At 40.4% G+C, this 72,089-nt stretch overlaps 2 protein-coding genes across 3 annotated transcripts in view; both read right to left on the bottom strand.

The window, feature by feature from the left end:
- The window catches only part of lmo4b (LIM domain only 4b), a 9,274-nt gene extending 8,080 nt beyond the window's left edge, over positions 1-1,194 (bottom strand). The window contains exon 1 of one of the 2 annotated variants that reach the window (XM_023954028.2): positions 726-1,194. The gene's annotated coding sequence lies outside the window, so the exon portion shown is untranslated. The remainder of the gene's footprint in view (positions 1-725) is intronic. The other variant, XM_023954029.2, reaches the window with a different exon arrangement.
- A 35,463-nt stretch (positions 1,195-36,657) lies between these two features.
- hs2st1b (heparan sulfate 2-O-sulfotransferase 1b) lies at positions 36,658-55,935 on the bottom strand. Its single transcript, XM_023954027.2, has 7 exons — positions 55,335-55,935; positions 49,734-49,972; positions 42,656-42,741; positions 39,070-39,208; positions 38,902-38,999; positions 38,672-38,829; positions 36,658-37,402 (listed from the first exon to the last, which is right to left on the bottom strand). The coding sequence occupies exons 1-7, from the start codon at positions 55,459-55,461 to the stop codon at positions 37,176-37,178; spliced, it is 1,074 nt and encodes a 357-aa protein (XP_023809795.1). The 5' UTR covers positions 55,462-55,935; the 3' UTR covers positions 36,658-37,175.
- Between the last annotated feature and the right edge of the window lie 16,154 nt (positions 55,936-72,089).

The raw sequence follows: 72,089 nt of genomic DNA, 5'->3' as shown, positions 1-72,089 counted from the left end.
TTGTTTACCAACACCTGATGCCCCGCGGGCTTCCACCGACCTGCCCGCCATAACTTCACCGCCAAACGGCCGTTCCCTTCCAGACGTTAATACGTGCTCGGACCCCCCACCCCCATCCACCCTCCTCCACCACCATCACCACCACTCCGGGGCAGCAGCGACGCCGGGATATAAAGCCAAATCTTTGTTGAAAGGCAGGTAGGCCAATTAGGGAAGGAGAAGGCGCGGGGAGGGGGCGCGCGCGCGCACAGACAGAGCAGCATTCAGTAAGCCCATTAGCGATGGCTCTTAGGGACGAACCGCGGCGAACCTCCGCGCTGATTACATCTAAAAGCAGATGAAAAAAAAAAAAAAAACACAACAAAACAAAAAGCCGACCTGAAAGTGACTCCACGCACGAACCGGGCGAGCCATCGTCAAGTTTCCAACAGGCGGGGCAGGAGGAGGAGGAGGGGAGGCTTTTTAGATTAAATGGGTAAGTAATTACACGGTCAGGCAATTTGGGCACAGAGACTAAGACATGGAAATGGAAGGGAGAAAAGGCGAGTGCTAAAGGTCCTGAAAGCTGCTTTTCAACCGGAAAATGTAAAGATTATTGCGGGATAATTACACGGCCATGGGTTCAGTGAAAAAACAAGAGTCTCGGGTATCAAATATCACAGCTATCTTCAAAAGAAAACACGCTTTCAGAGGCAAAGTCTAGACTTTGACACACATATACTCACTTCGTTGGAGTTTAATGGCTGAAGTTCGGGTCTGAAGATTGCGTAGGAGAACGGGTAAGCTCCAGCAGTCCCCAAAAAGTCAAGGAAAAAATGTTTTATTTAAAAAAATAAATAAATAAAAAAGTGCGCCGTCGGTGTCCAGCCCCGCGCGGCAGCGAGCTCGCGACTCGTACAGCGGAGCAAATGGAGTTATCAGATAGTATTTCCAGCGGACGGTTCCTGCTTTTCTGAAAGCGATTTGTGGCCGATGACGGACCCAAAGCTGTCCATCGCAGGATGATTAGGTCTCCGAGACAGTAAAGTTCCCCAAAAGAGCAGAGAAGAGCGGCACAAACCGAGATTATGACGCGAATAACGGAGCACAGGAAATACGACGGTGGATCCGCGGGCAGCTTGTTCTACATGTGTCTCTGACAGGAAGAAACCTCCAGTAAAAAACCCTCTTTAGCCGCGTGACGACAAAGCCCTCTCAGCCAATCCGCTGGCAGCTCATTTAAGAACACCGAATCCAGCCAATCAGAGCAGAGAGAGACTTAGCAAGAGACGCACACAAACAATGTTGTTACACTGGCAAAGACAGGACCCCCCCCCCCCCCCCCCAACACTTCTTAAAAACTGAATTTAATGTTTCAATACCCAAAATCTAAAATAGTCAAATTCAGAATCAATTTGAACGTCATTTCTTAATCTCGAAATCACTGCCTGGCTGTGATTAGAGCATCATGGGAAGTCTCTGATTATCTGCATCTCCCTGTAGCATCAGCTCCAAGCTGCATGGCAACATCCAGTAAACTGCATTCACCTCACGTCACAGTTTAATTAGATGACATTCAATAACTACTTAGTTTACTGAGAGTGACTCCAACCTCTGGGAACTGGCGGGACAACAGCTGCGCGGTGGCGCCATCGTCTGCCACCCACAGTAATTGCAGGGAGACTTTCTGCTTTGAAAACCCCATTAAAGTCCACAGGTCATTGATTTCAACACTGAATCTGATTTGTCTGAGGGTTTTCTTTACATGTATTTATCTTAACATTAATATCATGGCAAGCATGAGAGATTAATCATGAACTACATGCGAGAAATGTGTTGCATGTGTCACAAGTTGACATGAAAATATGGCTCTTTTTATTGTATTTTTATTTTAGTTTTTTACTTTAGAAACAAGAAAAATAAAATATAATGCAAAAGAGAAGTTATCTTCAAAGAGATTAACCAGGTTTAAGAGTTTTACATGACAAAAAAAAAGAAAAAAATCCATTTGGATATGATACCCCTGGCTTTGGATGTGTAAAGATGATCTTTTTCTTGACTTTAATTGTTTAATTATTCTCGCAGCTCTGAGGAGATTGCTTTGCATCACACTGATTTCCCTTTTGGCAAAGCCAGCGCTGATCCACCTTGGTTTGAGCCGCATTCTCTTGACACTCTCATCAAGCTTGCCTCTTACCAGAACAAAAACATCCACAGAAGATTGCAAAGAATATCTTTTCCACCAAGGAATGATTAATTGATATAAATGATTAAAACAGAGGGAAATTAGAAAATGAATTTGAAAAGAGGCCTCACAGGAAAAGCTTTGTTTGTTCCAGTCCTCTTTTTAATGAGCTTTTCATAACTGGGCAGGAGAAATTACTTCTTGCAAAAATAATTATTGGAAGTTGGAGTAAGTAGGAGGAGGTGGAGAGGTCAGTGAGAGGAAGAGGAGACGGGCGACGTGGGGGTTCCCTCAGAAATTGATCATCTCCACACTCCGCCGAGATTCCTGAAGTTTCCGAGCAGCTGCATTATGAAAAAAGAAGAAAAGAGGCGAACAACAATATGGCGCAACACAGTTTCAATGTTTAAACAGGAACAAGAGAGCGTCAGATGTGGATCTGAGTGTTAAAACTCCCCACAGGGTAATCTCAACTGACGTGAAAAGAAGACCACGGTCTTTCATAATCAAGCCGCTGGTCCTGTGGGAGTAAGCGGAGCCACACTCAGCTCATTCCCTGACTACAGATTTGCTCTGTTGACTTGACACTGAGCCTCAGAGGCTGTTTTGTCCACACTGCAGGCCACACTCAAGCCAACAACACCCAGGTTAGTTCAGCCATCTGCAGCACCAGAAAAATGGTTGATACCATATTACACAAATCACGTGAATTGATGATACCGTTCAGATTAACCGCAGCTGCTCCCAGATTGAACGGAGAATGGCCGACAGATCATCTCCTAAAGAGGCTGCTTTAAAACACACAAAGTCTCCTATCACTCCAAGCTTTGAGCTTGAATGTGTTTGTGTGGCCATGACCGGATCAAGATGGTTGGTGCATGGATTTTTTCTTTTCTTTTCCAAACAGCCTCCATGTCCTGTAATTGCTGTTCTGACCTTGAAAAATATTTAGAAAAGATGAAACATTTTGCATTGATTCTGGATTTTAAAAGAGGAATCAGGTGTGGATATCTTTCAGTCCACAATAAATCCATAAAATCAAACTTTTTTATTTATTTATTTTTTTGGCGCTCGGGTCAAAGTTATTAGCCTGCCCTTTAAATGAAAAGAAGTCCTCTGAAATTACCATTGCCAAATTGTAATTGTTTATTTAGACATCCCAAGGAAAAAGTCAAGTTAAGTTTAATTAATTTTGCTGAATGGAAAAAAACACAAAAATACCAAGGCTAAAATCATCATCACTCTGATAAGTGGTAGTCAGTATCTTTCACTGAATATCAGCTGACATCAAAGTTTGTGCTACAGCTCCTAAATTCCTTTTTTGTAGCTTTAATCATCTTTCGTTTTCAATGAAAAATTCTTCAGTCTTTAGTGATTTTTCTGACTTAACTTTCAGTTCCATATATAGAATATTTTTTTTTTTAGTCTGGACAAGATTACTACCGGATATCAGGGTTCATTTACAAATCTGTCAGCGTTTTCATAAGAAAACGTATGAAGACAAATCTGCCTTGATTCAATCAAATCCTTGTGAATCAGAAGCAGAGAAAAATTTCCGCTTCATACAGAGCTTATTTGTGATGCAGAAAATACGCTGGATGCTACAAGCTCCCTGCTCTGCTCCATTCTGATGTCTTCACTTGCAGACGAATAGATCCAGGCTTGTCTTTGTTTTCCTCGTCTGAGCTGGAATCTGGATCTAAACTTGTTGGAATTATGTATATAAGGCATCTCATATTTGCTTTTATGCATTACCTAGCTATATAGGTGATATTATCATGTTTGCAGAAGTGTGTGTGTCCAACTTTGTTTCACAGGAAGGTGGAGGTGAAACCCTTAGGGGAAACCGGCTATCTTTGCGTCCTCCCAGCATCTGCCAGAGAACTTGTGTGTTAGCTGTGTCAAGACCGGAATCAAGGGCCTCTCTGTGTCAGTTATCCGTGAGAAAAGGCTTCGCAGGTCCAAAGATGATGTGGGAAGACTGTGAAAGGATGGACATGTTGCAATTAATGTTTAGGATCTCTGTTCTCTCCCCTCGTTAAAACGGTACCTTTGGGCTGTTGGATTTCTTTCCTAATGATGTTGTTCTGATGTTGTAGGTTGTTTTAACCCAACAAAACTGTACGGCTGGGTATCTTCAGTATCGCTCACCATTTTTGTTAACCTGTAATGTTAGGTTGTGGCAGCTGTAAGCTTGCAGGAGAGCATGTAAACAGAGAACTCTCACCAACGGGGAGTGTAAGGGGGGCAGGCTTATACTCCGCGCCACTCGTGCCGCCCACAACTCAGAGGTGAATTTTTAATGAACTACTGCTGCTCTGCAGAAACGGTCAGAGAAAACGACACGAGTTTTGTCTCAATTTGGGCTATAAACGGCGTAATTATGATTAAAAGACCACGGGGAACACTTTTACAATGCGACTGGAGTGGGACTTTGAGATTAAACAGTGTCACCCATAGATAATAATTTACTGCTGCTCCAACTAAATAAAGTCAAGTTGGTCCCCCTTTTTTTATGATACACACTTTTTTCCATGTCGGAAACATAAAATGTTAGCTAGGAGTGATTGATCTGAGTTGATTTGAGTCAGCATTTCCATGGCAACCCCTCTCACCAATCAGGAGTGAGCTTGTCAGAAGGCCACATCCCTACCACTTGAAAGTGGGCAACATGAAATCTTTCAATCAAACTTTTTGAATGCATGCACGTGAGACCACACACTTTTATCGACGCATCTGATTGGTCAGTTTATAACTTGCGCTACAGCAAAAATATGTTCAAAATGAGGAGCATTAAGAACATGTTTATAAAGGGAGCATGCTTATTCTGACCAATATAGTGACTGAGTAATAGCTGCTTGTTTCTCCACAGAGGTCTATGGGGTTTTGGCTTCTTGGAACCAGTGGGTACTTCCTGCTTGGATTCAATCTAGTTTTCGTACCGTCAATGCTGACCTTCCAGCAAAAGTATCCTGGTTCATATTTATGTTTTTTTTATTTTTTGTTCTACATTACAACAAGCTGACAAAAGAATGTCAAGTCAGCTTGGACTCTATTTTTTGTAATCAAATCTGATCACTCATACTTATCCCTAACAAAATTTTCAATCTGTGTTTTGTTGTAGCTGGAGCCAACACCGAGTAGACCAAAGCATTCCAATGCAAACATCATCTCATCAGTTTGATTGAGACTCTCTGAAACTAATGTGTGTAATCACTAATAATCTCATCCAAATGGGAACCGACTCCCTCACTCTGCACAGATATAAAGATTAAGAAAACTAGTACGATGGCCTCTGTCAAACAATTTGGCATCCAGAAACATGGATTTAAGAAGCGGACCAATGACAGCGGCTGTGGTCTATTAGAACGAGATGATTCTGATCTGGAGCACATAAAGCTACAATGGAAGTGTAGAACTGGGACGTGAACCAAGAGATTGTTGACGGTTTGATATAGATCCATGGACTCACAGTATTGTTTTACAACTAATGGACATTTAGGTTGGCTTATCTGTCTCATATAAAGTTGTTAAGGGCATTCTGACCTTCCTAACCTCAAATAATCATCAATTAGTCATTTGCTCTCAAAGCGTTCTTTTGCATTTGTTCGTCTCACACAGGAAAGTGCTTTCATTCCCCTTTAATTATCCATACTTCAGAGTGTTTTTGTGTTCATGATTCAGATTGTGTGGAGTACATTTTGATTTTTTTTGACAAAACAAGGCCAGTCACAGCGAAAAAATAAATATGGAGAAAAAAGTGGTAAAATTACAGAATTCAGCAACTACATGGTAATTAAGGGAAATAAAAATCTTTCTTTAAAGTGTTTTAATTGAAGCATAATTGCCTCCTCACATTATTTCAAAGCCAGCATGTGCTCCAACACAACACGTGTGTTCCTCTAACAACATTGTTTTAATGAAATGTTGCAAATCCTTAATGACTCAATGTCTTATGATGAATTTCATCTTGTTCAACCCCACACAAGTGGAGTGGCAAATTCATCAGTCAAAGCACATTAGTTGGGATCCATTAGGGTTCAGTGTCTTGTAGGCACATTGCCTTTATTAGCGTCTTACACACATTGCCATAATTGGGAGCATATTTCACTTGGCTGTAACTTAGCTTCAGTGATGACTTGGTGCTTGCCGTTTTTATTTACAGCAACATGCTATGCTGCGCATACTGTGCACACAATCTGTTAAACTCTTCAGAGCCGTCTGAGAAATGACGCTGTTTCTTTGTTTGAACCGCCCTGTTTATTTCAGGAATCAAGCTGCACCTTGTGCTCCACTCCGTAGAATTAGCACTTTTTTTTCTTTTTCCAATGAAAATTGGAGCCAAGTCTGCTTCACTTCATCTGAAACATCAAATGAAAGATGCAGAAAGATGTCTTGGTACCCGCTCACTTTAACTTAGATTAAAACAAGACAATAATGAAAGAGGGGTTTGTCTTTTCACAAAAGACAAAAAGGTCGAGGTCTGAGCACACAGCTCCTTGTTGATCAGCGGGGTAATTTCTTTAGGATGACTGACGATGTCTTCCACTCACAGATGCCTCTCTTGTTTGTCTTGCCGCCGCCACAGGGTTCTTTTCCCCCCAAACTTTGCCTCTTGCTCTGACAACCTGCAGACATCTCAAATGAGTGGCATTCTTCCCACAGAGACACCAAGTCACTGACATGACAGAGGAAACAGGGAAGCCCCCCCTCTTTGCTGTGGAGGCCATGAGAAACCGACAACTGAGAGATATACGGGCCACTCTGAGATAAAAAAACAGCAAAAATGAAAAAGGGAAACGTTCCAGCTTTAGTTGCCACCCCTTCGCTCATTTACCATCAGACCTGCTGGAACAAGAACTCATAAATGCGTAACCAACATGTTGAAAGATTTTCAGAGCTTTGGAGAACCACAGTGAAAGCCTCGATCAAAAACTACAGAAACTACATCGCAGAGCAGTTCTTTCCTAAGAAGGATCAATCAACCAAAATGCCTAAAAAATACAATAAGGGCAGATCTAGGAGGGCATTAAGGCATCATTTAAAGAACAGCAGAGCTCACTTGACCCAGCTGAGGTCAGAGTTCAGGGTTCAATGATACAAAAGAGGTGGAACCAATGCAACAAAAACATTTCTCACTTTTGGCAGATTTGGATTATTTGGAAAAAAAAAAGTTGGACAGTCACATGAATAATCTGTTGTTCAATGACACAATGGAGGAGCTTTTCTGGAAGGCATGCGTCCAGTTACATTTGGATTCAAACCAACACTGACCATCAGGACTAGAACACCAGAGCTCCTGTTAAACATGTGGTACAGCACATTTAGAGATTGAAGACCTTCGGGACTTGGAAAGTTCTAAAGGAAGCTCGGATCTGCAGCCGGGCAGGGACCCAAACACACCAGCCGGTCCACTTCTAAATGGACCGTTTCAGCTGTAAAAAGTACAAGATGATGATTTTGGGGTATCATTGTCTGTGTTTATTCTTGTCAAGATGATGTTTAGTGGCAGAAAACTCTCCAATGTGAGGTTTTTACAAAGAAAAGTTAAAGAAATGTCTTCATAGATTTAAAAAGCCTGCTGACAGGTATTGTGTTTTAGCAATAATTACCACTAAGGGTGGTTAACCACTTCTAAACGTTTAGTTAAAGATATTTTAGATGAAACAAAGTCATTTTTAAAATCATTAGCAAGAATTCGTATCAAATTTAGGATAATTTGACATTAAAATAGATTGCTTGAAAAGGAGTGGAAGGAAGCGAATATAATATATAATATAATCCCACATGCCTTTCTTTAGTTTTTTTTAGCTTGATTTTTGGAAAAATTCTTGAATCTGTGCACTGATTTCCAGCCCACAAGAGATTTTTAAGAAGAAAATAATCCAAAAGATAATCAACACCTACGTCCTAATTTTTTTCCCAACCTCTTTAATACAAAAGTATCTTTACATTTTAATGAAGCTTTTTTGGTTTAAATTGTGGTATTCTCTTTTTTTTGCCGATGTACAGAATATTAAAATCACTTACAGATTATTGAACTAGAGGCATTAATTACAAATGTTCTTACATCCTTTACTTGTCCATTTTTTTTAATTGTTTTTTACCTATGTGACCACCTTTAAATACCTGGGAAAATTTTGCTCTTAATGTTTTAAAACCTTTAATCCACTGTATCCCAATGCAAATCAAATCTGGTTGATGACATCTGTGTGGTTATGGGAATTTGGTGAATATTTGGATTCATCAGCGTTAAATTTGGTGATACATTTTAAATCAGGCTGGGCCAGGCAGAATTTTAGCAAGTAAATCTCCAATTTCACACAAATGAAAAAGCAGGTTTTTGTGTGACTCTGTGCTGCAATACTTTCAAATTATTGAAAGAGAAAAAAACATTTCACAGTTTGCTAAATGCACTCTTATAGTTGCAATTTTCAAAACATATTTATAAATGTTTTTAGTGTTTGTCTTTAGAGTTGTCATTTGTGCTGCTTTGCTATTCACGATTTTGGCTTAAAAATGAAATCACATCCAATGTAGCACAATATTTGTGCTGTTTCAAAAGTCTAACTTAGCTTTTTGAGAATAGAAGAGTTGTCTGTTTTCTCTGAAACGATTCTGAAAAGCCAAGAACCAGGTATTAACATTTATTTGGACATGAAGAGAATTAGTCTCAGAAACCACAAAAGTCAACAGTTGCAGGTCGAATGAATCCAATGAGTATGTGGACTGTTGACAAAGCACTGCTCAAACCTAAAAGTGTAAACTCTAGGTTTTTTTTTTTTCAACCCAAGCATTTCCTGGTTTTTTTAAGGGAAACAAAATTTTCCATAAAGGTACAAGGCTTTCATTTAGACTTTGCCATGGGTGTCTTAATCTCATTCTGCCTGCATCGAGGCTGTGTTTGTCCTAAAAGCTTCCACTGTGGAGTTGACCTGATTGGAAGGTAATAAAAATCTAAGTCGAACAAAGAGACCAAATAAGCTACATTCAAGCAGGCACGCACACACACACACACACACACACACACACACACACACACAGAAAATAGCACCCTTATCGTCCCTGTTTCATTTAGAGTTGATTGCTGTCGGATTATAATGCAATCACCACGCTGTGTGAGCCGTAACTATGGGAACTGGTGTTAACTGTTTATCTTGCCAGAGATCTTAATTTAAGTTTGAACACTGTGGATCGCGTAGATTTAGGAGACATGGGAAATTGACAAAAAATAAATAAAAGAATGGATAACAAGAAAAAGAGGGGGGGGGCAACAAAGAGAGGAGGGAACAGGAGGAAAAACAGAAACTTTCTTGTTCTTTCTGTTGCATTTCATATGCAATTAAAGTTGTCTTTGGGAGAAAATCAATTTCTGATGACAATCCGCGGGGCAGTAATGAAGGCGGTGCAGCTCCTTTGCCATGGGAAAGTTTCTGCAAGAGAATGCCTCTAATCTCGGCAAAATGAATCATTCACACTTTATTTGGACATCTGTGTTAACACCCCCATCATGACCCCCTCCTTCTCCTCTTCCACTTCCACCTCCTCCCGACTTTCATTCATTTGTGACAGTTTTATTACAATTCGTGCAGGTGGCTGCAGGCTCGCGAGTCAAACAAGAATGCCTCATGGAGATGAGCCAATGTGCCGAGGAGCTGTTGAGCCTGGAGTGATGCTTCCTGTGTGTTGCGCTGTTGGATTTGCCACTCTAACAACGCGTCCATGCATGGGAAAAAAAGCTGCACCAAAAAGAAGGCAAATTATTTCCCTTTTCTCTGCTTCAATGAGGAGAGCTTTTACTCAAGCGTTGAAAAACTATATTTCAAGGAATCTAAAGCTCAGACTTTAGAATAAGCCAAAATAACTCCATCCCAAATACAGGAAATTGCAAATGTTGTCATAGTGTTCACCACGTAGTTTGGCACTTCCAGTAACCAAGGCTTCACGACTTCCCGAGAACATTTAAAGACGTCTTAGTTCAAAATTAGGAATAACAGGATTCAGTTTGTGTTCAGGTGTGAGCCTCCGTTTCTGCTGGAGATAAGCCAGAGATCACAATTTGATATCAGCAGCCTGAATCCGAGAACCCAACTTCCCTAACACTTGGACCTTCTCCTGGGTGTAACTCAACCAGAAGAATGTGAGCTGGGATTAAAGTACTGGTCTGATCACAGCCTGGAGGTGGAAAATATATTGATGCAGCAATATGTCTTTGTGTGATATGAGTACTGATCCACTGCTGCCAAAATATCAATGTTTTCAGCTGCAACAGTTCAGGTACTCTGTTTTGGGCCTTAGACATAACTGGCCCCCATGCAGCTATGTTCCATTTTCATGACGTCCCTCATGGTGGTCAAACAAGCCTCAAGTGAACTGCAAGACACATTTGTGCTCCCGTAACCCTTGTGCTATCCTGGGCACTTTACCACTGGGAGTTGGGTCATCTAGACCCACTAGACAGTGCTCTGAACCTTTTTTCTTCAATGATTTGTGATCTTCACTGGTGTCCATGGATTACATGAAATCTTTCCACCTTTATCCACCTTTGTCATGGTAGCAAAAACACGTCAATGTGAGGGTGGGGTCATCTAAGATAGCACAAGGGTTAAAGTCTCACTCTGATCATTTCTTGATCTATTTTCACAGGTTTCCAAGTGGACTTTTAAGTAGGATCGTGCCCTTTTGAGCCAAAATTTAAAAAAAAAGGGTCACTTTCTAGGACTTAGTTTCTGCAGAGCTGCAGTAGTTCATTAGAAATTCATCTCTGAGTTCTGGGTGGGAGTGTAGGCGTGGAGCAATCCCACCTCCTTCCCCTCCCTGTTGCTGAGAGCTCAGAGCAGCAAGCTTGTGGCCATCCCCGAGTAATATCTACATCACATCTATTTCAAACTGCATCTTTTCATCTGCTCTGATTCACAACGATTTGAATAACGAAAGACTTAAAATTGTTATTTTAATCATAGTTCTATTTATAAATGTCCTCCGTCATTAGAAAAATGCCACAAGAACACGTAAAAAAAAAAACCACTCCTATATACAACCTTCCATGGACCCCAACAACCTAAAACCCCGCAGGCAGGCAGGCAGACAGGCAGGCAGGCAGGCAGGCAGGCAGGCAGGCAGGCAGGTAGGTAGGTTAGGTAGGTAGGTAGGTAGGTAGGTAGGTAGGTAGGTAGGTAGGTAGGTAGGTAGGTAGGTAGGTAGGTAGGTAGGTAGGTAGGTAGGTAGGTAGGTAGGTAGGTAGGTAGGTAGGTAGGTAGGTAGGTAGGAGTAAAAAGAATAAAAGTATAAGAACAATAAAATTGGTAAAAGTAGATGCCTTATTCGACAGGCAGAATAAGATGTTTAGAGGAGGAGGCTGATAGTAACAGCAAGTCACTGAGAGCAAACTTACTGTGGGCAGATGTCCCACTATCAGGCCAACTGAAGGGTTTTGCAAAAATACATAGAACCACATTCAAAGCTTTAAAGGCCTCAGTCAACATGATGAACATGTGCTGGCAGCTTTTTCTTGAGGGTCTGCCTCCTCTAGTGCCAACGTTTTCCTAATGGTTTGCTTCATTTAGCAGCACTGAAAGCTCAGCTGAAATCTGGTTTGGTGTGTATTCTCTTTATAGGTCCAAAGACTAGAACCAAACCAGAGACCAGAGTAGAGGACGGAAGGATTAATAGCTTGAGTTTCCAGAATCCCTGACAAAATTGTATGTGCATCCAAACACATGTCAACTGTTATTTTGTTAAGATTTGCAGGTGATCATCTAAGAGTTATTGTGCAATCCCTAGCTGTTGCAAAAACACATTTTAAATGAGAATTGAACTTGTGCTATGGATAGCTCATGTTAAATTGGAGAATGGGGTTCAGCTAGAACAAATGAAACATCCCGAAGCCCGACGGTCCCTTTTCCTCCAGGTATGGACTGTTTTCTGAGAAACAACAGGTAAAAAGGGACCAATCTGGTAAATGTGCAGCTGATCAGCCTGTGTCTGGACAGTAGATGGACGATGAAGCCCTCGCAGAAGGTGTCAAAGGCGGGGTAGAAACAGGGCTGAAGGCTCCAGGGTGCAGAAACAGGGGCCTGGAGATTATGAAGAACACATGAGAATTTGGAAGAAATGAGAAGACTGTGGACAAAAGAAAAGTTTGAGGTAAGAATTTGACATGGGCACAAAGGGAAAAACACACCACTGTCATTAATGTCATTTTTAATCACCATGATTGCTTTCAGATCAAATTCAAATGAATTTTATTTCTAAAGCACCTTTCATGGAAAAAGAACAGCTCAAGGTACTGTACATTAATACAAACAAGAACGCAAAAACATCAATTCCCACACACGCAAAGAAATTTTTAAATAAACCCCTCATGATAAAAAAAATACGAAAATGAACAAAAATAAAAAAGAAACGGTTGTAAAAAGCTTAAGAAGAAAGAACCCAGAAGGGGCAGTCCGCCCCGTCCTCCTGTTGGCCGGGGTGTCAGCATCTAGGCAACACGAGCACAACTCATCCCCAGCACCTCCCGCCCCCCAGTCCCCCAACCTTCGGGTCCAATGCGCCTGACATGGGCGGGGTGAAAAGACCCTCATGAACAGTCTAAATGTAGAAGTGATTAATAGAAAATTTCAAATATAAAAACAGATAGAATAGGAAAAACTAATTTAAAATAAGTTCATGTATAAAAAGTGCATGAAAAAGTCTAAAACATATAAATTTGAATATTTGACGTAAAAAAAAAGAAGCTCCAACATTGCAACATTAAATATGTGATAACCTGTGTCTCAATAAGATTTTCCTCTGGGATTCAAAGTATTTACGATGCACTCACCTTTTCTCGCCTTTTATGGTGTTTACTTTTCCATAAAAAATGACTGGATATGTAAATAGTCTATATGTACAAACTACAATCAGCAGGCCACGAACTCCCTGCTCTGCTCCGTTCTGATACATCCACTTGGCTCAAAACTGTACGGCTGGATAGCTCCATTATTGCTCGCCATTATTGGAACACCACCAATGTTAGCTTGAGGCTGTAAGCTAGTTGGAGAGAGTGTCAACAAAGGGATCTGTGCTGCCCACAATTCAGAGGTGAAATTTCTAATGAACTCCTGCCGCTCTGCAGAAACTATGTTCTAGAAAACAACACAGGTTTTTTTTATTTTGTCTAAAAACGGCAAAATCATAATTAAAAGACCACTGTGAAAACACTTTTATCATAGATCAAAAGATGATCGGAGTGGGACATTCATGTTTTTGCGCATTTTACCAGAAATATTCATATTGCATTTTCAGTAAAACCAAATGTGCAATAAGGCTTGCACACGCCATGTTTGGCTGTTTAACAGACTAAATCTGGTAAGTAATTAAACAAGCTTAACTTGTTTTTGCAAGCACTATCAAGTCTGAGCACATTTTCACGCACACAAATCTTAAGAAACCAGGGGGAGTAGAAATGTCCCACAGCCAAGATCGGAAGAAGTTCAAGCCACAAATGAGTTTGGACTATGATATTTGGACAATCAGGTGTAGGACATGCAGATGCTCAATCAAATTTATTGATGAGCCGAAGAGCAATATTTGTTGGCTTTTTACCTGATGTGGTTTTTCTCATTCTGGTTGGAGCTTGTTTTAGGTAAAGCTGGTTATGTCTGAGACATATTTGGAGTTAGTTCATTCCACCACAGTCTTTGGATTTTTCCTGAGAGCGCCATGTGTGAAAACTAACCAAACCAGGTGATTGAGATCTATTTGTTAGCGTTCCCACTCGATAAAACCAAATCCACAGGGATATTCAAATGTGAAAGCAGCTCAAATCATAGTGTCACTACAGCTAAAGGGACAACTGTACATGTGCACTGCTTCTTACAGAATCAATCAATCACTTACATCGTAGAGCACCTTCATCAACATGCTATAGAAAACAAGGTTTATGATATAAAATACATATGTAAGCATAGCTTAAAGCAATACAAATTGAAAACATAATAGATCAAAAGCAACAACAATCAAAATATGAACATAAAATGGAAGGAAACGCTGTGGCTAATACTCTGTGACGGCACTGTTTACATGAAAAGATAAAGAAGATGTACAAATGTTAAACCATAAAACCCACAAAATACTTGACTGCCTACTAAATAAATATATACATAAGTTGTGTAAATACTGAGTTAAAAAAATACGTCTTTATTTTACATTTATATACAGAAGTATGGCTAAAACAAAGTTGCTGTATTTCTGGCTTTTCAAGCTTCATCATCCAACCTGACTGTGAACATCCCAAAATTGAAATTCTTAACCATTTCACCATGTTTTCACTCACCTACATTGTAATCTACAAAAAAACACAAATTGACTGAGTTGTAAGCTGGCATGTGAGATAGAAGTGGCAAGGTCAACGATCAATGGGAAGTTAATTAATGAGGAATATGGAGTGTTGTGTAAGTATAGATTTTAGAAAGAGGTTCAATCGCTGAAATATCACCAGCATGCGGCTTCATAGCAATAAAGAAAGATGTTTCCTTGCTTTGCCTTGAAACGCTGAGTAAAGACTAATTTGTTCAAATTTCTTAAAACTTTTTTACATAACTGAACCAAACTTTACAGATTTAATTTTCAATGACTCACTATGTCCACTATGACATGTAGTTTACAGAGAATACATTTTTTAATTTAATAGTTTATGTGTAATAAATGGTTTGCTTGTCTGTTTTATGATAGACATTTTTTGCTACACTGTGCTCAGATAAAACGTGAAAGACCAGGTTACACGGAGGACACCTGCACAGGTGACCTTGGTCATGTGGTTTGGGGCAGGTCAAGTGATTATAGTCATGTAAAGTAATATCAGGTTAAATGGGGTCCAGGACCAGAACCTCCAAAATACACCTCACAATGCTGGCAGGTGAGCTAAGGAGTCCTATTGAAAAATGCACAGAAATGAGCAGACTTGAAGTGAGGAGCATCCCAGAGACCCCCGCCTCCAACATAGCAGACAGTGGCCTGCAATTTAGCCTGGACCTGGAGTGAAGCAGGTTGCAGTGATGAGTGGAAGTAAACATGGTTTGGACTCCAAGACTGTATATGAGAGCTGGACTGAATAAGTGAGTGTGATGTCACCCATACCTCCACCACCGAATTAAAGTAAATTTAGTTGTTATTATTCACGACACACCACCGCCATGTTGGAGCCAGATGGCGTCAGTAATTGTTGTGAGTCTATATGAGTCAACGTCTCTATGACAACCACTCTCAACTATCAGGAGTGGGATTGTTGGAAGTCCACACCCCTATTGCTGTACAGTGGGGGTACTTGAAAAAAAAGAAGGGGAGATTAGCAAGATCCTGTTAAAAAAATGAGCAGAGCAAGGATGGTTGTTCTGACCAATAGAATGACTGAGTAACAGCTTTTTATTTTTCTATAAAAGTCTGTGGGTTTTTGGCTGCTTGGATCCAGAAGGTACTTCCTGTTTGGAACATAAGGGGAGCCAGGGTCACTCAATCCAGTTATCATATACAGTCAATGGTTGGACTCTTGTCTAGTTGTTTAAGTATCTGCATAAAAACTCCCCAACTGGGTCCAACATGCCCAGATTTTTCTATGTTGTTATGTTCATTGTTTCCCGTGTGTCAGGTTTGTCACGGTGAGGCCAAAGTTCCAAAAAAGTAAGTTTAGTTCTACGCTGAAATTTGACATTTCAGCCGAATGTAATTAAAGTTTTTGAGTCATGTTTTTTTAATATATTAATTTCTGTCAAGTTTGTCCCCAGTCTTCTGCTTTTGAGTCCTCTAAAGTTGACCCTTTCAGGATGAGGCTTTATTAATATTTCATTCAGAAAGCACAAAGCTAAACCCTATAGGAATTATTCTAAAATAATGCAGGACCTAACTTGAACTGACCTGAGCATCGTTTGAAATCTTGGTACAAAAACAAACATAATCTTTGCAGAGATTGCTAATTAAAGTCTGCTGAAGACGTTCAGTGAGGGTCCGCTGTGACAGGCACAGGTGTCCACACAGATCACTTTCCACAGAAAGCGTACATTCCTCTGTTGTTGTATGTTGGGCTGGCTGCAGTATTGTTCAAGCTTTAAAAGTTTGCATGAGGAAAGTTGTGCTGTGAAAGAGAACAAGGGTAAAAAATTAAGTTCTGATTACAATTACAGAATGTGACACTTAGCTGATTTCAAATCAGTGAGGCCAAATTTCACAAAGCCTGTCAATGGTGGCAGCAAGCTCGCCAGATCCCCCCCAATCAAAAGTTTGCTCTATATAATTTTACGCAATCAGATTTCTCCACAGTCATCCAGTGCAATCAGGTAATCAGAGGGGAGCATTAACAAGACAAATGGGGTTTAAAAAGTGGGTGCACTCTGTTTGCAGGAACTTCCCATGGAGAAGCCCCCTCCTCTCCTTGATTACTCCTATCACCCTCATACGGCGCAGCATCCCTGCTAAACAGCTTTCTACAGGCAGCATGTGCAGGGGAACAAATGTGACTGACTTCGCATGGAAAACCAATGACTAAATTGTTACTCTTAAGGCTATTTATGTCAAGTGACTAACTGCCCGTGATAACAATTTTAGCCCAAAATTCAGATTGTGTACTGTAATGATGCCATTTTCACAACTTTCATTTTTCAGGACTTTCTGCTGTCCAGATTGCACAGTCAGGGACTTTTTATGTCAAGATATATTTTTACTTTGCTGTGCACCTGGTTAACCTCATATTAACATTTCTGTTGTTTCCTTTGTTCCTTGTGTGTTTCTTGGACAAAATAATGGATGCACAGCTTGATCTCTCCATACATCTCCATCTTTTTTTTAAATTTTACTTTATTCAGTCATTATTTTCTGTTTGTGTTTTTTTTTTCATGTCGTAGAGCATATTAGTACTTATCTTGAACACATGCCTACCATGCAGAAGGGAAGTGTGTTAAATAAGCAGGTTGGAACAAACGCATTTTTAGGTATGATGCTAGTTTCGTATGAGCGTATCTGGAAATACAGTCTAGTTTGTCTTGTTCCATAGGAGAAGAATAATAAATCAAACTTTAAAATATTGATAATTAATAAATGTGTAGAGTTTTATCTGTTAGAGGGTGATCTGATTATTGAAACAAACAGAGCTTTTTCAACATAGACCTCAGGGCAGCTGTGGATCCATTCGACCTGCACTTACCTTGAAAACTTTACGAAGGTGAAATTTTTTGAAGAAGCCGTTAAAGATTAAAATCTGCCTGATCCCAGCTCTGTGCAAAATAATACAGGTTATATGATCAATTCTATTGACTTATTTATCTGGTAAAAACAAAGTTTAGTCTTTAAAAAAATTGTCTTTTTTCACAGCATTATTTATTATGAAAGTAAAAACAAAAAGCAAATGGGTAAATAAAAAGTCAAAAAGTCAAAGTTGGCATAAAATAAACAGAGCTACAACTCAACAAATAACAGCAACAAAAACACAGTCTCCTCACACCCAACTGGGGGTGGCCGTGGTGCAGTGGCAGGGCGGTCGACCTATGATCAAAATACCGCAGGTTCGATTCCAGCCTTGCCCACCCATGTGTCAAAGTGTCCTTGGGCAAGACACTGAACCCCACCTTTGCCTCTGGTGGGAGGTTGATGCCAGTGTTCAGCAGCAGAGCTGCCACCAGTGTGTACATGCGTGAATGGGACTGTGACTAGCTAAGCCTTTTAGAATTTTTTTTTTTTTAAAGACAATAAATTCTATTTTTAGAGGAGTAATATTTATATTTCGACCAGGCTTAATCTCATCAGAGCTGAAAGTTTGGATCTTTCATTGGAACTCACCTGAGGTAAAACAATTTTGGGGCATTGTTAATTTCTATCATTCTCTTTTTTTTTTTAAATCAGCAATATTCTTATATTTTTTGTTAATAAAACTTAAAGGGAACCAACAGAGCAGTGAGGCATTCTGGATCATTCAAAGTCTGAACAATGTGTTCATTGAACAAGTCCTTCATGGTCAGTTTTCAGTTGGAAAATGCAACCTGAGCACATACTGAACCTTGATGCCTTCAACAAAAGAACACACATTCTGCATTTGAATGGAAAATGCTCCAGTCAAGTGTGAAGTGTGATTCCTGAAATAAGCATTTATACTTCTGATGACAGGATTCTTGTCAAACTAGGAGACTGACCTCTTCACTCACACTTATCCTATTCTTTGAGTAGATTTTCTGGTCTCTGAAATAATTAAGGAAAATGATTTGAGGATGACAAAAGACAACTGGAAAATGAAACAGGCCTTCTCTGCAGGCCCTCAGGGTCTTTGCAGCAATTCTAATTAAGCCCATCCAGAAACAGAGAGGCTTGGATTGAGGCAGTTTCTCATCAGTCTCTCAATGAGCCTCTTTTGTCATGAACACACAGCCAATTACAAAGCTCAACAATGGAGTGGGGAAGTCTTTTACCCTCCACAAAGACCCCTGACTATGGAGGGCCACAAATATCCGTCAGCATAAAGTGACTTTGCAAGAAAATAAATAAATAAACTGCCATCATCTTTCAAAGAAGCCTAATCAAATATGCGTTCCCAGAATGGTGGACACGAGACTTGCAGGTTCAGTGGCCTGTGGTTGACATGCCAGGTGATATAATCATCCTAGAGAAGATCCAGTAATAGCATGCATTCAAAAAAACATGCTCTGCTGATTAAATTAAATTAAGTTTATTTTAAGTAAACTAGATTTAAATAGCTTCTAACCTGCACCAAGACACGCCAAGCATGATCTGGGAGATGTGTGTATAAAAAAACATGTATATTAAAAGGTTTTTCAAAGTCTCCATGTTCCTCTTCTTCTCTGATGACCCCACATGTCTTGTGTTTGGCCCCTGAACTGCTTTTTAACAGCTACAATTCCAAAACTAGTGGAACAAGCTCAACAGATACAAACATATTTCTTTCACTTTTAAACAGCCTCGGGGGAAATGCACTAAAATGGTTTTATCTAAGCAATAAGCTTTGCCAGATTTTTTGGCTACTTTTTTATAGGTACAATTTTGCGAACACACTGACATTTTTCGACCAGGTTTTGCTGAGCATTTTCACTTACTCTTCTGCCAAAAAAGTCATCTACCCCTTTCAGACAAGAGAGTAACAGCACTAAACTATTTCCTGGTGTCACATGTTTCTTCTCTCAGCCTGAAACAGTTATTTCATTCAAAATAATGAAACACGAGATGTCAGATAATCACATAAATATGTGTTGTATTTCTCTTCCTGCTCTTGTGCTGCGCTGGAGAAAGAGACATGTCTTTGTTTGGGGCTTCCTGGTCTACAGGAAGTGATTGCAACAAGACAGTGAGGGACACTCATCTGCTGGAAAGGGGGAAAGCTGGGGGATGTATCCCTTTTTGATCAAGGCCTGCTGATGGATCACCTGGAGAAAGGTAAATGGGGATCATACCAATTCCTGTTGACAAGAGGCCAATTTTGATGTCCCTTTTCTCTCACTGCGGTGCTTCTCTTTCAAGCCAAAATCTGCTTGAACAGCCTGGGAAAATGTCCTTTTACCCACCTTCATGCTCTCACAGTTGACAACTAATCTAAATGGAATTCAGATTACTGATAAATTAGTCTTTTACTTCCATGCAGTATTTTGTCTTTACTGCCACAAACAAATTGCCAAGAAAAGTATATTTCTGTCCTGAAACCTCAGGAATAAAACACGGACTTGAGTTGGGGAAAAAGGACATCAGGGAGCAGAAAGCATGCCGCTTAGTTTCATCCCAGATTGTTTAATTCAAAAATGTTGACCCATGTGAGAAACATTATATCTGAGCAGCATCAGGGTCCATATTCAAAGTAACTAGAACCTCAAAGCCCACGTGTTCTTGCAATGTTTATAATGCATTAGTGGAACAAACTCTGCACTGTACTCTCTTTACAAATCCCACCTGGCCATCTATCAGTTGCAGATGTGGCTGTCTAATTCATAATGAACTAATAATGGTTTTGTTAGTGCAAGATTGTTTTCCTTTCTTCCCTCGCACACACATGGATGGGACTAATCTGCTGTGGAGGAGCAGGAGGAGATATTACACCCTGCATGAAACATGGTCTCAGGAATGTGTTGTTTCAGGTTCGCAGGCTGTAGATCATCCTAATGTGACTCAATTGTCATGAATGGACTTGTATAGTTAAGTAACCACAATTATTTCCCCAAGAGGAAGTCAGATTAAAATGATTTACAATTAGCTCTCCACCATACACAAGAAAAACCACATACATTCAGCGTCTGGCTTTATTGAAAGCTTTTCACTGTATTTGCTGCTAATGAAACCACAGAAACCAGACCCGCAAATTAACGAGTCATTATTCTGATGGTATAAAAAGAAGAGCTCAGGGACAGACATGCCGGATGATGTTCAACAAAAGCTAAAGATCTAAAAGCATAATTTAACAGTTGGATCCAGCTTTCATGTTGAAGAGATGGCAATAAAAACCCTTTCCTTCACAGCTACTTGGAAGACTAACTGCATTCATGCAAATGAAGTCCATTTTCTTTTTATGTTTTATAAGTGCACTCAAAATTATTTGAAAAGAAATACATTTCTGAACACATTACAAAGATCCCAAACATATTTGGATCCAATACAAATTAAAGGTCTTTTCAGGCAATTTTTATACAGTGCCTTGACAACCCTGAGTATACACTCACCAACCACTTCATTAGTTACACCTTGGTAGTACCAGGTTGGACCCCTTTTGCCTTGAGAACTGCCTCAATCCTTGGTGGCATAGATTCAACAAGGTACTGGAAACATTCCTCTGAGAATTTGTCAGCTGCACATCCTTGATACCAATCTCCAGTTCCACCAAATCCCAAAGGTTCTCTATTTGGTTGAGATCTGGTGACTGTGGAGACCATTTGAGTCCAGTGAACTCATTGTCATGTTCAAGAAACCAGTATGAGATGATTCCAGCTTTATGACACGGTGCCATATCCCGCTGGAAGTAACCATCAGAAGATGGTACACTGTGGTCATAAAGGGATGGACATGGTTAGCAACGATACTCTGGTAGATTGAGATGAGGAACCATGCTCAACTGGTATTAAGGTACCCTAAGTGTGTCAAGAAAATATCAACCATATCATTACACCACCATTGATACAAGGCAGGATGGATCCATGCCCACATGTTTTTTTTACGCCAAATTCCATCCGATTATCGCAGCAGAAATGGATACTCTTCAAACCAGACAACGTATTTCCAATCTTCTATTGTCCAGTTTTGGTGAGTCTGTGTGAATTGTAGCCTCAATTTCCTGTTCTTAGCTGACAGGAGTGACACCTGGTGTGGTCTTCTGCTGCAGTAGTCCACCTGCCTCAAGGTTAGACGTGTTGTGCGTTCAGAGATGCTCTTCTGCAGACTTGATTGTGGTTATTTGAGTTAATGTTGTCTTTCTATCTGGTGGAACCAGTCTGGCCCTTCTCCTTTGACATCCGGCATTAATATAGTTCACAGAACTGCCGCTCACTGGATATTTTCTGTTTTTAAAGAACCATTCTCTGTAAACCCTAGAGATGGTTGTGGGTGAAAATCCCACCAGATCAGCAGTTTCTGAAATACCCTGACCACCTTGTCTGGCCCCAACACCCATGCCACTTTCAAAGTCACTTCAATCACCTTTCTTCCTCATTCTGATGCTCGGGTTGAACTACAGCAGATCGTCTAGACCATGTCTACATGCATAAATGCATTGAGTTGCTGCCATGTGATTGGCTGATTAGAAATTTGTTTTAATGGGCAGTTGGACAGGTGTGTGGCAGTAAATGTATAACATAACCCCAGTACATAGAGCAGTGTTCAGCTCCCGTGTGCTTACTTAGTAGCTGGATTGAATGGGTAGAAATACACAAACGAGGATGTCTGGATAGATTGTGGTAAAATGAAGTAGTGGACAAGAATGTGAAATGGAGAGACATTCCACAAACAAAAAAATAACTGGGTCCAAAATGTTGTCCCTCTCTCCCACAGCTTCACTTAGATTTACATCAATCAGAACACTTCTGCAAACTGTGAGATGGTATCATTTAGGGACTTTGAGAACAGCCATTAGATGCTTTCCTTTCTAAGGAACACTGTGACCTTTTTCTAACATGAGCCTTTGACTCCTTTCCAAACCAGACTTATCCTCCAAATATCTTCCAACTTTTCAGAATCGTCTTGTAGGCCATTCTTCCTCTAACTACTCATAATGTATATATGTACATAATAAACTTAAATACTCCCTTTTGGTTGAATCTGCTCTTTGTGTGCTCTGGACTTTCTATAGTGACACTACAGCAAACCCAGACCCTCATTCATAACTGGACCAAGGCTCACTTCTTGGGTTTTGTTCATGTCTGCCAAAGCTACCAGTCTGTTAACCATTCTGGTGCAAATTGAACCTGCCAGCATAAATGTCACCTTCGTAAGTGTTTTATATGGAATTGAGTGAAGGCTACTGGTGAAGAACTCAGGAACATTACGATGGGAGGATACACTCCATGTGGGATCTGTGGACAACTGTATCCACAAAAACCAACAAATGGATGGAGGGCAAACACACGGATACTTGGTCACCTCACAATTAAACAGATCACTGCTTCTCTATGTCACAGCTATAAAGCGATCATTAGGAAGTGATTGATGTGGCATGTAGCTTAGTAAATAAGCCAGTGGTCCCTCGCAATACCACAATTCACCTTTGATGTCTCACTATTTCATAGTGCAACTTAGCCTTTTTTTTAAACACAACACCGTGTTCTGTGTCTTGATTGGCTGTTGACCTTGTCAGTCGCCTCCTCACCATGTTTCCTGTACAGAATATCTTCATCTTGCCACATGTACACAAACCTTTATTGTGGTCAGATCTTTGTTTTCATTTTATAATACTAGACTTGTTTTTCTATGAAGGTTTGAAATTTGAGAGTTCAAACAAGAGAGAAAAGTGTGAAAATGTTCATGTCTATCTCAGAAAAGAATATAAAGTGTGTAGTGAGCTATTTTATAGCCCTAAAACATCTACAATCCAACTTTGCCTATTTCCCCCCATTGTGGGTCATTTGTAAATGGTGACCCTAAACAAGGGCTAACTGGACTTACAGCCACATCTTTTTATTTCTAATTAAATCAGGCAATAATCAACAAAAGAAAGTACCTTAGAAACATGCATGCAGTCTTTTAAATGCTATGGTTAGCTATTCTTTGCTAGGGGTTTGCTAGGGTTTCTGTTAAAGCGGCTGGCCTGGGGCAAAAAGTCACATGGGGCTTTGGAAATAAAAAATAGATAAATAAAAACTGCATTGTTTTCGTAAGTCCATAGATCTTGTTACCCAGTAAACCTCAAAAGACAGTTTGTATTTCCTATTTAAACAAAAATTGAAATTCTAACTTAGATTTTTGCCTCTGAGAACCTGAAACCAGTGCCCTCAGAGAAGACTGGACTGGCATTTGGTAAGATCCAAAGCCCAAAAGACCAAACATCAGCTGCTTAGACATCTAGCAAATGATGTGAAGTGTAATGTTCGCATCCTTTGCACATGCACCACTCCGTTCCTCCTCACAAAAACCATAAATCTGCTTATGAAATAAAAACTCCACAGTCAATGCCAAACCCAGCCTCATAATGTTTTATGCATTGAGCAGCTTATTTTAGTGATTTATTTGTATGGATTTGGCCAATCTCCTCTGTCCAAATCAGGCTCTGAGGAAAATGGAAAAGGTCTGACCGTGGAGAGATCATGTGTTCAATTCATATCTACTTTGGCAACTCTGGTGCATTAAAACTCAGAAATAAAGCCTAATACTTCAAATTTTGTAAAATCATATATATTCTGGAGTTAATGCTACAAAAATGGGTATAAACCAACCATTTGGATTGGATTGTTTTTGGCTGTACAGTTGTCCAAAAAGACAACTGTACAGCAGCAAAGTCTTGTCATTTCATCTTTTCAGGGGTCGTAAAGTGCGTCGATGACGTGCAGAGTACAAAGCCATCACACGTGTGGCATAAAGTAATAAATGAAAACGTCCCGTTACTTCCCTGGAAGATTTCACCTCCCAACTTTGATGTTTGACCTGCAAGCACAGGGGAAATGAAGCAGCACGATTTGTTTTTGCAGCATGTGTGTGCAGCTTTCTCATTAGGAAATTTTACCCCTGCGAAAGATTTTGCAATAAGGAAAACAGGGATGATAAGAAAATGAAAGGCCGAGTGAAAGCAGGAGGAAATCCAGAGGTAAAGAGAACTGGGGATATTGTAATTAGTTGCACCTGTTTCTTTTAAGCCAGCTCCAGTTTCCCTCTACAATCGCATGCAGATTATCCATCAAAGCCCCTCTTCGCTGCCTCCGCTCAATAGATCCTTTGTTGCCAGTTGTCAGGGAGGCGGCCCACAAAACTATGTAACACAAGCAGGCCACATTGCTTTGGAACGTACAGTACATGTAAGCCTCTGCCAGCCACAACAAGGATATTATGGAGAGCTGGTAGACTCTGTGTCTGCAGCTCCTCTGTTTGCCTCTTTAGGAGGACGTGAGCACAACAGTTGCATCATCTGTCAACACCCCAAAACAGGCCAGAAGTAGCTCTGCCGCGCAGGACTGATGTCAGCAGCGGAGAGATGAACCCGGTTTGCTTTCTGAGTCGTGCTTTTATGATATTCCTATCAGGAGTGGAGTCCAGTGATGTTTCCTCACAAAACCAAATCATCCAAATAAAGTTATAAGGCTTTTTCCCTCAGAACACATAGACTTTAGTCCTGTCATATTATCAGTGATGGAATGTGTACATCTAGAACTGCACTTCTCACTTCTTGGATTGGAATTGTTGGAATTGTTTCAAGTGATACAAATAAAAAACTGCTAAAGAGGACAGAAGAAACATAAATCTATACATAAATATTTCAAAGTTTGGGTGATTAATACTGATTTGATTAGAGAGATTCAAATTTTCAAACTAGAATAAGATACGTCTCCATCTATATATCCCCATGCACATAATTATACCATATTAATTACTCTTAATCATAAATAGACATAATTGACACGTTAAATGCATTAAATGTGATGTTTACCAAAAGGAGTTTAATTCATTACTTGAGGAGTGTGAGAAAGCATTTCCAGGTTCAGCTTACTTATTTACTAACATAGTTGTCATAATCCGGTTTGTGACTTTTAGTAAGTTATTTATAGTTTACCAGTCCAACTGTAAATTACCAGTCCAAGTCGACAAGAACCGGTTTGACATATTTTCTTCAAAGAATTTCCATCATCATTGTTTCATATGATGTTTTCTGCTCTTGTTTCAGAGGTTTACAGCATCTTTTTAACTTGTTCCAGCAGCTGAGCAGACAGATCAGAGCTGAAGGCCATATGGACATATTCTACTGTTACAATACGGGGTTATGAATCTTCAGACACAAAAGGTGTATATTTGTATAAACCTCTTTTGTGTTTGAGGCTAAACTTTATTTATATTAATTATGTCAGTGTACATTTCATTGAGGAGGTTTACAACATTAACACACACACACATGCATTCAGATGCACCCCTTGTGCTTCAATACTCATAGGTAAAACAGTATCAATTATTAATAAAAGTTCTATGGTTGAATAACTGCTTCTTTTTTAAAAATGTATTAGATTTAATTATTCAACCTGAATTTTTAGAAATTGAGATTTTTCCTTGAAACAAGTGCTTTTTTTTACCCCCCAGCATCACCATAACAAACAAACAAACAGAAGGTTTGTTGTTTGCCTCTACTTTGCTTGGTGGTCCTTCCACTTCCTGACCTGCAGACGTTTGCTTCAGTCTTCAGTCAAACTGGGAACCTGCATCAAACTTAGGTCTCAATAACATCGACCGATGACCTTTGAGCCCATGTGAGCTCTTCCTGCGAAGCAGCTGGAGCCTCAATATCTGTTTTAAAAACTGTCCTTGATAACATTTCCATCCAGATCATGTTGGCGAGAAGCGCAGAGGGAGGAGGGATGCTGATGCGGAGACTCAGCACTGGTTTCTGCACTGAACCGGACGCTCTCAGGTTCCCATGCTCACCTCGTGGAATGCATCTGACCGTGAGCGGCGGCTCAGAGGCAAGGGGAGAAAAGCCTGCTCTGCATTCAAGCACTAATTAGAAAAATTAGATCTGTGAAAGGCGGCGAGTGATCTAGGCCTTCAACCTCCGTCTGTGTACTGCTGCAGCAGCACAAAGGGGAGGCAACAATGAGTGCAGGGGAGGAGGGGGAGGGGGATAAATAATTTAATCCATTATCTACTCTGCAAAGCTCATCAGCACTGCTACACAATGGCCACGATTGAATTGCTGATTGCATTTCTCTGTTACCCTCCAGGAGAAAATGCCCATGCTCCACCATGTTCCCTCAGCCTGCCAGCACCACCAGGATCAGGAGAAAGACGGAGCGACGGGAAAAGAGGGAGGGATGAAGAGGAGGAGGAGTGTAGATTGTCTTCCAGCAAGGTCAAACTACAATGCAGCAATCTAATTAAGAGTATCAGAGTATTTCCTGTGCGGGGTCAACCTCCCTGTTGTGCTCACAGCCTCATATTGTCCATTATGTGGTACAGTCTGCTTGTTCTTGTAAATGATAGATGTTCTGCTAATTAAATCTTTGTACTTCATCTTCTCACCAATGTCATTTTCAAAAGATCCACCTGTTGACTCACTGTCATGGTCCATGCTAATGCAGATATAGATGATACAGACTCCAATGAGTCCAAACTGAAAAGTGAAATTAAAATAAAAGTGCAGTATTCACAGGGGTAAGGGACCAGGGACACCCGCGAATACGGAGAACCCCCCCACCACCACCACCACCAATCTTGCAGCCGAAGAATGTCCGTCGCCGATCCTTTCTCATCAAAAAGCCTTTTGAAACATTTCTGATGCTCTGTAAAACACTCACTAAACAAAATTGCTCAGCATAAAGAGTTGTTTTAAATTCAGAGCAATGGCGTACTTTATGACACGTGTGTCATTCTGTGCCTTTAAACCATGAGCTCGTGCTTCCTCCTTCATCAGTCCGAGAGGGCGTCTTCTTCCAGAAGAGGCCGGTTTCATCCATAATAGACAACTGCTCTGGATGATATTTAGGCTGTTCTCTGCAATTATCTTCTTCAGCTTTTCAGGATATTTTCCAGCTTCTTCTGAGTCAGCTGATGCTATGTCTCCAGGGGCATAAAATTCCGTAATGGCAATTCAGGAAGTGGTGGAAAATAGCTGTGAAATATTCCTTAGTGGGCCGGTGTGCTCTTCATGTCCGCTCCCCTCCACCCCCACAGCACCTCCTTCAGATGCAAAAGTCTCATACAAGCATCTTGTAGTGATCCTGTTTTCCCCAAACCAGACCCTGCGCCTAGAAATTCTGTCCATAAAACCAATGAACAAAACTGCTGATAAAGGGGAGCCCTGCCGGAGTCCAACATGCATCAGGAACAGTTCTGACTTACTGCTGGCTAGACGAACCAAGCTCTTGTCATACAGAGACCGGACAGCCCTCAGTAAGGCTCCCCGGACCCCAGACTCCCTGAGCAGCCTCCACAGGAAACCATGGGGGAAGCGGTCAAAGGCCTTCTTCAAATCCACGAAAACATATGGACTGGATGAGTGAACTCCCACAAACCATCCAGCACCCTATAGGGTGCAGAGCTGGTGCACTGTTCTACGACCAGGACGGACGCTGCACTGTTGTTCCTGGATTTGAGGTTCTACTATTGGTCCTTGTTGATTGTAAAGGGTACAGGACGGCAAGTTAATCTGTATAGAACACGTCATACATGAGGTTGTACAAAGTGTTTTACAGAGAAATATAATGAAAGCAGAAGAAAAAAGTAAATCATAATCAAAGAGGGAAATTATGAGTTATGATAGAAATTACTTTAAAACAATATCAGAAGAGTTCATCCACAGAACTGAAAAGAACAGTTTTTACTCTGGATCTGAACATTTACAGAGTACAAGCTTTTCTAACATCATTAGCAAGAATGCTCCAGATTATCTTTGCATATATTCAAACTTCACTGTGTTCAGTTCTGACTCTGGACCAGCACCAGGTCTGTTCTTCTCCCATTACCAGCTGGTTCATGAGGGACTACATCGGTGCCTAAACCTGAACACAAGTAGATCTATTTTCAAGAGTATTTTGTAAATGACGGGAAGCCAGAGCAAAGATCTGAGGACAGGACTGACGTGGTCGTCCTTCCTGGTTTCAGACAGGACCTGAGCAACAGCACTTTGGATGAACTGCAGCTGCTTTACAGCACCTCTAGCAGACTGATCCAGGAGTCTGACCTGCTTAAAACACATAGATAAGACAAACATCTCAATAGGTCTCCTTTGGACAGTTTGGCTTTGATTCTGGAAATGCAGATGAGGTTCCAGATTTATGGTGATGGTAAAAGTTAAAGTCAGACTCCATTATTTTACTTAGATTTCTGATCTAATCTGTAGGTATAGGGGAAAGAGACTGAAGGTGACCGTTATCACTCTCTCTTTGTTGGTTTGGGTTAAAGATGATTTTATCTTCAGTCTGTCTATGTTTAGCTGCAGAGAGTAGTTCTGCATTCATCTGTGAGCTTTAATCTCAATCCAGTAGTACATCTGCAGAATGAGAAGACAACACTTAAACCACAGACAGTTGTTGCAGTTGTTCACCAGGAGTAGACCAGAATACCTGCAGAGAGGTGCAGAAGACACACGCCCAGAGAAATCCTCCGATTGCAGATTATCTCAAAGGTTGTGCAACAAAAGGATGCTTTAAGGGCAACATTCTCTTTTGGATGTTGTTGTAGTATTGCATTGTACTGACCTTTGTGAGTCATTCTTTCATTGACAGAGAAGTACCAACACTTGTGAAAGTGTGTGTGAAAGTCACCCCTTACTGTGTTGTAGGAGTAAGGTGGATGCACCACGGAAACGACAAATGTATTAAAGATATGTCTTTAATAGGTCATTACTGCAAATACGGACATGTTCTTTATAGCTTACCTGGTTAAATAGAGGTTAAATTAAAAAACAAAAGTCAAATTGGCTGTTTTCACATTAACCCTGAACTAACCAGTGAATTTGCCAATCACATTGACTGTTCACAATGACCCAGAAAATGCTCAGACCGCCCAATAGCATTGTTTTCATTTAAATTTTAACAAGAAGGTTTAAAAAAGTTCCTATTAGTTTTGAACATTGTGACACACCTTGGAATAAATCCTTGGAACTTTGTAAACAGTTCAATGGCCTGTTTTTTTTAGACATGTTTCCCATTGTTTTGACTGTCTTTGTTTTCGTTTTGTGGATTTGTATATTTTCATTTTGTCTCTACATTTTTTATAGTTTTTTAAATCCAACTTCACAAAATACCACTGGGAACTGAGTTTTATTGGACATTTAGGGCCATTGTGAGATTAATATAATCAAACATATATATGTAAATAAAACTGGGGTTGTACTAAAAAGATAATTACCAAGCATTGCCACACAAACTGCTTGATAGATATATTTATTGATCAAATTGTCATGACGTTGATGACGTGGCAGACCCAGTTGCTGAAACCCGGAAGTAAACTCAGAGCAGAGATTCTTGCAAGGGATTTATTATTAATTTTAAACGTCCAAGAGAGATAAGTAATTTAGGTTGTGTGGCGAAGGTGAGTAGAGAGCGTGGATCACAGTAGACGTCTGGATCAGCGTCTTGAAGATAGCGTGGAGGATGAAGGCGAGCGTGGAAGGGTCTTGAGGAATCCACAATGAGGGTGACGAGGAGGACTGTGTGGCCTGAGCAGAAGGAGGCGAGGAGCTCTCGAAGAGGAACCAGCGGCACCCGTGGAGGCGAAGACCTGAGGCGTAAACAAGGATAGGTGAGTACGAAGCTTGACTTGAGATACTCAACTTAGCTTGGTGACCAGGCATAAGCACCGGAGAGTGTGACGGACTGGCGTTGAATGCTGGGGTGGATCTCCTTATGAAGGTCTGCAGGTGATGAGAAGATGAAGGGTAGCTGGTTCCAATCAGCAGAGCAGGGAGGGGGGAGGTAGGCTGACCGTGACACAAATTGTAAAGTAGCGTAAAAAGCTACTTTACAAGGTTAACCCTTACGCTCTAAGGGTTAAGGTCCTCTCAATATTTCTGTCGATTTCTGCTCATATGATGATACACAAAATGAGATGACATAACATATTTTCACGGACTTTTCTGATTTTGTGATCTTAAAGTTCTCCTTCAGTTCCAACCAAAGTGGAATTCAGGTTTCCTGACAGCTGGAAGATAGACAGCAGTAACATTTAATAAAGCCATCCATGTCCTTACCTTAATGATCCTATAACTTTGCTACAGGGAAGGTCAGGGCATCATTACAGTCGACTGGATATTTCCTTTGTGAATTAATCTGTATTCACTCATTGAATTTCAGCCAACAGCTTCTGGAAGGATTAGTTGAGTCTTTCTCTCATGAAGCATACTAATAATCATTGTTCAGACTTCAAAAAAATATGAATAAGTTACAAACACCCATCTGCCTGCAATGACAAAGTCTTCCATGTAACTGTGCTATTAAAACTAATGGCCAAAGATAAAAGAAGAGGCTTTGTTAGAAGTAATGCTTCCATCAGTAGATCTGAATCCTCTTCATGCCCCAAATGTCTGTGTATGGAAGCCAATAGAGGCCAAAAACATCATTTTAGATGCAGTTATTTTGAGACGAGAACTCCGTTATTTTATCTTCAGGAAACTGACTTCATTGTCACAGGAGAAGAAGTTCATTTATCTCATGATCTTGAGAAATTGGCCTCTTGTTTCCTCAAGATAACACCTTCCTGCAAACTGTTATCTCATGAAAGCAAACCTTGTTTTGGAGTTTCTGATGAGTTAGGTCTCAGCTGAAGTCAATTGATGGTAGAATCTGACGTTTTCAGCATGAAAAGTCTGTTAGTTTTATTTTTTAGTAAGAGGAAACCTTTTATTAGAGCATGATTAATTTACTGTTGGAAACCTGTTTTTTAAGACAACCTTTACCCCTAAATTATAAATAAAACCATTACAGCATAACGTTGATTTTAATTGCAGCAATTAAAAATGTAATTTAATATTCTAATATGTTTAAACATGATTGTCATCCAGAAATAATGATATCAGAGAAAGTAACACACCCACAGCGTCTTCGGGCTTCCACACCAAAGGTTTCAGTGTTTTTTTGTGTTCAACTGTTTCTGTGATGCTTCAGCGTTTTATCTGTCAATCATCCCCAGGGGGCCAACAGCAGAGAGAGCAGATTAGTCGGAATTTTCCAGAACTCTACCCAAAGTAAAGACGGTATCTTGCTGTTTCCACTGTCATGAATTGGCGACACATTTCCGTTAGCAGCACACATTTCTGTATATACTATATATTGGGGCTGCACGATATGAGCAAAACATGCGATATGCGATATTAGTGATCAATATTGCGATAACGATATAATTTGCGGTATATAAACAAATAGCAAAACAACCAAAAACGTCATTACAATTTCATTGCAACAGGTTAAAAATTATACTCCAAATGACCCTTGTTTTTTTTTTTTTTTTTTTTTTTTTTTTTTTTGACCCTTGTTGACGTAGGAGGAAAACATCAAACATGAAAGGGCTCATCTGTTTGGTCAAATGCATAAATGGATTTATTTGATTCGTTAAACGCTTCAAGCTGCCATAGGATTGTTTTAGCGCATTTAAGGTAACCATTTATTGCGATTTTTGCTGACTTTTGCGATATGGATATTGCACTGCTTGATATTGCGATAACGATAAATTTGCGGTATATTGTTCAGGCCTACTATATATATATGTATATATATATATATATATATATATATATATATATATATATATATATATATATATATATATATATATATATAAAATCAGAAATGGGCAAACATTGTAGAATTTAAGTCAAATTGTGTTTCTATGTGAAAAAAACACAAGCAATTTTTCACTGTGATAAAATTATGTTTTACGAAATACATAGCAACTATAAGACATCCTTTACCAGTAAAGACCAGATACATCTGCCCATTAGAATATGGACAAAATGTCTATTTTTAAGTAGTATCACTGTCATTACAACACATAAAACTCTCAGGATGTGACTTTTTAAAAAAAGAAACCAATTTCCTTCGAGGCATTTTTGTCTCTGATGAAGACATCTCTTCAGGACGCTAAAATGTTTGTATCCCTTCTGTAAAAACTAGATCCTGCTGGCCGTGCTTCTTGTTTTTTTCTCTGATCAGCATAACGTTTCTCTTTCTGTTTCTTTTTCAGACATTTTTTTTGCAAAAGCTAAGAGATCGCACAGGTACCATGGATGGGGTTCTCCCCCTAGCACACACTTACTGTATTTCCCACAACTAACGCAGACTTGAAAGCCTTAATTTTTTTCAAAAAAACAACTGTGTGCCTTTAGATCCAACTCCAAGGTGGCTAACGTGTAGCGTGTTATAATCAAGTTCTAGAATTTCTTTGAGTCAGTCTGACTGACTGATGCACTTATATCTGACTCTTGTCTGGCTTCATGCACCTTATACAAATCACATAAGTGCAAACATAGATCTTTCATTGACGGTATACCTCATGTGAACTAGAGTGTGGAATATACCATGGCCAGATTCAGGGTTTGAAGTGTGTCCTCCCAAAGACACTGGCCCTCTGTCATGGACCATAAAATGTGAGACGTATGATTGGGATGGGATATTTTTTTCCTGATTTTTTTCCAAAAATCAAATCTCGGTATAGGTTGGTCTTCAAAGCCGTTCTTCAAAGGGTTCTTCCTTACATATTTCTGCTAAAAAGTTTATCAAGATAAAATAGTTTTAGTATTATCTCAGATTTTCTAGATATGTTGGCTCACACTGAGAAATATTTAAAGTGTCATGCTGTGCTTGTTTTTCCTTTAATTGTCCCAAAAGGAATGACCATTATTGGTGGGATGTGCATGAGTTTTTTTTAATGTGTTTATTTATTTATTTAATTATTATTAGTATCATTTTTTCTATATTTACTATTTTCACTACTATATTTGATCTTACTAATATCTATTTTATTATGGGAAGCACTTTGAGATGCTCTGTAGCAGGAAAAGTGCTGTACAAATAAAGTAGAGTTGAATTGAATGTATTTCTATTCTTGTTCCACTTCTACATTTATGAAACTGCTGTAACGGCTCAAAAATGGCTGATATTTTGTTTAGAGCTCAGACTCAAAACGATCCTGCAGAATGTGGAAAGAAAATCTGTACATAAATTTTTTTCTTTCAATGAAAGCATTTTTATTATTTTTATTGAAACAATTTGTTAATCTGAAAAGTGTTTTATGTTCTTGTGTGTTAGTATTCTATTTGTGTTTGATCTGGAAGAGCAGCCTGCAGATTTGGACCAAGCAAACATACATCAGGTTCTTGCATGGCGGCTGCGACTTCCTGCAAAAGCTTTGGATTTTCTGGTCCTTTAAAAGCAGCAAAAAACAACAAAGTCATGGGTAAAGATATGCGAAAATGTAGAAATAGTCCCTAATTTTGATCCCAATTTGTGTGGAACAGTCTGAAAGGAAAGGCAGCACAAACACAATAATCTGTCGGTTTCTTCCATAAGTCTTTAGATGTCTACCAAGAGAACGTGATTATGGGGGACAAAAGGTTTTCTTGGCTCAGCGCCTCTGACATGCAGGCTAATTTTTACCTTTCATGTCATTGTGGCTCATTTGCATAAAACTGAGTAAAGTAGTACACACAATAGTCCCCTTTGGCCAAGCGCTTGAAGGTCCCGTCCCAGTCCCAGTGAGGGGCAGTCAAGCTGCCTCTGCTCTGCTCTGTTTGTTTTATAGAGCAGTGGTGGAGGTCAGTTGTCTGCCAAAAAAAAACTGTGTTGGGCCTCTGAAGATCTGCTGAAAAGCCTTCGTTGACTTTCACTTCAAAGCCTGGGATGGGAAGACGGTGGCTTAAAAAGACGCCGTTCGGTTCCTGCTTGTGCAGAAGAGAAAAACCTGAATCTCCGTCGTGGAACAAACTTCTCCTGCACAGACGTCAGCATGCAAGAGCAGCAGAAAATGTCCAAGTGAATCTATTTATAGCTTTCGCAAGGTCTACGAGCAAAGTGTGCCTAATGGTGTCATTTGTATTGTTAATGGTAATGCACTGTTAATTTGTTCCATTTGGCTTTGCACAGGTGCATTAATGGGGGCCTTGTGAAGTGGTTCAGTCACCCCCACGCCTCTCTGCTTGCAGAAGAGCCACGGCTCCCTCTGCTGGATCTTTGAGCAGCCAACATTGGAAAAAAATCAGGTTATTTTTGAGTTTTAGTTGAGAAAAAAAAAGAAAGAATCTTTGGTTTATTAGCAGAGGAGGAACTGTGCTAAATCAGAGCGGCAACAACAAACAGCTTCCCAGCAGCAGCATAGACTTTTGAAAGATTGTGTTCCTAATTAACCTTCAAGCTCATCTGCCACAATCAATATAGAGGGGAGGCTTTTTTTTTTTTTTTTTTATTCAGATGAAGTAATTATCAGACTGTATTCATCTCGTTAATGAAACAATGTTCCAATATGCCCGCAGCAAAGCTGTTAATTGAGTTCTGTTTCTGAGACAGGAAGCCTCTCCTTGTGTCCATGGCCATAAAGCATCAAATCTGGGCTGGGGGGCCTTTGTGCTCATCTCTGTGCAGACACAAGAACAGGCTGTGGACTGGTGGAGCGTGCGAGATGGTTAAACCCCCCCCACCCCGTCCTGTCTATTCCCCCATCAGAAAGCAGGCGAGAGGAAGAGCTGACTTCAGCAGATCATCAGCCGGTTATTTCACGGTTTCACTGGTTAAGTGGTCCCTGCTGAGTAAGATATAGAGCTGCAATTATTCTGTAATTATGAAGCCCAAAGACAAGTTACTCAGCCTACGCTTTCCACAGCAAGGGAAGCAAAAAAGGGGGCAAAACCAGGCTGGATAGTCATATCTGGCAGCACCAATGTGAGCAGTTAGTCTAGTTGGACTTTTTTCCTTCTAACATGATGCTTCCTGAAGGTTCATCCTTCTCCTTTAAAGTTTTAAAAGTGCATTTAATTGTTATTTTTTATATACCGTACTTATGTACACTGCAAACGATTTGATACTTGCAAAAATGTAAAACCTTGTTTTAAGACTTTCAAGATCTTTTATTGAAGGTGTTTTAACTTCTCTTTGCTTTACCCCCCTTTTCACGCTTTTCTCAAAATGTGAATAGTTGAGATTTTTTGTTGTTTCATTTTTTTCCGTTCAATGAAAAAAAAAAGATGAATCATGTTTTTATTGCACAGCTGTTTTAAAAATATATATTTGTATAAAAGGGCCAAAGACCTAATGGAGAAACCTGCTCTAGCAAACTTGTTCTCATTTAAATGATTTTGAAGGAAAAATGTTGACAGAGAACCAACTAAGTGAGCTGTTTTGTTTACATGATCCTTTTTTCTACAAATTCTTGCAGTTCCAAAAAAAAAAAAAAGAATACTTTATGACATTTATTTAGCAAATCTTGAAGGAATACCTGTGATGTAGTCGAATCGAGTGTTGCTCCCCAACCACACAAGCGTTCCTCTCTCCCACCCACCTCACTGAGGACGGAGAAGATGATTTTTTCCCATGATGCACTAGAGAAAGAGTCTTGGTGCGAAGGCTGAAGTCTGTTGAACAGCAGTTTGTTTTGGTGTCTCATGATTACATCCTGTCTAAATGATCACTTCAGCTGCTGAAAGTTTGGGGGTGCATGATAATGTTGCACATAGAAAACACTCTTTTCCATTTTCTGAAGGTTATGGACCTAATTCACAAATGGACAAACATCTGACATAAACAATCAGAACGATCCTGATGTGCTCCAGTAGAAACCAGGCCTTTCAGGTGGAGCTGGACACAGAAGAAGTTGACCTCAGAGACTTCCTGTTCTAAAATGCTGCAGGTTTGCTAAATGAAAATCCAAAAAACAAAACAAAGTATGCTGCACCCTCCAATCATCTTTTGGTCAGTTGTCAAAATGTCCCCAGTGGTCTTTAAATCATCATTATTTTGATTTTTTTAACCAATAATCCAAAAACCCGTGTCGTTTTCTAGGACATAGTTTCTGCAGAGCGGCAGTAGCTCATTTTAGATTTGCCTCTACAATAAAATTTCGACCTAATTTTCTTTGTACATATTCTCTATCAGAAAAACACAAGAACATGTAAAAACGCCTTTTCCATTGGAGAAAATTATTTTAAAAACTTTATAACAAAACGTTAAATGTTGTGTCTAATAACTGAATATTTATAACTACTATTTATTGCTTGTTATTTCCTGAGCATATATTCTAGCTTTTATACATTTATGCTTAATTTTGTCCATTTCACTCCATGTTTTTCAGAATAAAAGCACTATTTTGGAAAGTGCTTTCTAAATGACCATCAATAAAGGTAACAGACAGAATAACAAGAAGACAAATTCATTTAGAAATGTGTTTTATGTTCAGGCTGCCTGCAGATGTAGAACAAGGGATTTAGGAGGAAACACACAGAAACACGACTGTGAGATCACTATAGAGTAGAAACTAGTAGAATAAAGGCACTGTCAGTGCAGTTGAATAACCCTGTTATCACACATTATGCTCATGGGTCCTTTCCCTGCAGTTCAGGTCAGAACAGGAGGAGCTACACAGAGGATGAAACACTGAGCCATGTCAGAATCCAGACCTGAATAGAAATACAGGTCACGCACCGGAGCATGCTCCGGTCCAGTCTCTTTCTACTTTGGTCCTACGTTTCCTGCAGGATCTACAGACAGTTGGTTAGCAGTGAAGTCTCATTCTCTATCTGGAAACAGAAAAACGAAATTCCTTCAAAGTAAAGGTTTGGTTTTCTCGTTAGCTTCACCAGCGACTAAAATGGAGAAAAAAAAGAAGAAAAAACTGCAGCAGATCCTCTCAGTGTGCTGAACTCCGGAAGTCCGGGTTGGAGACCTGTTCAGTTTGCTTTGGGGTAGATCTTCTCGTAGAAAAAGCTCTGAGCGAGCACGTACAGCTCGCCGTTCTTTTCCCTGACGGCGTGCGCTCGCACAAACTGAAACTGTTCCAGAGCAAACTCGTAGAAGTCGTTCTCCATCTTCCAGATGTGCGACTGCTGCAGCTTGGCTGTCGCCTCTTTGGTGGGGGGCTTCTTCTCCGAGGTCTTCCTCAGATGGGACTTCTTTCCTGAAGCAACACAGGAAGCTTTCACTGAATCCCATCAAACATGAGACACAACGAAACACTTTGTTCTCACTATTTGTACTCTTTTCTTTTCAGGTGGGATCAGCTGATTCATTGACAATACTTTGCGTCACACGTTCTCAGACACTAAAAAATGAATTTAGTCACAAAGTCTACTCTATAATTAGTTAAAAAAATAAACATTATTACTTGGTGGAGATGGATTGGTGAAAATGGTTGTTAAAAGTTTATTCCATCATTGTGTAATAAAGGTTTTATAAAAAAAAAAATCTAATTTAGGAAAAAAAACAGCAGGCAGGAGAGGAGGTGCATCAGTAACAAAACTGAAAAAGAAAATCCTACATGGTTTGTTTTTTCTTTTAAAAGGTTTTTGTGGCGTGTCAGAGCCTGTGGAAAAAGGTTTTTGACTCAGCTCCACTGTCATGATTTGTAACCCTTGTGCTATCCTAGGCACTTTAACATTGGGAGTTGGGTCATGTAGACCCACTAGACAGTGCTCTGAACCTTTTTTCTTCAATGATTTGTGATCTTCACTGGTGTCCATGGATTACATGAAATCTTTCCACCTTTATCCACCTTTGTCATGGTAGGAAGAACACGTCAACATAAGGGTGGGGTCATCTAAGATAGCACATGGGTTAAAGAACCTCCTGCTGGTCGGAGTGATGTGTGAATGCTTAAACTGACTGACGCCTTCACAAAAGCCAAAATGGGCGTGACCAGGGAAGTTTAAGTCACATGCACCGTTACCGGGGGGATTGGCCCAGTGCGTCTCGCAGGTCCCTTAACCCTCGTGCTATCTTGTGGGGTCCAAATGACCGGATCCTTTTTTTCGCCTGCAGTCGGCCCATCTCCACCCGTAAGGGCAGTTGTGCCTAAGGCATAAGATCTTTCAAGGTTGTTCCAGAACGAGTATTTGAATGCAGAACAGCAGCTGCATGACAGACACCAAAACTGCTTCTTTAAGCGTCTTCTCTCTCATAATGTGTCTGTAAACCAGGACAGGCGACGCACAGCTTTTCTCCCTCCTCCTCCTCCTGGACAGGGGTTGGCGTTGGATTGTAAATCTGATTCCTCTGTGCTTAGTGAGATTGGGAGCAGAAGTTTGCTCTGAGATTGAGTGAAAACAGCTGGATGGGGAGTGAGTCACTGCAGAGAATGATTTGACTACAAACTGAGAGCGGCTCAGCCGCCAGGAGGAGTTCAGCCATCAGCCTTCACGCCTCCGCATCAGGTTCGCTTGCACTCTACCTGTTCTGTAGAGCTCTGTGGCTCCTCTGAAGAAGTGTGGCAGAGCCGCCTCCAGGATCATGATGAAGTCCTCCAGCTCCTCTGTTACCCCAACCAACAGAAACTCATTCAACAGGTTGTACTTGGCCTGTTCCAGGGCCCACTTGCTGCCCACGTTCCTGTAAAGAGTGACGCCTGCTGGTAAAAAAAAGGTGGATTTTTCGGAGGATGTTGGGGAGCAGCACACCCACCAGCACTCGGCGTGGTGGCCGCAGAAGAAGGGGATCTGCAGCCAGAGTTTCTCAGGAGCGCAGTCAGACCCCCCCGACGACACACACTCATCAAAAGTCTGAAACACAGGAAAGCGTTTGTCCTCAGAGCAACGGCTGTGATTGGTGGAGACGCCGTGGCGCACACACCTTCTTGTCTCCCTGCTTCCTCCGCCGGAGGCCCGGCCTGTAGTCGTCGCCGAAGCGGAGGAAGTAGTAGTAGGACACGAGGCGCTCGATGGGGTCCCGCACCACATTTATGTACATGGGTTTACGCATCACGCCGTACCTGCACACAAACAGGGAGGCGGAGTCTCACAGGTGGACCTGCATTATGTCACGTTTGCAGTACTACAGGAATTCCTGAGAGTATTTTTCTTGCTTTACAATTTTTATTCCTACTTAAGGAGCTTTGTGATAAAGAAGAGCTATACTTCCATCACTACAACAGAATATTAGTCTCAGTTGTTTTTAGAAGTTCATTCTACCCTTTAGTAACACGTTTAGTTTGAAAGGAAATGGAATGTCAATACATTATTACAGTACATGACACGTTATGTTCAAAATACTCTCAGTCTATGAGTAGTTATATCATAAGATACTTTCTTACTTCTACTTGAATAAATATTGCAAAGTCCAATGATGCAGTCATCTCTTCTTCAGGTGTTCTTTTCACATTCTTTGTGGTTTTGGTTTGTGGCGCCAAACAAACTTTAGTTTGATTAACCTCTAGAGACTTCCCATCCACATACGAGGACATCATATTGTGGGTTTTATTCCCACTGTAGTTCATTCTGATTACTAAGGGCCCTGTGACTACCAAATAAGAAAAAAGGCATATCAAACAAGAGCTTGGTCTCAAGACTCAAAACAGTCTTGTTAGAGCCTCACAGGGGAATTTTTTACTTGTTACTGTCAAATTCACTTTTAATTTTAATTCACCATAATTTGATTTTTCATTATTTTCTCCAGTTTAGATTCAAGGTCATTTTTTAGACTTTTTTTAATAACTTTTGTTGCAAACAGAGCAGAGGGGGACTTTGCTTGATTCATGCTGTTGATGTTTACACCAGGGGTGTGACGATAACCGCATCACCGCACGTTTTTTTTTTTTAAAGTTCTGCATATGGTGCGTGATTGGAACTATAATAAACACATTAAACACGTTCATTTTGCTGATAATTTACTTTTTCTGCTAGTCCTGTGTTCAGACTTCAAGGGCTTCTGGGGGAAAAGTCCTGACTCGGGCTTCACGGTTAACCGCCCCCCACTGCTGGTTCATCACCGTGGTGATCAGAAATTCCACACTGTCACAGCTCTAGTTTACACTAAACACTAAAAAAAAAAAAGGAGTTTTTCTACGTTGATGTCCAACATGTAGCATTAGGCAAAATAATTTACAGAATTGTATTATTTCATTTTAACTAAGTGTTCTTAAACCAAGCCCTGAGTTATGAACAGTTCATGAGGCTTCAGTCTTTGCTCGTGATCATGTTGCAGTAACTGCAGACAGATGTGCAGACGTAAATGCAGATATGCTCCAGTACAGAGAAGCTTCTGCTATGAGTGTACAGTTGAAGAAATAAGTATTTGATCCCTTGCTGATTTTGCAGGTTTGCCTACTTAAAGAGTTGACCGTCTTATCTTAAAAGGTAGGTTCATTCGAACATTGAGAGATGGAAAATTTAAGAAATACAATAAATAAATGTATATACATTTATTTATTGTATTTCATTGAGGGAAGTAAGTATTTGATCTCTTAGTAACCATTAAGAGCTCTGCTTCACACACACCAGTTAGACTCTACTATTCAACTAGTTACCTGAACTGAAGACACCTGTTCAGTTCTGATGGACAGACAGAATCAGTCCATCAGTCAGACTCCAAACTCTCCAACATGGAAAGACTAGAGTTTCCAGTGGATTTAAGGGAGACGATTGTAGACCTGGACAAGACCAGAATCAATCCACCTTTAGGTTCGGATCTCCAAACCAGATCTGACCTGGTGTGGTTTCCATGACCATAAGAACAGAGAGAAATCCGCCTAAAATAACACGGCAGAAGTTAGTTGATGATCTCAAAGCAGCTGGAACCACAGTCACCAAGAAAACCATTGGGGACACTGGGAACCATGGGAAACATCTTGCAGTGCTGGTAGAGCCCCCCTTCTGGAGAAGACTCGTGTGCCGACCCGTCTGACGTTTGTCAACAAACACCTTCATGACTTGTAGGGTGTTTGGGAGAAGGTGATGTGGTTAAATCAGACCAAAACTGAGCACTTTGGCATCAACTCAAGAGAAATGCTGCCACACCATCCCCACTGTCAAGCATGGAGGTGGAAACATTATGCTTTGGGACTGGTTTTCTGCACAAGGATACTGCACAAGGATGAGGATGGGGAAGGCATGCACTGTCATATCCTGGTGAGAACCTCTTTCCCTCCATCTTAAATGCATGGTGGGTCATGAAAATGACCCAAAACATGCAGCCAAGACAACCAAGAAATGGCTAAAGAAGCACGGAGAGAGTTAAAGCTCAGAGTTACCAAGCAACAGGCCCCAAATCTGAATGATTTAGAAATCATTTTTAAAGAAGAGTGGAGCAAAATTTCCCCTGACATGAAAACTACATGAAACCTCTGACCTCTGCTTGCTAATAAGGGTTTTGTCACAAAGTACTAAGTCTTTCCAGCAAGAGGGTTCAAATACTTCCTTTCCTCAATGAAATGCAAATTAATGTACATAAATTCTTTGGACATATATATTTTTTCTATCTCTCATTGTTCAAATGAACAACCTTTAGGATGACAGACTGTCAGTTTCTTTTTAAGTGGGAAAATCTACAAAATACTTACTGCCTTCACTGTAGAGTAGTGATGGGTACATGAGACCTTGTTAAGCATCATGAGACATTGCCCAAACTGTATTGATACTATGTCGATACTTTGTCACTTAACCCACGTCATTGCAGGCAACCCAGTAAAGAAACTCCGCTTTTATACTACTATAAGTTTACTACTATACTTTGTCATTGTATAGTCCTCATTCCCATGCCTTGCTCTAAAATTCCCCAGCGGGCTTCATTTCTTAAAATAAAATATCTTTCAAAATAAAAAGATAGCTCGGACTCATAATAAACCAAAAGAAACAAACTAAAATCCGCCAAATTGATGGGAAAACTGCCCTAATCAAATTTTCTCCGCAATATCGAAATCACCAAATTGGGTGGAAAACTACATAATCTGGCAACACTGGTGGTAGATGCGCTTCCTTGTTTGGATCATTTGTGACACACCGACTCATTGGCTGTTTCGGTCATGACTTCTCGTGGAGTGATACGCACACCGACACTGTGTTTCACTTTATGAGCCTGATGCGTTGGTGTTGCCGGACCCATCACCACTGTAGAGGTTTATGGAAAACCTGCAGTAAACACGGAGAAGACTAGAATCCCACAGTATATCTCCTAATACTGCAGCATGCATGCAGCTCCAGCCTGTCTGTGCAGAGAAACCAGAGTCCCTATGCAGGGGGGGGCAGGGGGGGGGGGGCAGGAAAGAAGTCAACAATGTCTTTGTCATTGAGAAACACTTAGTCTTTCAGAGTAATAACCTGTAATAGTTTCAGAGGAGATAAGGACAACAATGCTATTAACAATCAATGCGTGAGTGACCTCCCCTTATCTGCCGACCGCTAATCTGGATATTAACGGCGCCACAGGAAATGAAAGGCCTTACTTTGAGAAGTCCAGATAAGCCACGTGGCCGTGGTAGAAGGCGGGCTTCATTTCTCTCCACGCACTGACGTTCTGAACAAAGCGCACCTGCAGAAAAAGACAATGGGGACTTTTATTTGGAAAAGCAGCGGTGACGGGCAGACGGAGCAGAGGAACGCTCCTCTCAGGTAAAACATCTATTTTCATTTAATTAATTTTTTTAAACGGCTATTTTTACTATTTTTATTGTTTTTAATGTGTGTGTGTGTTTTATGAGTGTCAGCAGATGGCCATTTTTAAATTTCCCTCAGGGATTATTAAAGACCTATTCTATTCTATTCTATTCTATTCTATTCTATTCTATTCTATTCTATTCTATCTGCAGTGACTGAAGCTTCCAGGTCTCCGCTGTGGCATGCATGAAGTAATGCTGGGACATTTGTGCTGGCAGGACAACGGCATGGCAGACACAACAACACACAGCTCTGGGGCGTTACCGCCTGACCCCCGGCTACTCTGAGCACGCTCGGCAGAACGGGTCAACAGTGGAAAGAAAGTTAGGAAAAAAGTCCATCATATTTAAACACAACAGCAAGAGCAAAGTCATTAACATGGATTCGTCCAGGGATCACGCATCAGACCAAAACTGAGACGACAGAAGGAAACTGTATGCTGGGTTTCTCTCATCTAAATCGTTGTCCTCCACAGTTTGAGGTCTGGAGGCGGTTTCCCTCGTTTTTGGATTTGTGGAGGTAAAAGAAGAGGAAAAACCTCAATTCTCCTGTGTGTCCATGCAGACGTAATTCCTCTTAATCCTTGTGCTATCTTGTGGGGTCCAGATGACCCCACCCTTGCATTGACGTGTTCTCCCTACCATGACAAAGTTGGATAAAGGTGAAGAGGATTTCATGTAATCCATGGACACCAGTGAAGATCACAAATCATTGAAGAAAAAAGGTTCAGCGCACTGTCTAGTGCAGGGGTGTCAAACTCATTTTGGTTCGGGGGCCGCATTCAAGGCGTCTGATCCCAAGTGGGCCGGACCAGTAACATAAAAGCAAAAAAACAGGGGTTTTTTTTGTTTGTTTTTTTACACAGTTGGAAAAAATGCCTCAGATAGCCTAATCATTTATTATTACACATTCATTCACATAGACCAATGGATGTAAAATAAAATGCATTTCTACGGTGGCCGACAGGGCTCACACTACATTCAAATGGAAAAACGCAACGGCATTACCCGAAGCGCGACGAAATTACCCGAAGCACAACGGCATTAAGAGACAGCGCAGCGGCATTACCCGAAGCACGACGACATAACCGCAGCATTAGCATTAAGCTCAGCACAACGGAAGTGAGGACTTTTTTTTCTGGGGAAAAAATAAAAGCCTGGCAGATTCAAACTATTCGGTCCGACAGAATTTTAGGGCCACCAAAAAAAGTAAAATTATGACATTTTAAACCGTAAATTTTATGAGAAAAAAATTGTATTTTTACGAGATTAAAGTGGAAGTGAGCATACAGGGCAGCAGCAACAACAAGTGAACGCTGCAAAGCAGCAGAGCAGACCGACTGAACTTAGTTGAACAGGTGAGCTGAATGTTTATTGATAACGTTCCAAATGTCTGGAAGTTTATTTGCTTGATTTTTGATTTATTAATATTTTTTGATAGGTGGTTTGCAGGATCTCTGCAGGCGATGAAGCCGACGGCGACAGTTATGGAGTGTGCGCGCGCTCCAAACTTCAGAAAAGGCTCCACATAATCGATGACTTTTTTCTTGTAAATGTACGAGATTTTAAATCGTAAATTCACGAGATAAAAAGTTGTAAATTTACGACTTAAAAGTCTTAATAAAAAAAAAGACAAAGAGCGTTAGATACAGATGTCACTGTGGAGATCTGAGTAAATGTATTTTTTTAGACAAACGTATTTGTAAGTAATTTAGTAAGAACCTGCGCGATAACTTCTCTTTTTTTCTTTCTGACCGTGGTCGGAAACGCAGGGGAGATTTTCTCCAGGGCCGAAGACGGATCCTCGTTTGGGGTTCACTTTCCCGTTCGGATCCTCAGCCTCCAGAGCGAGTTAATAAGACAAAATACTTCTTCTGGGGAGGGACACCATCTTTTTATTAAGGTTCTCAGTCCTCGATCACACAATATAGACGCAAACTCTCACCCCCCTCTTTCGCCCGTGCTCTCACACATGCACGCAGGGTCTCCAACACACACACACGCACCCACGCACGCACACACACACAGCGCGCGCACACTCCATAACTGTCGCCGTAAGGTTCATCGCCTGCAGAGATCCTGCAAACCACCCATCAAAAAATAAAACATTAATAAATCAAAAATCAAGCAAATAAACTTCCAGACATTTGGAACGTTATCAATAAACATTCAGCTCACCTGTTCAACTAAGTTCAGTCGGTCTGCTCTGCTGCTTTGCAGCGTTCACTTGTTGCTGCTGCTGCCCTGTATGCGCACTTCCACTTTAATCTCGTAAAAATACAATTTTTTTCTCATAAATTTACGGTTTAAAATGTCATAATTTTACTTTTTTTGGTGGCCCTAAAATTCTGTCGTACCGAATAGTTTGAATCTGCCAGGCTTTTATTTTTTCCCCGGAAAAAAAGTCCTCACTTCCGTTGTGCTGAGCTTAATGCTAATGCTGCGGTTATGTCGTCGTGCTTCGGATAATGCCGCTGCGCTGTCTCTTAATGCCGTTGTGCTTCGGGTAATTTCGTCGCGCTTCGGGTAATGCCGTTGCGTTTTTCCATTTGTATGTAGTGTGAGCCCTGTCGGCCACCGTACATTTCACTTTGAAATTGGTTTATTTAATTTTATTCAGACTGAATATTTTACATCTGACACTGAAGTAATCCAGATAATAAACTCAAGAGGAGCTATGGGGAAAAAAAAATGAAACACCTGCCTAAAATGTAAATGTGCAAATCAATGAATAATTAAACTAAATTAAAATTAAGAATTTGGAGCTAACTTCCTTCCCCTCCTCAAACTTCAGCAGGCCATCAATATCAGGATTCAAATCCTGTGCAGAAACATATTTACTGTCATTCAAGTGTGCAAAACACAATGAAATGTCCCAAGAATCTTTTCCTGGTTCCTGCCTGAATTTTGTGGTAACACCTGCCTTCTTTCTGACCTTTGATGGAGCGCCATCAGTGGCCAGACTGACATCACGTGACCAGTTCACTCCAACATAGTCCAGCACAGTAACTAGAGAGCTGACTATGTCATCAGCTGTTGTTGTGTCCATCAACTCAAGAAACGCCGCTATGACGGTCTCTTCAGCACCTCTAAGACATATGCACAGTTGTGAAATATCTGTATCTGTGCTTTCATTAAAAGTGACCGAAAATACAATAATTGACTGGATTCCTTAATATGGCGCCCAAGTCTCCTCAGAGATGTTGTATCTGTAATCATAATCCTTGACAGACTCATGTTGGCAAAGGTCTACTGCTTTTTGGGACACAAGACTTCTGCAGCCTTCAGCATTTTTCAATATGTTCACCATCTGAAAATGGTTTGGATGTTTGCTCCAACTTGTCTGCAATCATGTGTCTGTCACTGCTCCATCACTGACGTCGCGCTGCAGTAAATGCATACAGTTGTTTTTTCAGTCCTGCTTCAAGTGGGTAAATCCTCTCTTTTCTTAACTGCAAATGGTGAAACGCCAGGCCTTCACATCAACTGCAACTTGACCTCTGAAAACATGCCTAAGATTCACCCTGAGACCAAAGCGTTGATTATCAAGAGGCTGAAGACCAGATCCACTGCTGAGGTGGCTGACATCTTCAATGTGTCTCAGCGTCAAGTACAAAGAATAAGAAAAAGATTTGAAGAGACTGGAGATGTTTTTGACAGGCCCAGGTCCGGCAGACCCCGCAAGACAACTGCTCGGGAGGACCATTTGTTGGTTGGAAAATCCAAGGCCAGCGCCTTTTCCACTGCAGCAGAGCGCCACCAGGCCTGGTCACCTCAAGTGTCCCTGTGTCAACCAGAACAGTTTGTAGAATTCTGTCTCAAAATGGCCTCCATGGTCGAATCAGTGCCCAGAAACCAGCACTAAACAAAAGGCAATTGAAAAAACATGTGGCATTTGCCAAGGCCCACAGCCTGCTAAAAGGATGGACGCTGGAAAAGTGGCAGAAGGTGGATTTCTCAGATGAGTCTTCAGTTGAATTACATCACAGCCACCGCAAATATTGTAGGAGACCAACTGGAGGCAGCATGGACCCAAGATTCACCCAGAAAACAGTTAAGTTTGGTGGCGGAAAAATCATGGTCTGGGGTTACATCCAGTATGGGGGTGTGCGAAACATTTGCAGGGTGGAAGGCAATATCAATAGCCTAAAATATCAAGAAGTATTAGCTACCTCTCACATTCCCAACCATAAAAGGGGTCAAATTCTGCAGCAGGATGCTGCTCCATCGCATACTTCCATCTCTACATCAAAGTTCCTCAAGGCGAAGAAGATCAATGTGCTCCAGGACTGGCCAGCCCAGTCACCAGACATGAACATCATTGAGCATGTCTGGGGTAGAATGAAAGAGGAAGCATGGAAGACCAAACCAAAGAATCTTGATGAACTCTGGGAGGCATGGAAGACTGCTTTCTTTGCTATTCCTGATGACTTCATCCATAAATTGTATGAATCATTGTCAAACCGCATGGATGCTGTCCTTCAAGCTCATGGAAGTCATACAAGATATTACATATGGATCTCACAGTGGCACTACTTAATTCACTGATGTTATGCAACATATTTTTGTTTTTGAAGTAATTATTATTATTAATTTGGGAGGGTTTTAGCTTTCATATGAGACATTTCTAAAACCGATGGATTCATTAAAAGTGAGGTTATACGCTTTTGTTTCTACAAAATGGAAAAGCGACAAGACTTTTGTCAGGGACTGTACTGCAAACAGAACTGTTTTCACAAAGTGGACCTTATTCAGAAAAACTAACTCTGGCTGCATTCCAATGGGCCCCAGTCTGCCCCGACGCTCTCTGTGATGGCAACATAACACCCACAAACAAAATGGCGGTAACCTCCCCCCAGCATTGCACACTTTCTTTTTAATGTTATTACTTAACATTCTTTATTGAATAAATGCACAGATTTTTCTGAGTTAAAATGTAAATTAATTTTCTGTTTTCAATAATAATCATAATAATAAACTTTATTTATATACTTCCAGATTACAAAGTGCTGTACAATTAATATGAGACAAAATCAGTATTAAAAAAACAGTTTCCCATAATGGAGAAATAAAACCCAGCACACATATGAAATGACGATAGTTTTTAGAATCGATAAAAATCGATAAATTAGTAAAATCAATAAAATCAACAATATCAATAAAAATCAACGAAATCGATAAAATCAATGAAATCAATAAAATCAAATGTTTAGATTTAAGAACCAGTAAAATCATTAAAAGCACACCTGTAGAGGTAGGTTTTTAAAAGAGATTTAAATACTGGTAATTATTTGTAGCACCTGTACATTTGTTTAGTTTACTTAGTTTGGGTTTGTTTCATTCATGTCATCTGTTTTATGAGTTGCCAGTGCTGAGAGTGCTAATGGTCTCTCTGGGTCTGGCTGAGGTTCTGCTCCTGGAGCTGTGCTGTGAGGGCTGGCAAAGGAGGAGCTCAAGCCTTCACAGCCTTTAAATAGTCCAGTCAGACAATTGGGCAGGCGCCATCTACAGAAGCCTCCAAGGGAGAAACCAATGGATTTATTTAATGTTTATTTGTTCTGCTTCTATTGGTCATTATTCATTTTGTTCTACTTTTGATGGTTTTTCTTTTCCACTAAGAGACCAAGTTTTGTGTTTAGTATTGTCTTTATAGTCTTTGTTAAATGTCTGTGTAGTCTATGTTTAATGTTAGTCCCCCCCCCCATGTTTCCCAGGTGGTCTGATCAGCCACTATATATGTATAGTGTATATGTATATATAAAGTGAATGTGAGCTGTGTGCCTAGAGAAGCCACTTTAAGACTTTATTCTCTTTATGGAAAAAATAAATAAAAATGTATGAGTACTGAATTAAATTAGATCAACTCATAAGCATAAATCTAGTGTTATGCTGAGATCTGAATCTAAAGGCCTGTTCACACCGGGACGAATTTCGCCGGCGATTTTCGCCGACGTTTAACGCCTCGTGACTAAACAAAGGGCACCAATGAGAGTGTGCACACCGACGCGAAAAAACGCCAGGCGTTAAAGCGTCAAAAAAAAAAAAACGCCTCGGGTTCGTTTTTTTTTTTCGACGCGTCGCGTCGAAATCTACTCGACCAATGAGAATGGCGCTTTTGCTCACGTGTCTGGAGCTTCTGAAGTTACAGTAAAACACAACTTGGGGGCGCTCAAACACAAAACTGCCTTGCTGAGCACACATACCAGCGAAGAAGATAGACGCCAAGTAGCGTCTACACAGCCGCGAAGCAATAATGACGGACATTCTAAAACATCCCCGAACCAAGCACCAGTTGGAGCTACTGGTGCTTGAAATATTCATGTTTTCTTTGTTTGATTCTGACAACGAGTAAATACTTGCTCTCTTCTTCTGAGTGAAAAGCGACTTTAAGAAGCGTAAAGTTGCGCAGCGCCACCTTGTGTACAGGAGTATTTCTGTTTTACATTAAGCGCCATCTAATGTCAGGGAATGAAATTGCATGTTCACTCCACTCATCGTCAGCGAAAATCGCCTGGGTGTGAACACAAAAAACGTGGCGAAAAACGCTGGCGAATAACGCCTGGCGAATATTCGTCCCGGTGTGTACGGGCCTTAAATCAGGGATTTCCTTTCAGGAGAAAGGAGTGACTTTTTTGGTCCTGACATGTTTCGACGGACCTGTCAGGTATGTTCAAACACTAACGTGTCTGATAACAGAAGAACCAAAGAAGTCATAACAATGAACTTTCTTGCACTAATAGTAGTGTTTCTCAGACTGCTGACTCTTTCAGAGCCCAGCGGAGCCGTTATGGACCGACTTTCAGCAATGAGAGCCGGACGTGCCTCTGCCGCACTAACCTGACGTTCGGTGAACGGTCGGGCAGCTCACCTGGTCCTGTAGAGACATGACTGGGTTGTTTTTGGTGGTGTTGATGTGCAGGACGTGGAAGCGGTTCTTCCCGCAGAGGTCGTAGGCGATGTTGGTGAAGGACGTGCTGGCCGTCTTGGGTACTCTGTTGTAGATGATGACGGCTTCGTCTTCAGGAAGCAGAGGCGCCTCTCGCTTTCCATCATCGTCGGCGTGACGCAGCTCAACTTCAGCCACCTCGTGTCGGGCGATGGTCCGCTCTAAATGCAATCGGAACGTGACATGGAAATCTGATGAACAAACGGTGGTTTGGTGTATAGCCAAAGACTTTTTTTTTTTTATTTGTGCTTGCATGTAGCCTCAAGAATACAGTGACATTTAAAAAAATCCTTTATATATGAACAGTTATATATGAAAACTAGTCCCACTAGTTGGCTCTGCCACAGACTGGCGACCTGTGCAGGGTGTCCCCTGCCTTTGCCCACAAGTGGCTGGGATAGGCTCCAGCAGCCCCGTGACCCCGAAAGGGAAAAAAACAGTTCAGAAGATGAATGAATGAACTAGTCCCACTCCGATCATCTTTCAATCTATTGTTAAATCACTCCCAGCGGTCTTTGAATTGGGGTGCTATTTGTGTCATTTTCTAGGTTTCAGGCTTTGTCCGAATTCCCACCTTAACCCCCAACTACTCAAAAACTGCATAATGCGGCTCTATGTAGCGTCTTGAACTTGAACTTTTCTTTTTTTTAAACGGCGGACATGACGTCATCGATTTCACAAAGTTAAAATCTAACTGATATGAGCGCTTTGTGACGATTATTTATGATTTCACCGTCTTCTGAAGATAAAAACGTTGATAGTTTATTAATAAAATACATTTAAATACATTTTTGGACAAAAACTGTTCCAGCGCAATGCATTGTGGTCTATACTTGCCGATCTAGTTAATTTCTAGAGCACTCGATTCTGGAGTTGTAGATTCAAAGCTCTACAAAATGGCGATTGCACTATATATATAGAGTAGGCAGGTAAGGAATACCGTGTCCGAATGCCTTCCCTACTCACTATATAGTGACGCCGCCATAGTTTCTGCAGAGCAGCAGGAGGTCATTAGAAATTCTCCTCTGATGGAGCAGAGGAAGACTGCTCTTACTTCTCTACATGTATCTGTTTATGCTCTCTCCTGCTAGCTTACAGACCCTCACAACCACAACCTAACATTACCGATGCAACAAAAGTGCTGAGCAATACCAGAGCTATCCAGCTGTACGGTTCTGATCCAGATACCAGCTCAGACGAGGAAAACAGACTTTTATGGATCTGTCTGTCTGTAAGTGGATGCATCAGAATGGAGCGGAGCAGGGAGCTTGTATCCGATTTTACCATCTCCGTCTGCTCCTGATTCACAATGAGTGGAATAAAGAAATACTCAGAAATGTAATTTGAAGCTTAATTTTCTTTCTATATCTCCTCCATCATCAGAAAAATGCCACAAGAACATCTTAAAAAGACCATTTTTTTATCAAGAAGAACTCCTGCGAAGCAAAAGTCGCTGTTTTTTTTCCGCGTAACAAACTGTAATTTAATGGAATGAAGCTTTTTTTCTTTGATTCATTAACACAGGTGAGGAGCAACAGCAGGCTGGCAGCTTCCATCTTGACCTCATCAGATAAAGTGAGAACTTGTGAAGTTCTCTTCCCACGCCTGTTCAGCAGACGGCCAGTAAAGCATGTTAGCAAACCTTACTTACAGAATCCAAATATGCAATTAAGCGGCTGATGGGAATATTGAGGAGCTCTCATTAAAATGTTTTCTCAGTTAAATGAAGGTTTCAATCAGGGGAGTGTTGCAGACTGCTCCCCTTTGGTTTCTAAAGGTCTGAGTCAAACCAAAGCCAGAACACAAACACGGCTTTCCTGCTTTCTGCAGAACGCTCCGCCCCAACAACCACAGAACCAGGAACTGCACAGAGGTTGAGGAGAAGCCTTTGCGTGTTCACCCAGAACTTCAGGCAAGGTTTGCATTTGACTCCTTTCTGCCTCGGTTATGTCCGCATGTTCTCAACAGATCCTAAAATTCGTACTTCCAGTTGAGTTTCCGTCTTTGGACGGTATGAGCATCCTCATCAGGTGGACGTGTGTGAATTGCTCTGGTGACCTCAAAGCAGCCACACTCAAAGGCAAAAATCATGACAGATTTTTGGTGCTGAAGGTCTCCTCCGTGTGACAGCTCCAACACCAGCAGAAGAAAAACAACACTTGTGTTCCGAATACAAACGTCCACAACCTTGGAAATGACTGCAGCTCACATTAACAAATAGCAAAACAACCATAAACATAATTTCCATTTCAATGCAACAGTTTCATTTAAATTAGCGTCAACATAACTTGAATTATGCTCCAAATGACCCTCGTCTACACAGGTGGTGAACATCAAACAGAAAAGGCTCCATCTGATTGGTCAAATGCATAAAGGGATTTATTTGATTTGTTAAATACTTCAAGTTGCCATAAGATCGTTTTAGCACATTTAAGGTAACCATTAATTGCGATTTTCGCTGTCTTTAGCGATATGCAAATTGCACAGCTTAATATCGCGATAACGATAAATTTGCGATTTATTGTGCAGGCCTATTGGTCGGGCAACTTTCTGCCAGGGGTTCAAACCCCAGTCTTGACTGTCACTCTGTCCATGATCCCACATTGCCCTCAACTGTAAGAACCTGTAAATTGCTTAGAAAGTGCAGCTGCATTTCCCTTCGTTTCAGAGTGAATCCAGGCTGCAGGGATGAAAGCACACTTCTGTGGGACTGAAACATTGTCTAATATTAAAAGTTTCAAATCCCACACGAGGAGGAAGACGTCTTGCGACAGATGAACTCATCTCCACCGGCGGTTTACTCACATCAAATCCTCTGCAAACAACCCCACCCACATCTTCCTCAGAGCTGCACAGTCCCACACGGAGACAAAAATGCATCTACTTCTGTGAAGAGACACACTCCACTTAACGAGACATGACAGCAAGCATGACCGAATGCTTTTGTGACAGCTGAGCCATCATGAAACACGAAACAACCCACTCCGACAATACCAGAAGAACATGTTGACAGCACAAAAAACACAATTTTTGTTGGGGTTGGTCTTTAAAAGGGGCCATTTTTGCGATTCTTTAGTGTTTCCGTACAAGTGGAAACACAATGCAATTAATTGTTTTTGATCTGTCTGCGTGGAAGTTTTTTAAGTCATTTTTTAAGTAATGTGCAATTCTCAATTGACAATGTAATTAGCTAAATCACGCCTTCGCCTCTTTTGGGCGACCAATGACAAATATTAAGGACTTTCAACAAACTAAACTGTGTTGCAGCTCTTAAATAGAGTTTTTGGAGCAAATCTTTAGAGCTGCTGTGTCCTTTAAGACAGTGGTCCCCAACCCCCAGCACTGGTACCACAGACGGAAAAAACCTTTATTTTCTGACCCCACAGGAAAGAAAAAAATCCCTGATTCTGGTTACCACATCAGTCTCAGTCCCGTGAGTTTAATTCCCCCATGACAATTATTTATTTTGCAATGAAAACGATCCCAGTGGCGTTATAATTATGAATGATGTTTTTAACCAAAATCCCACAACCTAAAAGTTGTAAAGCCTAGCTTAGTAATCAGAGAATAGTTAACACATTGCTCCCCCTACCTTACCTACTGTAGTGAAGTTTGTGTAATACTACATGTAATACTACATTCTACATGCAGAAAATAAAGCAACAGACATGGTGGAATTATAATTATATTTTTAAAAATACCAGTTTTACCACAGTTGTGTCATTTAATTGCGTTTCATTTATTCATTGTCGTTTCTCTTTCGGCTTTTCCCATCAGGGGTCGCCACAGCTAACGAGTCGCATGGTAAACTTGGCAATGTTTTACGCCGGATGCCCTTCCTGACGCAACCCTCTCAAAGCAACCGGGCTTGGGACCGGCACAGAAGTAGAGAAGGGAACAGGGAGCAGCCTGGAGTTGAACCCTGGTTTCACGGATGAAAGGCGCCGTAAACCAGCACGAGCTAAACCGGCTCCCTACATTGCATTTATTCATTGCACCTTAAAAATCGGACGCAGCAAAAGTTAGCGGCCGGTTGTTCCACTTTGACGTCAAAGGGAAAATCTTCATCAAGTGTAACCCTGTGTCCCAATTCCCACCCTAACCATATATAGTGTGTTGGCCATTTTGTAGTGCTGTCTAATCTACTATTCCAAAATCCAGTGCTCTAGAAATTTCCCAGTCTCTGCAAAAAACCAGTGTGCATGGATGCTCACTAGATCGGCGAATATAGACCACAATGCATTGCTTCGGAACAATTTTTGCCTCAAAAATTTGGTAATATGTAGTTTTTATCTTCAGAAGGCAGTGGACTTATAAATAATTGTCACAAAACGCTCATATCAATTAGATTTTAACTTTGTGAAATTGATGACGTCATATCCACCGTTTAAAAAATGTAGTGAGCATGGTGTCCAAATTTTTTAAATTCAGGGCCCTACATAGTGCCACGCTATTTGTTTTTTTCTGTAGTTAGGGGCTAGGGTGGGAATGTGGACCTAAGAGCACAGTTTAAACCAATAGACTAGCCCCCCTTTAGAACAATTATGTCATGCTGTAAAATGTGTTTGTGTATGTATTCATCTGTGCAGATCTGGATAGATGAATCCTGGACATAGTGTATAAATATCCATCTACATTATCCTTAAAGATGAACCCTCATGATCTGAAGCATAGGAGACAGAAAAATGTTTGGTTTCTACAACAGGCTGAGAGGAGGAAAGCTCTTCCATCCTCTGCGTTAGGATTTACACTCTGGCCCATAGACAGATTAAGGAGGAAGTTGGAGGCGGGATTTTGAAAATTTATGAAGGTATTACGCCCCGCCCTGATGAGAGTCTGACAGTTTGCATTTCAATTTGAATTTCGACACACATAAAGCACTGTTATGCAAATGAAAATGCATTACACCAGGGGGCGCTGTTTTGCAATTTCATTTGAATTTTGGCACAAAAACAGCATGACATTTTACAATGCAATAGATTTGATGTTACTTTAAATGGTATTCAAAGCAAAACATGTGTTGAAATGTCATTTTTTACCATTAAATTGTAAATGGCAAAACGCATTGTCATTTGAAGCATGACATGAAAAAACATGACAATTTAAACTGCAATTGGCTTTTATTTTATTTAATATTTTATTTTTTAAATAGTCGTATTGAATTGTACATTTTTATATTGAGTTATAAATTGCAAAACGTATTTTCATATTCCAAGCCTGAATTGCATATTGAATTGTCAATTGAGAATAGCACATTACTCTGAATTATGGCTCAAAAACCTCCATATATGTCTGATCACATCCAGTTGTGTGTTAGAGAAAAATGCTTTGCTTTAGATTAATTTTATTTTATTTTAAAAAGACAACAAAAAACATCAAAAATACTGAAAGGAGTAATGTATAAAATCATCCCATTTTAAAAACTCCACAAGCCTGTGGGCGTCACGTGAAGCATTCTGGGAAACAGTCCGTTAATGTCCATGGCTCCTGACCAGGGGACAGGAGACATGGAGGCAGACTTACCGAGCTTGGCTCTCGACTCGTTCAGTCTCTGGATCTGGTTCTCTATCAGGAGCATCACCACGCCAAATGCCAAAACCGCCAGAAGCTGGATCCTGGGCGGCATCGTGATCCTCGAGAGCCCCATCATCAGACATACAGAGGAACCATTGCGGGGCCCCGACCCCCAGCAGCAGCACAGAGGCTCCCAGCTGCACAGATAACCCCCGACGACTGCTCTCTGCTATATTACTAGCCTGGAGCTTTCACTAAATTATCTCATGAAATTACCTGAACAAATGTTTTGAGCTGAAGTAAAGCTTCATGCGAATGAAAAACAGACTAGAAAACGAGGAGAAATGCGCTATAACTGCCCATCCCTACATTTTCAATAATTCAATTATCCAAACCGGGGCGGCCTAAAAGCTTAATAAACGGATGCTTTCACAGCAAACCCATCTCATTCTAAATCAAATTCGGGAACAAACCAAATGAAATATATTAACGAGTCTTTAAAACGAGCTTCTCTGTTTGTTTTGATCAGCGAATCAGCTTGTGGCTTCTGCAGCGAGCAGCAGCGAGCTTCTTCGTGCGTCCTATTGAACACACATCATTATAGAAAACAAAGACCGCCACCTGCTGGACGGAGGCGTGTACTGCAACTAAACTATCAAAGTTTGAATGTTTTTGCCCGAGCATTCTGGACTTTGAATGAGGAAAATAAACGAATAAATGTTCATGACAGATATATTGTCTTTATCTGACTTTGACCAGATAAAGATACCAGATATCTCATTTATTAAAAAGGTTTTAATTTAAGCATTGCAATAAACCCACAATAAGTTGCACTGTGCCTAGATCATTAGTAATAACATAAAAGTTGGTCGAATCACATCATGCAATAAAAACAAAACCAAAGTAAAACAAAAAAGCATGTATTTTTTGCTGGTGGGTTTGTATTTATCAAGGTGAATAATAGAAAGGTAAAAAATAAAATAAATGACTTTTTTTTTCTTAACTTCAAGTTATTTTTTCCTGAAATGCATTTGACTGGTTAAATTTTTTTGAATTGGCCGTCAGCTTTTAACAAGTAATAGATGAAAACTCGGTTTAAAGCACCAATAATAAAAACATTTTATAACAATAATAACAGCAACAATAATGTTAACCTCCTCAGACCTAACTTCCACACACGAGGACATAAAATTTGTAGGCTTTTTCCACTCTAGTTAATTCTAATTACCTGGGGCCCTGTGACAACAAAACAAAAAATAAAAAGGCATATCAAACAAGAGCTTGGGTCTTAAGGGGTTAATGATAATTAAAAACACAATTTTTAATATTGTTATTGATTTTTATTAGTGGTACAGATTTGTGTCAGATTTACAAATTGTAATCAACATATTAGACTTGCAATGACAGAAAACAAAAAACTAGAGAAGAACGTTCACCAAAATGCAATTCACTGCATGTCTCAGACCTGTAACGCACAGTTTAACCACAAGATGGGAGCAAAGCTTCAACTAAAGGGATGATTTTCCTAAATTGTTTTTTATTTCTCTGCAGACTGAGGAACCTCTATGCTCTTGACAAAAGAACAGTTAATCTGAAATACTAAAAAAACAAATAAATAATTAGAGCAATACTTTTATATATTCATTCATTCATTCAGTTTCTTTGGCTGGAAACAGCCTGGATATAATAAAATAAAGTTTTTCATTTTATTTTAAGCTTTTTTAGATGCTTTTTAGCAAAGTCCAATCTAGCCTTCCTATTCTTGAGGCTTGTGAGTGGCTTACATCTTGCAGTGAACCCTCTGTATTCACTTTCAGGCAGTCTTCTTTTTATGGTAGACTTGGATATTGATACGCCTACCTCCTGGAGAGTGTTGTTCACTTGGTTGGCTGTTGTGAACGGGTTCCTCTTCACCATGGAAATGATTCTGCCATCATCCACCTCTGTTGTCTTCCGTGGAGTTGATTAGAGGACTCGTGCTTGCATTTTGAAGATTTTGCTGTGAACAGACAACATGCGTTCAAAGGAGGTCTCCATGCAGGTGAGAGGAGCCATCATTAAGCTGAGGGAACAGAAAAAACATGCCAGAAATTGCTACTGTATTAGGAGTGGCAAAATCAACAGTGTGGTACATCCTGAGAAAGAAAGAAAGCACTGGTGAACTCAGCAACACAAAAAGACCTGGCGCCTCATTTATAAAACTTTGCGTAGGATTTGCGTCAGAAGTGGCGTACGGCTGAACCATAGGACGTGCGTACGCACAGAAATATTTGGAGTTATAAAACCGTGCGCACGCACATCCTACGCATCTTTCCCTTAATAAATCACAACCAATTCTAAATGCAGCGCAGCTTTTGCGGCTTCATGACACGCCCATAGTTGCCCATAAATAGTCCGCGAAACGCCCACAAATGAATATTCATTGATTGGGAAACCATGGCAAACACAGAGAGGAAATGAAAAAAACGTAACTTCACTCAATGTGAAGTAGAAGTTATCATTGGCGAGGAGGAAAAGAGGAGAAAAGTGTTGTTTGGAGGGCACAGTGTGGACATTACTATGCCAAAAAGGCACGTGAGTGGCAAACGGTGGCAGACGCCGTAAATGCTGTAGCCTCACAACCTCGGACCGTGGTTAAATAAAAAAGAAATGGTCGGACATCAAAGTCGAGGCAAAAAAACGTCTGGCGCTGCATCGCCAGAGTGTGTCTGCCACGGGGGGGGGGGACACCGGAGCTGACCCCTCTTGATGAGAGACAAGCGGCAAGAATTGGGGAATCCCTTAGTGGAGTGGTGACTGAGGCACAGGGGGACGCCGACGCGCCAGATGACACCCCCCCAAAAGCCCGCAGAGGTCCAACAGGACGGCTCGAGGAAGTCGGAACCGGCTCATAAGCCAGTCGTCCTCATTTGCCAGCACGTCTTCTTGCTGTCTAAAGATGCGTTCACTCCCAATTCTTCCATTTGCCACATCTTCTAAGAGCGCAAGATCAGCCATTGTGCGTCATTACGCATTGTGATGGGGCATTTTATTTCCCTCCATTTAATTACATCTGACAAGCTGCAGATGTCGGGAATAATCGACGTGGAAATGGGAAATTGATCAGCGCAAATGTAATTTCTTGTTGCTTTCTGAATGGTTGACACATACGCCATACATTGTTTCATCAAAAATAAAACAAACTAAAAGCATATGTATGAATACCATAATTCTGTAGCTTATGAAGAAATGTTTTACTATGAAAACAACTTTCCCCAGTGGACAATTAATGCATCTCTCTCCATCTATCCATCTGTCTGTCTAATTGCACCTATATCTGCTCCGCCAGACGGACACATTGACGGGAATATCAGTTTTGTACATTATTTCGTTCTGTTAACTATATTATTTATGAGGATGAATTGCACAACATGCCAATATTGCAGAACATATTTCACTTTTCTTTCTGCAAATAAGTGTTCATTTGAATTTCTGTTGTAATTTTCGTTTGATTTTTTTGTTTGTCTCACTGCTGATCGATCAAACGGGTGTTCGTGTAGCTGTTAGTTGTAAGACTTGATTTGTGAAGTCGTCATGTTATTTATGAGAGGCAGTATTGTCATTTTCACTTTCACGTGTTTCTTCCATCTGCCGACGGCGTCGCCGTTTCTCATTTCACCCGTTTTTGTGCGTACGCCTGGGTCAGAGCTTGCGTGAAGGACCGCACATTTTCCCGTCAAGTTTGCTTTTTATAAATCTCAACTATTGCGTAGAGAGTGGCGTACGCCTTCTTTTGTGCGTACGCAACGTTTATAAATGAGGCCCCTGGCCTTTTATCTGCTGCACTCATAATGACATAACAAGGGAATTGCCAACACTTGCCCATGCAATTGCATGGAAGTCAATTGTCCAATTACTTACCAGCCCATGAAATGAAGGGATTGTGTTTAAAAAATACTTCAGTTTTCACATTTTTATGCAATCTTTTTGTTTAATCCATGGAATAAAAGCTGAAAGTCTGCACTTAAATGGCATCGTAGTTGTCTTTATTTAAAATTCCCTGTGGTAATGTACAGAAACAAAAATTGGAAAGACAGAAGTCTCTGTCCAAATATTTATGGTCCTGACTGTGTGTGTGTGTGTGTGTGTATATATATATATATACATACTTTAAGAAAATTAAACATTTCTGAGTATTTCTTGTGTCCCTAGAGGCTTTTGTCCTGTGAGACGGCAGGTTTTTGTTTTCGTGATGTCGAGTATTATCACTAAAACTGCACAGAAATGCAGAAAGTATTTCCGTCTATAAAAAAACATCCTAAACAAAAATGTAACCAAAACTACCTGAAGAAGCTGTTATCTTAGATGCACAAACATTTTTAAAAAGGCTGAATTAAGAGCTCAACTCCGCCAGAATTGACTTTCAATTAAAGTTAAAAAAGCATGAAAGGACGTCGCTGTTGGACTATAAAACTCCTAAATGGAAGCCCCATGTGGTGAAACACGCTGCAGGGAAAACCACTTTTAGCTTCCTGGGATTCTGTACCTGTATTATTCTAGACTTAAGCCTTTAAAGTTTCGTATACAGTATGCTCTACACTACATTCAGATGTTAAGCACAGTGAGGGGAAATGTACTTTACATTGTGAGACACTCTGTTAAAGCTTGTGCTTGCTCAGCTAAGCTTTGGATGTCTCATCAATTTTCTATTTGATTCCAGAGAGACAGCATCTTTTCTGCAGTCGACTGCATTTTTATGCGGTGGGGGGGTGGGGGGTGAAGGAAATCTGCCCTGAAACCTTCCAAATATTCTAAAGAAACCTTCCAAAATGTTCTCCTTAATCCCACATGTGGGGAAATATTTGATAAATGTTCTTTTCACTGGGAGTGTAATTCTGTTACCTTGCAGTTCCAGGACAGTGAAATGAGGCCTGTGCTGTGGTGGCGGCGGTGGTTTGGTGCAGGGGGGGCAGCTTTCACTGTCTGTGCACATGAGCTTACAAGCCAGAGAAGGTGCAAATGTTTGTTAACTGCAGGAGATTGCTCTCCAACGTTCCACATCGCCTTTGCGGCTGACTGAAAGAATAATCCAAATGTGGATGATGTGATAGAGTGAAATATTAAAGCAGCGTTTATTGCATGTCCTTTTCAAAGCAGAGTCCAGTCTGCATGGATGGACGAGCTTAAAAGGAGCTTTTTGCCTTCTTCCCTCTCAAATTAATCTCGTTCAGGCTGCAGTGTTTACAGAGGAGCAACGCAAACACACAACACCCAGGTTCCACAGGTAGATGCAGAATTTCCCTTTTAGGGTTGATGATGAGTTACTGGTTCATGACTTGACCCATGCTGTCAGAGAGGTGCATGCTCTGCCTCACACAGATGGTGGACATGTTTGAGCTCTGGACTCAAGACTGTTGTCCGGCTGAGGCTTTTGAGCCGATTATTTGTTTCACCTTATTTCCAATCTGATAGACAGTCTCTGCTCCCTCTTTAAATGTGTGACCAACAGAACTTAGACGAGTGTTAGGACGCTAGATGGGAAAACATCTTCGTTGCGACACGGACAACGGCTGAAGATGCTGCCAAAAGACAAATGTCTGTAATGAAACAAATCAGTGACGAAACATACTATTCTCATACAGAATATCAGCTTTTAAAACATCTGATTTGTCCTTTACATTACAAAAAAAAAACCATGTACCTTACCACCACGGCATGTTTTTAACACGAAATGACAAGTCTGATCCATCTGAGCTGAATGAACACTGACTCTCATCAGCCTTTCAGAACAGATATGCCGTCACAAGAACAGGCAGACGGCTGGGTCCAAATGCAGCAGGTTTATTAGCTCAGCTGAAAGTCCACAAAGCTAAAACAAGGTCAGGCAGGCAGGTAGGGGTCAACAACAGGCATAAGATCATCAGAGGAGAGACGGGGTAGTCAGGATCCAGGTGAGAGTCGCAGCAGGCAAACAGATTCAGAAACAGAAGCTCAGATCTAAATATGGAAGGCAGTGGCACAAACAACACTTTGCACTGAGCTTCACTCAGTGCAGTGCTTAATCAGACTGTGGTTGATGAATGAATGAGAGTCAGGTGTGCAGCATCCAGGAAGTGCATGCTGGGGTTGCTGGGAGCTGTAGTGTGGCCAGGACTCTGGGGACGGCTCCCGTTGGTGACCAGAGAGGGAGACAGAGCTCTGACTTCTGACAGATAGCATCAGGAATCCTCTCACACGGAGAGTGTGAGGGGAAAAAATATCCTGACGATGCAGGTTGGAGTTTCTGCATGTGAGCTGTTCTGCTCTCAAAATGTGATGAGCTCCTATTCTTTTCACAACATTTTAAAGACTCAAAAGAAGCGTTATTATTTTAAAAAGTGTTTGTTCATTTTGAATCTGAGGACAGTAACAAAATGAGCAAAAACTCAGAGAGAAAACTCCTGCTGATGCAATGACTTAAACCTTCTGCAGGCAACATGGATCCACATCCGCTCGCATCCTCATCAATATTTTCATGTTATGTTGGATTGTGTGAAGGAGCGCTTCAGCACCAGATGCTGTTTTCATGCACCGATAAGCTCCAGATCTGCACCCTACTGAACCTGTCAATGCAGGCTCTAAAAAAATGATTCTGTCTGGAAATAAATGGTTAAAGGTTTAAATGAGCTTGTTTAGAATCTGAAGATACATGAAGGACTCACCTCTGTCAGCTAGTTCTAATACTTTCAGATTACCGTTACATTTTGAAGTATGTACAAAAATATTTCAATCGCTTTAGAATGGAAGGTATGAAGGTTTAAATTTTAGAACTGGAATCCCACAGATGATGAGGATTGAACTTTTTTTAGAGGCACAAACTCCTGAGAAATGGCAGACCTCTCTGCCACTGGAGGATTTGTTAAGACATAGTGGATGAAGGTGGGGTTAAAAAAGTGAATAATAAAATAAGATAATCTAGATTTGACCTGAATGTCCCTTTTTTTATTTTATTTACAAGAGCCACAAAGAAGATCACTCTTATGAGAACAGAAAAGAGACAAGTGGATGCTCTTTCTGAGGAAACAGACTCTTTGTGTACAAAACCACAGAGATAGAAGTCTATGCTGGGCTGGTTCTACACTGTGGTCAGCTGTAGGGGGCTGGACCCAGAAGCAGCTTGGTCCTCAGAAAGGCAGGAGACTGGTTGGTTGAGCTCGGCTCTCTGCAGACGGAAAAAGCTCTCTAAGTTCAAATCACAAAACCAGCAGTCATCATCACCATTCACTCGTCCACTAGAGGCGCACTTTCAATAACAATAAAATCCATAACTAATTTCTTCCACCGATGAACTATGCACATCCTCTGCTCTCTGTCCATCAATCTGCTTCTTCGGCAAAATGTTTAGGAAAGCAACAGAGTGAGAACTGGTGTTTGTTCAGGGGAATTCCATGTCAATGAATCATTTTTAACATGTCCTGCTGTTACTTCAATTCATTTTAAGATCATTTCTCCTTTCTTGCAAAAATACCCACGAGTCACTTCTTCAAAGGTCCAGGTCAACACTTTAGTCTTTGGCCTTGTTGTTAAAATTGTGTTTTATCGTCACATTGTTCATCTTCTGCTGAGGATAAAATAACAGACATTTGTTGTAAAGTAAAAGAATGAGGGAATAATAAAGAGGCCTGAACTGTTGGACCTGACACTCATGACCTGGAGGTGAGACCAAAGATAATCTCTCCAACACTTTAACAAGTGTCTCAGCTCAAGGCTCGAGTCCTTGCAGGTGAAACTTGTGACTTCAGCTCAGATTGCCTTTCTCTCCAAATTAAAAGCACAGTTTTGTCAATTTTTCTGTGCAGTTGTGCATCCATCTTTTTATTTTTTAGGTCAGTCATTTATGAAGTTGTAAGAAGCTGGTTCAGCAAATAGGCAAGTGCTTGAAAACGGTTGTGGACTCCCATGTGAAACAGTTTGGCAGACGTCAGTCAGGACAGATTCCAGGTCCAGCACTGGGATCACGGGGTCACATTCAGACACTTTCTTTCCTGATGAAACACCGTGGAAAGGCAAAGGAAGCCCTGGACAGCCACAGGAAAATGTGAAAACACATCAAATCAAGCTTGGATTTAGCCAGCCCCATGGGCTGGCTAAACCCCCCCCACACCTGCACCCCATGGGGTGCAGGTGTGGGGGGGCAAGAATGGGTGCAGAATGGGTCCAGCGACACACTACGCCCTCGCTCAGTCAGCGGCCAGCCGTTGCTCAGCGGGCTGAGTCCGCCACAGCCGCGCGCCGTCGCCTGGAACGTTGCGGAGAACGCGTTTATCTAATCTAATATATTTTTTTCAAATGTTTATCCATATGATTTATAATAAATCTGCTCAATAGCCCTGGCCCTGTTGTCCTGCTACAACAAAGAGGATCATCTTCCTGATCCTGTCCGTTCGCAGCTGTCTAGCTGCTTGTCTGCATTTAAAGCACGAAGAGATCATTTCTCATTAAAATGCAGGAGAAAACTAAGTTTTTCTTTAGAAATGCATTTTTAGTTCACTCTCTGTGTTCATACAAAATGATTGAGAGACTTGCTGTCACATTTGAACGTTAATCAGAAGACTTATTGAAGCAGGAAGTGTGAATCTGTGAAGACCTTTCTAACTTGACCAAGTTCTCCGAATCCTGCACTCTGATTGGTTGACTCCGCCTCCTCTCACCCCCCCCCCCTAGTCCCATTATCGGACACAGATCACTTTTGACACAAGTTTCTCGCAAGGAATGTGTCAGAATTCAGAGCGCATTTGAGCAGTTGTAATCACAGATCTGAAGTTGGAACTCTAAATGAACACATGCAAATGGAAATTTGTCAGTTCACAGCAGAAGATTTTTACACACAGATGCAGATTTTTGATGCACAAGTATTCAGATTCTATATTACAAGTTCTCAAATCAAATCTACAAGTGCGTTCTTTTTGACACATTTTTACCTTCATAGGATCCTTTCTGACCAACGTGACCTCAAATTATCTTTTCATTAAAATATTGGCACCTTGATTAGAGCAGAAGGATTGTAACCTTTCCCATCCTTGGAAACACTTCAACTTTATCCAGTTTTACAAAAAAAAAAAAAAAAGAATAAAATAAATGTAAGCAAAGTAATATATTTGACTATTTAAAATGGTGCTTTCTTCATGTTAGATGATTACCAACATTGCAAAACTTGGAAATGTCCATTTCCTTTGTGGAATGTAGTCTAAATGGAATAAATGGTTTCACATTCCTCGGTCTGGTTGGATCATTGCTGCCTTGGTTTGTTCAGTACTGAACCCTTTCAAACCTTTTTAGGCTGTTTTTTATTTTCCCGGGAGAGCAGAAGAGTCTCCTGCAGGATTAGACAAGGCCTTTTTTGGGGTATTCATCCGTGCCTTGTTACGGTTCCCTGTTAATAATACAGATCAGCATTAAAACCTGATGCAGCAAGTCAGCAAAAAGAAGAGCATGTTCTTCCCTCTGCTGCTGCCATTTTGCCAGACTTTTGTCAAAAAAGAAAGAAAAGTTTGGGTGCAGAGACTCTTGAAAGAAAATTTCAGCACCAGCTTCTATTTTGAACTCCAGTCAAAGGCTCCATTACTGCTCAGGCAACAATGTGGAAACACTAGAAAGAGATGTTCTGAAATGATGAAAGGCTGTCCTGGAAAATGGTAGAAAAATGGCCCATTTACTTTCCTCCATCTTTTAGGAGTCTAAATGGATCTTCCTGTGTAATCAGTGCACTGCTGCCGGAATCCCACTAGAGGGCAGAGCGACTGCACAGAAAGGGTTTGTTCCAGCTCAAAGGGGTCCATGCTAGCAGGGGTAGGAAGGCCTTCTGCAGTGTGAGGGGCATTTCTCCATCCAACCCAAACAGGTCACGAAGGAGACCATCAGAAACGCAGCTGCTGGGAATTTCCTTGCTGATCAGCAAAGTGAGGATAGTTTTAGTTCTACACTTCTAAATGAAAGTTTTTCTGAAGGATTAGCAGTGCTAAAGAAGTCCCACTGTCACCGGCGTCAGGCCCAGAGACAATGAAGTCCACCTGGACGGCCGTGGAGACAGCTCCCACCAAGCTGCTGCATTTGAAGAATGAGAGAAAACTTGACAAATCCCCGAGCAATTAACCAATCACAGTCCAGCAGGACAGCGTGACAGAGTGCACACATCACTGGTCGACAGGCTCACATCCGTTATGCTTTCAGAGCGGCGAGATCTAAATTAGAGAGCCAATTAACTCTGCTAATAGCCCTCTCCTATTTAATCTGGAAGACAATAGGGATTGAAGAGGAAGCTTTTACAATATCCTCTTTCTGCCACGATTTTGAGGGTCTGCGTTCGCCTTCTTGTTTTCACTTCAATTAGCCCAGTGCTTTCTATGATTAAGTACCTATAATTATTTTTCAATTAAGGCTTTGATCTGCTGTGTACTGTATACAGCTCGTCAGCGTAGCTGGAAGAATGAGGAGGAAACAGTGAATTTGTTCGCCTCTGTGTTGTGCTGATGAAGGTGCAAGTTAGAGGAAAGCATAGCAGGGAGAGCAGCTGCAGAAGAACTTTATCAACGCTATTTCCAGCATTTGGCTTGTGTTTCTTTTATTTTATTTTATTCAAACTCTTGTCTTAAACTGTTTTGTCATTGAGGCTGTTGCGTTGTTCTCAGGTTCCTCTGCTGTATGCACATTGGAAATACACAGGTGGCTTCATTACTTTCTGGATTTAAAAAAAAAAAGTGTGATCATGCAGCTGTTATTTTAGCACTAAACTATGATTTGCATAATTGTTGGATGGTTCAAAAATTGTTGCATCAATGTATAACTGTTTGACCAGATTTCCAAGTTTCTTTTCACATGACTAATTTTGTGAAGCACAAGAACAAAATGTGTGACGACTTTTCCATTCATTGTGGTGCAATAATAAAATGTCTATAATGCTGTTCAAAAGTATTCATACCCCTGGGGTGTGTGTATATTCTGGATTGCTTTGAACAATAAGGTATTTAAATATGCTCAATAGCTTGCAGGGGAATTCATTATTGTTGAAAACATATTTGGAAGTATTTACAGATGAAGCTTTTTTACTGTTAAAAAATTAAAGCACTCACGTTTTTCTATGGATTAGATTGTAAAGAAATATTGGTATCTCTTTTTGTGTGTATCTGACCTTTAAAGCCTTCACGTTAAATTCCTCTTTTTCACATGTCAAATGAGGTTTAATGCGATGGTCCTGATGTGAAAATCACACCAACAAATCACTCAATGCCAAAACATTTTAAAGATCACGACAACTTAAAAAAAAGCAGATAAAAAAACCCAACAACATTGTATTCTAGAAACCAAAACACAATTCTCAAAAAAAGAAACTTAAATAAAAGTGAGGAATTTAGGAAAACAGAAATAATTTTCAGAAATCAAAAGAAAATCTTAAAAAATGAAACACAACAAGAACCTGTTGTGTACTCTTCGGTAGGTACTTTGGGGGTTTAATTTTTTGTTTGAGCTTTTTCAAATGCGTCTTCAATGTCCTCATGCTGATACAAGTTTTGTACACAGTATGGAGCAAATCCAGTATGACTTTATGCCAAATAACAAGTGGTACCAACCTTTTCCAGTTTCTTGCTTAGTTTATTTTTTAACACTTAATTTGGATTAAAGCTGCAGTGTAACAGTTTGACAAATTTGAAAACCTCTGATAATATCCTATTTTTAAAAGGAATAAAACGATGACGGTTTTTACCTCATGCTGTTCACTGAACCGTATATTCAAATGAAAAAGTTTTAATAAAAGGTACAACAATTCTGTAGCACGATTGTTGTAGTATTTCCACTTCCGGCAAATGATGTCTTGCCACCATCTTGTCTGCGATCAGGTCCCCTCCCTCTGTTGAGGGAGGGGTCATTAACATGTACATCGATTGCTTCCCTGACTCCCCTTTCAAACTATTTGTCTTCTCTGTCAAGAATCTGTACATTTTGGTCTTCGAATTAGTGTCTTTTGTCTTTTAAGTGTGCTTAAACAACAGAAACTGGTCCTCAGGTGCTGTTTCTCCTGTGCTGGTACATCATCTAGTGCATTGGCTGTTTAGTTTCTCCAGTGTTCAGCTCTGAGCATCTTCACTGCACTGGACTGCATTAGCTACATTGTTTCTTCTTTCTTCTGTGTTGCTAAATTTGATATGGGCTTGTATTTAGCACACCACCTTCAAGGTTTACTTGGACAGGGTCTACGCCGCCTTCGCCCAACGGTGGCAAGGCTCCGGCGACCCTGTGACCCCGAAAGGGACACGGTGGTCTGAGAAGATGGATGGATGGATAGTATGTTAAGGTTTTTGTGATTCCCAAAGCAAAGGCTCCTCTTGATTTAAAGAGGGTGCATGCATGCAACACTGACCTGCTTAAAATAAATATATAGACATTTTCATGCTATAAACATTTTAATGTCCCTCTTTTCTGACATCAGGATAGGTGTACCGATGAGTACATAGATCAAAATATATATATACCAGGAAGTGTATCACTAAAGCACATCTATGTAATTCAAATAACTACAAGTTTAACAGCTTTTTGTTTCTGAGTTCTGAGTGAAATTCCAAACTTTCCAAACAATCCAAACTTTTCTTTTGATCCTTTTGTGTTAGTGGTTTCTGTCCTGTTTACCTCATGGTGTCTAACTAAGATGGTTGGTAAAACATGCAAAGATTTGAGTAAAGAGGTAACAGACCTAGTTTGATATCAGCAAATGCACAGGGACTAGAACTCAGGCCATGTTCCATCAAACAGTAAAGGCCTGCAGACTGTTGACAAAGTAAAGATGGACAGAGGGTGGGTCAAGTCAACCACTGGTTTGCATTGGGCTCCTATCAAACCCATACTTCTTCAAGGGTTAACCTGATACCAATGTTACAGAGCCCCTTCCTCTCTTAAAATGTGTCAATTCGCAAATCATACACATCTTAAGATTGTGGTGAGAGCAGCTTTGTTGTTGGTTTAGAGACTCTGAAGATTTTTAGATTCTCTTTGGGAGAGACCAGCATGGATCAGGAGTGAATCCATCAGAGAACAGATCATGGCAGATGTTTAGAAGATAAAGTGATGGAAGCAGATTTTGGTTTGATTTGAAATGGTTTATTTTAAGCAATCAAATAAGAATAATACGCAAAAAAAACATTACAATCATCACTTATAAATACATACAATGATGTATTAAACTTAGGACAATTAGACATAAAATTAAATATTGCTTGAAAGGGAGTGGAAGGAAGCAAACTTATATAATCCCACGCCGTTATACCGTAACCATTTTATTAAATGATTTATCATTATCCGGTTCAGAACTTTATCAGACAGAATTAAGAATCATTAGGTATCAATAAAGCACATGAAAAAGTTGAATTACTTTATTATGTAAAAATGTACATAACTATTTTAGAAATCAACATGGCAAATGCAGATCAGTTATCTAAAATACATGCAGATTACGTTAATTATAAAAAATCATGTAGATGATTAAAAATAACACTATCAGTAAAATAGACATAACACTGTTTCAAAAATCTTCAATGCATGAATTGATCAGTATCAAAAGTTAAAAATATGTGCAGATTATGTTTCATCAGGAAAAATCATGAATGAATTTTTGGATTTGGATTTCAGATTGGGATGGTTTGGACACATTGAGAGGAGGAAGATCGATGATGTTGGTAAAGGGATGCTGGGGTTGGAGCCACCAGGAAACAGGAAGACCAAAGAGGAGGCTGAGAAGGAGGACATGAGGATGGTTGGTGTGAATGAAGAGGATGAGGAAGAGAGGGTGAAATGGAGGCAGATGATCATTTTCTTAGGCACTGATGCTGTTTCAAAGCTCACATTTAAGAGAAATGTCAAACAACTCCACCCCAGTGAAAGTGTCTCCAGCCCACTTTAACAAAGTTTAATCAACATTTCAGAAATGCAGGAGCCACTAAGTTTGAAGTATTAGAATGCTTTTTACATCCTTTTTTTCTCAGCTTTCAAAGAAGACCCATTGTTTGAGGCATTTATCGGGCATGTTAATAATTTATTTGAAGAAAATATAAAGATCCCAGCTTGTCCTGTGCGTTCACATCAGACTGAAGCAGATTGCTATGGGCTTGGAGTCTGTTTCATACCATGGAAAGTGAACTGTTCTGAGTGATTACAGTTTTGTCTTATTAAAGAGACATCCTGTTAAATTGGCTTCAAGTGAGCTACATAATAATGCTAAGAAATAAAAACGCCTAAAGCATTTCTGTAATACAACTGGAGTTTAACTGAAGCAAAGAGTTTCTAAATCTTACCTTCACGTCGTCTGGAAGGTGGATGTATTTGGTCTCCAAAGTTAGAAATGTCAAGTTCTCAGTAGGAAAACTCTAGAGGAAAACCTTTGAAAAAGGATATCTAAGAGACACAATCAAGGAAGAAGCCTGGATATCTTCAATAAAACCATGTAAATGCCATATTTGGATTATTTGGAATGAGGAGCACAGTGTGGATTAGGTTTTATTCCGGAAAATGTCTTTAAATGTGCTGCAAGAATAAAAAAATCTGAACCATAGAAATTATATTTAGATTTAGACAGTTTTTTTCATGTAGATTGTGATTCACTTACTTTTATTTAGACATAGAATAAACAGTTAATTATTACATTCAGGTTAAATATTTTAAAAAAAATTATTTAAACTTTGGACTTGAATGTGATGACATTTAGGCAAATGTGAGAAAAATTGACTAAAGGTGAAAATACTGTGAGCTTATTGCACTTAGCTGAACTTTCAACTTTTTTACAAAAAATGTCAAAATGTGTGTTTCATTTCCAGCAACATCAATGATGAGGAAAGGTCTTGTTTATGCACAATACATTAAGATTAAACAAATGAAAAGATCTTCTATTTGTTTTTGAGTAAACAGAACTGGAATGGTTAGCTTTTTTTTTCTTTGCATAAATGTTTTGTGGATTAACCCAGACCCATTTTTACTTAACCTCTTGATGGCTGACATTTGTTGTGTGCAATTAATGAATAATCAAAGAAACAAACAAGAAGTAGAAAGCAAAAACATAAAGAAATGGTTTGATGTGTATTTGCATCAACAGATGTCAAAGGGTTCAAAATAATATTATGAGTAATATACCACAGACCAAGTGGACCACAGAACCCATTTATGAAGTCTTTCTGTTCCACTGAGGTCACCATGTGTTCCTATGAGTTAAAACAGGGGTGGGAAAACTACGGCCCAGGGAGCCATAAATGTGGTAAGATAACTGTCAATTAGAAAGGTGTGCATAAAAACAAAATTACACCATGGTCCGGGTGAATATTAGATTCCGATTGGCTGCTGGGTGTGGATTGATAAGTGACAATCCACAGTGATAACCAAAAAAGAAGTTCCGGTCAGATAGCTTAAATGTTCTATATCGATACGCTGACACAAATTATTGATTTATGCACAACTTTGTCTTTACGAATGCATTTCTTATTGACAGATTCCTTACGCTACAGCCAAATGCAGCCTGTTAAACTATTTAATGTGGTTCACCAAGTAAGGGTTAATGGGCTTCAAAGTGTGTATTATCAGAACTGAACACACGCCGTGGAAGCCTGAACCATCCGCGATGGTTGCTTTCTACCATGCATGGTCACTTACAAAAGAAATAAATATTCAACCGGTTTTAAGTACTTTTTTCTTGATGTTTCTTCGGTTTGGATTGCTTTTTTCACAAAAAGTGGACTGAAAGTGGACACGTTACCGACCTCCTATCTCTACTGAAGCAGCGAATGAAAGCGATAGATACGCTGATCGTCACGATGGGTTGAATAAAGCATCAGTTCAGAGAGAAAGTTCACCTCTCACTGCTTGCTTTTGTCCAGATGATGAAACAAAAGTTTGTTTTAAAGAAGCCAGCGCAGTGATACAAAACATTTCATCTATGTGGCCGTTTTTAATGCACACAGCAGCCAATCAGAATCGAGAATTCACCCGGACCATGGCATAAACTGGAATAAATTACTCACTGGTGCATTTGGCGGTAAAATAAGAAAAAAAGTCACAGTTTTGAAAGAAAAACTTTGAAATCTTCTGAAAATATGCCACACATCTGCTCCTGGTCTGGCCCTTCTATCCGTTTTTAGAACCCTTTGTGGACACAAGTCAAAAAGTTGCCCAACCCCTAACTTAAAAACAGTTGGAATTACAGCAAACTCTGTCAGCCAATGCAAATAGTCATTGTTCTTATAAAATCAGCACATTTCACATGTCTCAGATAAATATGACATCACTTTTATAATCACCTAAGCTGATTATAAAAGCACAAAATAGTGTCTCATTTATGTTAAGATGTGCATCTTAAGTATATTTTCAATATAGAATATTGTCTAGAATGTCATGTTCCAGTGTTTGAGTGGAGCATCTCCAGGTCAGGAGACGGGGATGGTCTCATGAAGTTACCACAGCAGGTCTGAAGGTTTAGGATGGGAGTTCCCGATAGATTTACTTTAAAAGTCATGGACCCTTTTTTCAAAAACGAGCAGCATTTCTTTTGTCTACGAATGTGTCTGTCTTCATTTTTTTATTTTTTTTGCTGTGTCTCTGTTTCAGACCTCTTTTCTTGCAAACTGATGATGCGAAGTCCACTGGGAGCCCAGTTAATAACCATTTTACTGTAATTAAAAGACTTAAGTCTCTAAAGGGTGTCAGGCTCCTAATGAGTTGTGACATTTTAGGGAGCTCTGCGAACCCGGATGTGTACAACTGTCACTGTGTGCTAAC

This window comes from Oryzias latipes, chromosome 4, assembly GCF_053564925.1.
Source record: "Oryzias latipes strain Hd-rR chromosome 4, Olatipes_Hd-rR_3.1".
Classification (NCBI taxonomy): domain Eukaryota; kingdom Metazoa; phylum Chordata; class Actinopteri; order Beloniformes; family Adrianichthyidae; genus Oryzias; species Oryzias latipes.
Note: the sequence above shows the minus strand (reverse complement) of the source record. Positions and strands in the feature narration are given on the sequence as shown.

Coding starts and splice junctions, on each gene's coding strand:
- hs2st1b (XM_023954027.2), bottom strand. CDS start 55,461: ATGATGGGGCTCTCGAGGATCACGATGCCGCCCAGGATCCAGCTTCTG. Junction 39,000..39,069: donor GGAAGCAGGGAGACAAGAAG/GTGTGTGCGCCA, acceptor CCTGTGTTTCAG/ACTTTTGATGAGTGTGTGTC. Junction 37,403..38,671: donor CACAGAGCTCTACAGAACAG/GTAGAGTGCAAG, acceptor GTGTTGCTTCAG/GAAAGAAGTCCCATCTGAGG.